General features: G+C 35.7%; 3 protein-coding genes and 3 long non-coding RNA genes across 8 annotated transcripts; 2 read left to right on the forward strand and 4 right to left on the reverse strand.

Moving 5' to 3' along the window:
• The first annotated feature begins 1,814 nt into the window (after positions 1–1,814).
• LOC128172958 (uncharacterized) lies at positions 1,815–7,141 on the forward strand. Of its 3 annotated transcripts, none has more exons than XM_052838693.1 (2): positions 1,815–2,872; positions 2,986–7,141. In XM_052838693.1, the coding sequence occupies exon 2, from the start codon at positions 5,278–5,280 to the stop codon at positions 6,187–6,189; it is 912 nt and encodes a 303-aa protein (XP_052694653.1). In that variant the 5' UTR covers positions 1,815–2,872; positions 2,986–5,277; the 3' UTR covers positions 6,190–7,141. The 3 variants fall into 3 exon arrangements, with proteins under 3 accessions (XP_052694653.1, XP_052694654.1, XP_052694656.1); XM_052838694.1 differs by having other exon boundaries at positions 1,815–2,382; positions 2,590–7,141; XM_052838696.1 differs by having other exon boundaries at positions 1,815–2,120; positions 2,287–7,141.
• A 7,592-nt stretch (positions 7,142–14,733) lies between these two features.
• On the forward strand, positions 14,734–15,090 carry LOC128171971 (uncharacterized). Its single transcript, XM_052837747.1, has one exon. It carries the CDS (start codon positions 14,734–14,736, stop codon positions 15,088–15,090), a length of 357 nt encoding a protein of 118 aa, XP_052693707.1.
• A 16,826-nt stretch (positions 15,091–31,916) lies between these two features.
• LOC128170597 (uncharacterized) lies at positions 31,917–40,913 on the reverse strand. The gene is made up of 4 exons (XR_008241870.1): positions 40,637–40,913; positions 40,302–40,379; positions 39,679–39,807; positions 31,917–37,952 (listed from the first exon to the last, which is right to left on the reverse strand). It is a non-coding gene; the product is annotated as an uncharacterized LOC128170597 (long non-coding RNA).
• A 1,115-nt stretch (positions 40,914–42,028) lies between these two features.
• On the reverse strand, positions 42,029–48,448 carry LOC128170830 (uncharacterized). Its single transcript, XR_008241918.1, has 3 exons — positions 43,037–48,448; positions 42,726–42,819; positions 42,029–42,189 (listed from the first exon to the last, which is right to left on the reverse strand). It is a non-coding gene; the product is annotated as an uncharacterized LOC128170830 (long non-coding RNA).
• A 1,517-nt stretch (positions 48,449–49,965) lies between these two features.
• Positions 49,966–51,028, reverse strand: LOC128170760 (uncharacterized). Its single transcript, XM_052836533.1, has 4 exons — positions 50,912–51,028; positions 50,545–50,707; positions 50,249–50,355; positions 49,966–50,058 (listed from the first exon to the last, which is right to left on the reverse strand). Exons 1-4 carry the CDS (start codon positions 51,026–51,028, stop codon positions 49,999–50,001), a joined length of 447 nt encoding a protein of 148 aa, XP_052692493.1. The 3' UTR covers positions 49,966–49,998.
• A 4,099-nt stretch (positions 51,029–55,127) lies between these two features.
• LOC128170761 (uncharacterized) lies at positions 55,128–59,298 on the reverse strand. The gene is made up of 3 exons (XR_008241896.1): positions 56,364–59,298; positions 55,501–55,592; positions 55,128–55,285 (listed from the first exon to the last, which is right to left on the reverse strand). It is a non-coding gene; the product is annotated as an uncharacterized LOC128170761 (long non-coding RNA).
• Positions 59,299–72,089: the final 12,791 nt, after the last annotated feature.

Genomic DNA, 72,089 nt, shown 5'->3' on the forward strand with positions numbered 1-72,089 from the left:
AAGATGCATTTACTTTCAAAAAAAACATAGGATACCGGTGTCTCAGAACATGGATATATCTCACGTTTTCCTCCTTAATTTTGTACATAAAGTTTGTATCCATATTTCAAAACACCAGCCTTAAACAATGAATGTATTAGCCGGGTTAGCTTTAACACTTATATGTAATGTATGGCTAAACAAATAAAACCCAGGGCACTGCGACTCTAGTCAGGTCTCTACAACTGAGATACCTAAGCTGATATTGACATTCTTTACGTCCTCAACTACTACAATAACAAGAATAGAATTCCTGGGTCCCCCGCCGGTCAAGCAGTATACTAGTATCGAGTCTATCGACCAAGGCTGATTTAGGAACTTGACCAAGGTATTAGTGGTATAAACATTTGGTATACATTTAATGAAAATCCGTCAAAATTTGTAGGCATGAGAGCGCTTACAAGGTCAGTTTCTGGTTAAAACGGAGTCATTATTGCAAAGTCCCATAACTCCAACAAAAAGTATCGCCCAATGCTGATTTTCGAACTTGACCAAGGTAATAGTGGTATAAACATTTGGTATAAATTTAATAAAAATCCGTCAAAATTTGTAGGCATGAGAGCACTTACAAAAAAGTGTGACGGACGGACACACAGACGGACGCCCGGCATTTCTATGTCCCCGCTCCGCGTTGCGGCGGGGGACAATAATAACCTCCCTCCTATCGGTTTGTCTACAATGTAATATTTCTAATTCTTACCTTGAGGTAGTAAAGTAAAATTCTCTGGGTACAAAAGATTTTAAACCTAGCTAATGTATGAATTTCAAAATTTCTTTGGATAACGATTGTTTTTAGTACATGTATGACAGGTTTCCATCAATATTTGTGTTTGAAAAAATACCTTTGCCATCAACTGTTATAAAAGGTAATATTCGTTTGTGTAAATCTCCAAACAACAGTTCTTACCCAGGCCAAAAAAATGACTAGTACCCTTATATCCTGACACACATTAAACAAGTAAAAGAGTCAATGTTGGTACATTAGTATCACTTTTTGCATGAATGTTTTAATATAGATGGTTCATTGTAGAGCTATTGACAGCAGTCATGTCATTTAAAGTGCCTGCACTTCCCAAATTATGGAAAAGAGGGAATCCTTACGAACAGTTCATAAAGCAGTGCTAAGGTCTCCCAGTATCCATTATTTTAATACATGTATATTGATACATATTGTATAGATTCTAGTAATTAATATATCATTTTCATCACCATCTATAACCATATAGTGAATTACAGATCACTGGAAGTTACTATTTTTCACATACATTTCATTCATATTCATGGTGTTTTACGTTCATTGGTTGAGTTTGGAGTGTGAAAGGTCAAAGGTGTTTGGGACACGTAAGAGTTGTATATTTGGTTATTTTGGAAATTGTAGTGAATAAGTGGTTTTACAAGCTTTATACTGAAGTGTGCATGCTTGGCGCCAAATTCCCAAACTACTTCATTTCAGACAACCGAGAGAAAGGAAGAGTCCATTTCCTTCTTCATATATCATAAATTTTATAATAGTGATTTGAAACATCTGCCATTTCTTTAAGTTCGTTTAAATACAATTAAGCAGTTGCTTAGGTTTTCTGTGGAAATAATTAGATATTTAAAACATAAATTAATTAAAAAATTTAAAAAACCTTAATATAATATATTTAATGCGTGAATCTAAGCTGTCTGTGAGTGTGTATTTTATTACATTCATTTCTGTAATAAATATTATTGCATCGCAGATCACCATTTTCAATATTTCATACGAGCTGCAGACCTCTTAGCAATTCACTTTATTTGCATAATAAAGTCAGTCAATCAAGGTGTTTTTTTTTATCACACAATGCATATATTGGTGTCACAAATTAAAAACAAAATAATTCTAAAAATTTTAGCCTTATGGAGGTATGTGTGGGTAAATCGTTTATACTCTAGTGGCATTACTCTGTTGTGATAAAATCACAAAGGCTCGTCACAATATTTTTGTCTTCCTACTGTGTGACTACCCCTATACTATCTTCATTTTTTACAGCAATATTTTTTCCGATTTTGGAATAGTATCTGCTTTTCCAAAAAAGAGAAAACTACTCTTTAGTCTGGTAAGTTTAATAACTAAATACAAATTTAAAACTGTAAATATACTGGTAATTGTTAAAAATGTATTAAGATTTAGATCTCTTGTAATATTCATTTAAAAATACAAAGCAGGTTTCTTAAATTGATAAATACATGTATTTGGAACAAAATCAACCTTGTTTATTTCAGACACTGGAAGAGAGTTCAATTACGAAAGGACACATTTTTTGCTCCGATATGGCATTATCTGCTTCTCAAAAGAAGCAAAAACTACACTCTTGTATGGTAGCTAATTTTTAAGAAGTGCATATAGGACTGACAATAGCAGTTTTAAATCTGAAGCCATTTCCTATATAGCAAATATGTAGTATGTAGTATTTATAGCTATTAGAAATCAAGAAAAGGAAAAATATTTTAATATATTCTCATGTAACTTTCACCTATTTCTACATCTGTTTCATGCCATAAATCTTGTGTTACATTTTGTTTTAGAAAACTGCAGCTAAAGACGTTCCTCCAATTGAGAAGAGTTTGCCCAGCATCAACAGTTGCAAAGAGCATCACACTGAGTTACCCAAGGTAAATAGACACGCAAACTCACCCACACACATTTAGGCATATGTTGAAGTGATCTGTCCCTTGTAACACATAACCTATTTCTACTTTTAAGGAAAAGAAATTTGAAGAGGAAACCAGTGATTCAGGAAAGACAATCCTTTGTTCCCATGTCTGTAATACAAAGGACATGCAAATGGACCCTTGTTTTATTTCGCAGGTATAAAGGGGGAGTCATGAAATGACAAAACATATACATATCTTCTTCTATAACTTTTACCTATTTTTACATCTGTTTTAACACTATAAGTTTCATGCTATGTTATGTTTTAGAAATCTACAGCTGAAGACAAATTGCCGATTGGGAGTAGTTTGCCCAGCATCAACAGTTCAAAGAGCATCACACTGAGTTACCCAAGGTAAATAGACACACAAACTCACTCACACACACTTAGGCATATGTTGAAGTGATTTGCCCCTTGTAACCTTTTCATGTACTGTACAAACTTTAGGAAAAAGGTTTGTGTACATTGTACATCAGTTTGAGGTTGATTTATGAAACAAAACAACTTTTTTATTGTGCTTAACATTTTTAAGTCACCTCAGTCACGCACATGGCAATACAGTATTGCATTTGGTTTTCATCTGTCATCTTCCGCCATTGTTGGTCTTGAATGAACATGCAATTGAACAATTTCAACATCTCCTTAAAAGCTACCAGTAATTCAGAAGAAAACAATCCTTTGTTTACATGCATGTCTGTAAGACAAAGAACATGCATAATTTAAACCCCAATGCTAGTTTTATTTCACAGGTATAAAGGGGGAGTAAAAAAGAGGAAAAATATCTAAATATCTTCTCATATAACATTCACCTATTTCTACATCTGTTTCACGCTAAGTCTTGTACGTATTACTTTTTGTTTTAGAAATCTGCAGCTGAAGACTTTGCTCCAACTGAGAATAGTTTGCCCATATATTTGCAAACCTTAGAAACCATATATTTGCAAATGAATTCAATTTAATTAAGTATCAATACTTAGTACTAAGAAAAGATATGGTTAAAAAAGTAGGTCTTCCTGGATATCATGCTACATTTTTAAAGAAGGGACAGAGAGAATTTAGCACAACTTACAAGAGATGATTTTGCTGTGATGAATGGAGATGGTGGACTGTTTGTTTACAAAACAGGTGAAGAAAAGACCAAAAACCACCAGGATGATAGTGAAAGATCTTCAGATAGCAGAATGTATGAGTTAAAGGAATTTAATAATTAAGTTGTAATTTTAAACAGTTATCATATAACTTTCTGTTACAATTATTTCACATTTAGTTAAGGTGGCTCTATACACCCACAGTTTATTCAAATTTTCAATAGAAGACCACAAAATATATACTTATCAAATATTAAAATGACGACAGGGATACTATAGGTATTTTTAAAGAATTTTTTAATGTTTTTTCGTGTTTTTGTAAAATATTTTTTAAAAAGACAGCCATCAACAAATTGAGAGAAATTATTTTGTCATATGATGGATATTTCCTTCGGACACATAAAAAAAATATAACACTTCTTAACATTCAAAAATGTTATTATTGCAATTTTTTTTAGTATTTCCCCAAAACATATTTTTTCATATTTTCTTACTCTGATGACAAATCATCTGAAAAAGTTGCTTGATGTTATAAGAAAATGTATTTTAATAAATGTGAAATAAAAAATTGAATGAAAACAATTGCAAATAAACACAAAAAATATTTAAAATTTTATTTGGTATGAAAGTTCCTCATGTAAGGGTTATCGTTCCTAAGTCCCAAGGTCCAAACACCTTGGGGACTTTTCATTTCTGAGTTGAAGAAAATTTCCTAAATATAATGTTGGAATGATAAATACATGCATATTTCATTATAGACTTTGTCCTGTATAAGTGAATAGGTGTAACGGTATTATAAATTTATATTATTCTTCTGTTTTAATTATTACGTAAGTTATTTATCATTGCTCTCCGCGAGCAATGTCATTACGTAATTGACCCCGTTTAAAAAGATTGCTCCTCGCGAGCAATGCATATTATGTATATATAGGACGGGTAAAAATTACGGGGGGGACTTACTATTTTTCTATTGCGGGAGATACATGTGCAGTTCAGCCAGTGATGTTTTCATATTTTATTTGTGAAACTTTGGATTTTTATCGTAATGTGAATAAACTGTTCATAATTCTACTTTGTGTTTCAATTAAACTAAAATGTGAGTTAATTACCTGTGGATTCCATAGTATAGAGCCGTTTACCGCTCGACGGCGCTACAACTGGTGGCAGCGGTGGGGTCATTATACTTTCTACGGGTTACGGATATTAATTATGAACTTTTGTGAACTATTCTATGCTGGATATTAACATTTTGTGACAATGGAATTAAATCCGGGAAATTCTGTGCAAAGACAGCGGTTTGTTAATGTGATTGATTTTGATGAAAATGGACATCGTGTGGTTGTGGGACAAATGGACCTATTTGCTCACAAAGAGTGTCCAAGTTGTTATTTAATGTTTAACCGTAAGGACAATTTCAACTGCGCCAAGCGAGGAAATAAAGATATTTTCTTCTACCGGTGCCCGTGCTGCAAATGCAGAGTGAAAGCATTTCCGGAGGAAATCGTAAACTATTAATTATCAAACTGGATCCGTTTGTGACATTTGTGTTTTTAGTGCATTGTGCTCTTTTTCTAAAGATATTTCAAGGTGGTGACCGCACTATATATTCTCCAGCTAAGATGGATTTCACGAATAGTACGCCTACTAATGTACCACAAACTACGCACAGAACAAGAACTTCTGTAAGATGGAATCTGATACAGGATTTTGAAAATGAATTACCGACTCTTGTTGTCACCAATTCGCCCCCTGTTCAGGAGATATTTGCGAACAGAGAGAACTGCACTGAGGTGGAGCATGAGAGTTCATGGTATTCAGGACTTATGTATTGGACATGTGGAATATCTGCATTAGTATTGACTGTGTTAAGCGTGTTTCGTTATTCTCCGCAAAAACTGTTGTTACGTTTGACTCATGAAGCGCTAGGAAATATATCGATAATATTTTTGGGCATAATTGTGTGTGCAATTTTGTGGAAATTGTATCAGTCTACAATGAGAAGGACTGCCCGGATACCTAATATGATGCGAAATACTTTAAGTGGAAGAACTTCAGATCAGGATACCGCGAGTTATAATGAGGAGGTTGGATTGACAGGATCAGGATTAAACCTTCACGTCAAGCGCACGTTTAAAGGAGAAGGAACAGAAGAGTGGAGTGAATTTGTGCGATATTTTGAGAATGTTGCGACATTAAATAACTGGTCTATTGATATGAGGCGCAGAGTTCTCATCACTACTTTCCGTGGACAAGCGGAAGCGTTCGCATACGGATTACCGGACAGTATTTTACAGGATTATAACCAGCTAAAACTGCAGATGGACACTAGATTCATTGATCAGTATCTTAACTTTTTAATGTGGATACTTGTATATAGTTTGTAGCAGTAACTTACAAAATCTCAAATCTATACATATCTTTAAGGGATAAATTTGTCATCTATACCAAAAAATCTTCTATATGATGCCATAGCCTATTAAATTGTATATCTTTCTTGTTTTTTGTAGCTGTAACCTAAGTCGCTCAAGCGTAAAATGTAGGTCAAGTGGACCTAATTTTGGTACCGAATCAGCAATCAGCTCTGTACATTGGTCATGTTTAAGTTTGTGGATATTTTGTACGGTGCTTGACCTACATTTTACGCTGAGCTACTTACTACTTAGGTTAAATTTTAGGTTAATGGGCGAGGGGGTTTGCAGTCGTGGACGACAGCTCCATTTCTTTATTATATGTTTCTGTTGGTACCAATATAGTTGTCAGTAATTGAAATGGACTTAAACCATTCTTCCTAAATGAGTCCCTCAAATGTGAAATGTAGGTCACAGCCAAACTCTGAAGCATGCATTCTTCCTAATTGCATGTGGATGTGATATGAAGCATGCCAATTTCAATCTCTGTCATCTGTTAGAAAATCCATTTTGTTTTTCATGTTGTTTTACATCATAACAACCATTCACAAAGATTGTGTTGGAATGTTTTTGTATGCAATATCCAAGGTTGCTGTAATCGTTAATAATTAGTGTTAGGATATTGTGTTTCGCCGAAATGTATCTACTTAAAGACACTTCAACCTTTCCATGTACATTTTAGATGCAAATCATTTGGCCTTGTTCAGGGTTAATGTTCAGTTTTTGTAGTGTTTAGCAATCACATAGAAATTCTGGGTTTTACTGTGTGTATATTTGTGTTTTCTAAGTGCTTCACACTAGCTGCCTTCAGACTTGATTTAAATACCATTATTTTTCCCTAATACATGCTAATTTAAAACAAGTTGAAAGCTAATAATCAGAACAAATGATTTCAGGTTTTTTCTCTGCAATCGTTACAATTTCAAGTCTTGCATTTATAATATTACCTAACTTTAAGGTATTCTCCTCCATGGTTGAAAGACTAGAGGCTCTCGAGAGCCTGGGAAGCTCACATGGCAGACCAGCATTCTGCTGTGATAGCTGTTGTAAAATTGTGTATATAATGCGGTAATAAATCGTGCTAGAAATTATTAGCTCACATGGTTTGTGAATTATGTAATCACAAACCATGTGAGCTAATAATTTCTAGCACGATTTATTACCGCATTATATACACAATTTTACAACAGCTATCACAGCAGAATGCTGGTCTGCCATGTGAGCTTCCCAGGCTCTCGAGAGCCTCTAGTCTTTCAACCATGGAGGAGAATACCTTAAAGTTAGGTAATATTATAAATGCAAGACTTGAAATTGTAACGATTGCATACTAAAAGTATATATAAATATAAGTCTTTGCAAAATATAGGCTTTATATATTTTAAAGTCTTTTAAGACTTTTAGAAAATCATTATATTGATTTTTTCACTAATTCATATAACTTATCAGTTCTTTTGTTGTGTACGTCACTTAAATTGATAAAAATGCTAAATCAAGGGAGATAATTACAGAGGCATGTGCTGTACATCTCTATATAGATAACAATTTGTTTGAATAATCAATAGGCAAAGAAAGGGCCATACCTCCTACAAAGGTGAATCAATTTTCATGAAACTTTGCATACAGATAAAGCTTATGGTACTGAACATTTTTGCTTTTTACATAAATTATCTATCTCTAATAGTTTTCATGATACAAAACTAAGAATTACCAAATTTCTTAATTTCGATCACATAATACACAAAGAATGTGCCATAACTCCTACATGGGTAAATGGATTTTCATTAAAATTTGCATGCAGGTAGAGCTCATTGTACTGAACATTTTTGCTATTTACATAGATTATCTATCTCTTATAGTTTTCATGATATGACACTAAGAATTACCAAATTACCCAATTTCGGTTACATAATACACAAAGAATGTGCCATAACTCCTACATGTGTGAATCAAATTTCATGAAACTTTGCATGCAGGTAGAGCTCATATTACTGAACATTTTTGCTTCTTACATAGATTATCTATCTCTTATAGTTTTCATGATACAACCCTGAGAAGTCAAAAATTGTCAATTTCGGTTAAAAAATAGACAAAGAAAGGGCAATAACTCCTACATAAGATATTGGATTTTCTTGAAATTTTCAGAATAAGTAGAACTTTACAAAAGCTTCATTTTCAGGTAACGGCTTTTTCTGTATCATGTATACTTTTAAAAATATAGCACAAAAATGAATGAAAAAAAGTGCAAAACCCCCCTATTCTATTTATAGTAACAGCGGCAATGTACATTCACAGATTGTTACATAATTCACAAACCGATTAAAGTTCGGCGATTTCAGACGTTAAACATTTACATTAAAATTGCAATGGAAGTCTCGAGAATTACGTCACAGGGGCAAAGTGAAACTATGCTGGGCCACCAGGTGTAACCTTTCAGTTTAGCCCACTCAATGTCACAGACTGTGTGGCAGTAATTTTCATTTCATGGATTGAACTGCATGGTTTAGTATGCAAGTTAATCTGATGACCATGTGTTTTTTTAAATTGCAGACTGGCCAGAATCATGCCAGAGGTTTCTTCTCGAAGCGTTCGATGAAAATTTTGCCAACAGCCCTGGCAGGAACGGCCTTCATGCCCTGCTGACATCTCTGCTGACATCTTCTGCCTTAACAATATACAATATTGGAGGTGGGAGTAGAAAAAACAAAAAACTTGGACGATTAGGCATTCAATACAATTACTATAATTCAGAGAATGTAAGATTAGAGAAGATAGATCTCGAAGAGAGTACATCGGAATCCTCGCCAGAGAAATCCTTATCCTTGTCAGAGAAATCCTCGCCAGAGAAATCCTCTCCAGAGAAATCCTCTCCAGAGAAATCGACTGACTCCAGTACTTCTAGTACTACTACTGAATATGACGCGACTCATACACCTGTAGTAGATTGTTTGGTCACAGGGCCGGACACCTCCATCATTGTGGGGTCATTGAAATCAGGGCCCTTACGCCCTGAGCATCTGGAACAGCTCAGACTGGAGCTGTTGTCTCAAATATCACTTGATGCTCGTCAATGCAGAGTGGCTGGTGTTTTAATATGCGAACTGGAAGCCAATCTCTTTATAGCTGCCAAAGATCCGGGCGCAATAAACATAACACACATGAGCAGTTACAAATTTACCAACGGCAACCACACGGTGGTGTTTTCCCAATTCTTGACAGATCAAATTACATTTTTGAATGCATGTAGAGGCCTATCATATGTCTAGGGTGATTTTATCTTTTTGCGAAACTGTTTATTTGGCACCAAAAGTGTAAGTCGTTCACATTGTACAGGGCGTATACGGTCTATACGCTTTGTACATTGGGTATACGTCGTGCAAACGGCCTGTACAGGGCGTATACTTTGTGTGCACCATTTCGTGTATACATTGGACCATATATAACCGATGATACATTGTGTATACTTGATGTACAAGGCCTGTACGCTTGGTACGTTGGGCATACGCTCTTGACCTACTTTTCACAGTTGATCAACTTTGATAGGAGGAATGGTTAAAGTCTATTTCTGGTACATAATATAACCGATGATACATTGTGTATACTTGGTGTAAACGGTCTATTCGCTTTGTACATTGTGTATACTTGGTGTAAATGGTCTATACGCTTTGTACATTGTGTACACTTGGTGTAAACGGTCTCTGCCTACAGAATCGTTCAGGGACTTTGCCCAAGCTATTGCTGACTTATATAGAAGAGCTCATCCCGGAAATCGCGACTATGTGGAAGAAGCTAGCCTTAAAACTTTTATGGACAACTGTAATGCTGATAACGATTTCCGGTTGGCTGTAAAGCACACTAGACCAAAGAGCTTACAGGAAGCGGTGACTGCGGTGATGCAGGAGGAGTGCATTCGAATGACGGAGAATAGGAATTTAAGAAGCAAGGAAAACAACCCTATTAGACCAGTTTACGGAGTTAATGAATTCCCCAGGAATGCCGAAGTTCCAGTTACTAAGAAACCATACCCCGCGGAGTCAGAAGAAAAGAGAAGGATGGCGAAAAAGTGCTACGGATGTAATTCTGTTATGCATTTGTACTAAGACTGTCCAAAGCGGAAAATCACTAATGAGAAATCTTTAAATGTAAGGGTGTCGAGGCAGTAGGCCATGTGTCGGCACAGCATTTAGTGAAGCGGCCTAGTACAGGAGAATTACAACATCGTGATGATAGCAGTGAAGAAATATCTGCAGTGTCAACGCAAACAGATGTTGAAAATTTGCACTTGAATTATGATTCTAACGATGAAAAATGTCAAATTATTGAAATCAGAGGAAAGCCAGGAATGAGGTTAGATGGCTTAGTGGAAGGCACATCGTTAGAGTGGAGATTTGACACGGGTGCAATGAACACGTTCATAACAGAAAATGTTTATAGGAGCATTCTTCCAGAACATAGACCTGTGCTGGAGCGCGCTAAGAAGCAATTTACTACAGCCGACGGAAGGAAACTAAAAGTCATTGGAACTGCAAAAATGTTGTTATCCTTTCCAGAATTTCAAGTAATATTTCGTGTGTTTGTGGCAGACGTAAAATCAAATTTACTTGGCCAAGATTTTATTAGCAAATTTCACTGTCAATGGGATTATTGTTTTAATGTGTGCCACATTAAAGCAGATGCTGATGGAGTATTGCGGGGATATTCTATTGTTAGCGTGGAGGATAATGTCGTACCAGCGCATCATGAGAGTGTTTTAAAAGCTACATTTAACAGTAGTGTAGATACTAGTGATGGGATTTTGTTACCTCTAAAAACATTTGTACTTAACCATGGATTAGCGGTTGCACGAGAAGTAGTGAAATCTACATGTGGTGAAAATCATATATATGTGCGTGTATTTAATCCATGTGATCGTGACGTGTATGTACAGAAACGTACTGAGATAGCAGTGTTTGATCCTGTGGAAAATGTATCAACTGTGGAGATTCCGGAAGTATATAGCGTAATGTCAGGAGGCGCCGATATACCAGAGCATCTTGAACAGGTTTATAAGGAAGCATGTGAAAATTTAACTGAAGAGCAAGCGGCAAAGTTTAAAGACTTCCTCTTAGCTCGTGTGAATGCATCTGCGGATCCAAACAAACTAGTGGAGCGTGCAACAATTGGTGAGCATCGTATTAAGCTGAAGGAGGAGATACCTTTTAAGGAAGCAGTCCGCCGAGTTCCTATTTTTATGAGGGAGATAATGGACAAGGAGATCAAGAAGTTAGAGGAACAAGGATTAATTAAGAAATCCAACAGTCCCTGGTCAGCTCCTATCGTGTTGGTGCAGAAAAAGGACAAAAGCTGGAGGCTTTGTGTTGATTATCGGAAATTAAATGCGAATACCATCAAAGATGCATATCCGATACCTCGGGTGGCAGATGATCTCGATGCCCTCTCTGGATCAACATGGTTTTCGTCATTAGATCTCAATATGGCATACCATCAAATTCCTATGAGTGAGAAGGATAAAGAGAAAACAGCGTTTGCTACACCACGTGGTGGACTTAACCATTATACAGTAATGCCGTTCGGATTATGTAACGCACCAGCGACATTTCAAAGAGTGATAGAACATGCGTTGAACGGATTACAATGGAATATAACAGTGCTATATTTGGATGACATTATTGTGTACAGCCGTACTTTTGATGAACTCTTAGAGAATCTTAGTTTAGTATTAGATAGATTACAGAGTGTAAACCTGAAACTTAAAGCAAAGAAATGCAACTTTTTCCGGCGAGAAGTGAGTTTTTTTGGACACATCGTTTCAAAGGAGGGTATTAAAACGGATCCTTCAAAAATTGAAGCTGTTAAGAATTGGAGAACGCCGGCTAATGTGACAGAGCTTAGAAGTTTTCTGGGACTAGCAGCCTACTACCGGAGATTCATAAAAGACTTTGCTAAAATAGCAAAATGCCTACATATCCTTACTGGGGAAAATCAAGAATGGAATTGGACGCATGAATGTGATGCAGCATTTGAAACTTTGAAACAGAAATTAATATCTGCACCTATTCTTGGATATCCCGATGTGACTGCTGGTGACTTCATACTAGATACTGATGCTAGTAATGACGCTATAGGCGCTGTGCTATCGCAAATTCAAAATGGAAGAGAAGTTGTGATTTCTTACGGAAGCCGTGTGTTGAATAATTCTGAAAGAAATCATTTTGTAACTCGGAAAGAAATACTGGCTGTTGTGTATTTCGTTCAACATTTTAAACTCTACCTACTTGGACGAGAGTTTTTGCTAAGAACAGACCATGGATCATTAGTATGGCTCCATAAATTCCGAGAACCGGATGGACAAATTGCGCGGTGGCTTCAGAGACTTGGACCGTACATATTTAAGATTGAACACAGAGCCGGAAAACGACATGGAAATGCAGATGCATTGTCACGTGTTTCTTGTGAGGTGAACTGCAGACAGTGTAAACGTGAGAAAAATGAAGGAACTGAAAATCAGAAATATACACACGTTTCTGAACTAAGAAATACCAGTACATATAATTCAACAGAAGTTGACAATCACGTGTTTAATTTAAGTGCATTGTTTAACGACAGCATAGATTCAGAAAAAGTATCGGATTGTGCAATTATTTCTCCTCTTAAGAAGAAACGGACAAACAGACCAATTAGAGCCAAGAATCGAAAACAGCCGGACGAACCCCTAAACCGAGCAAATATTCGTGAGAAACAACAAAATGACCCTGGAATGCGTGTTATTTTACGTTGGATGGAAAAGAATGAAAAACCACCATTATTTACTGTGTCTGGTGAAAATTTTGAGTGTAAATTTTGGTATTCGAGATGGGATTTTTTGTGTATTGATAAAGGTGTTTTGTGTATTCGCTGGATTTCAAACAATAGTGAAGAACTTAAGATATGCCTACCACGGAATCTGCGTCAAGTTGCGTTATGGCACCTTCACGACTCGAGAGTTGGAGGTCATATGGGCATCAAAAAGACTTTGGAAAAAGTTAGAAATTCCGATTATTATTGGCCTAGGATGCGTCAAACTGTTCACGACTATGTATTTGCGTGTGATGTGTGTGAAGAAAGGAAAAATCCGCCACGGAAAAAGAGATCACGTATGAAAACTTTCCTAAGTGGTGAAACATTTCAAAGAATAGCACTGGATTTAGCAGGACCATTCCCGAAGTCAGAAAACGGATATTCTTACATTCTTGTCGTGATGGATTATTTTACAAAATTTGCCGAGATATTTCCGCTTCTGAACATTGAAGCTGAAACGGTAGCTAACGTTCTGTTTAAAGGATGGATAAAGCGATACGGATGTCCTGGATCTATTCACTCGGGTCAAGGAAAACAATTCGAAAGTAAGCTTTTCCAGGAAATGTGTCGACTATTTCAAATTGACAAAACTCGAACTACACCATATCACCCCCAGTCAGACGGAATGGTAGAGAGGATGAATCGAACAATAAAGGACATGCTATCTAAATACATTAATGCAAACCAAACCGACTGGGATCGTTTTGTGGACGGAATTGTTCTTGCGTATAACACCACTCCGCATGAAACTACACGGATTTCGCCATATAGACTAGTTTTTGGGAAAGAGGCTAAACTACCAATAAATGTTCTAACTGAAAATGAGAACTTTACAACTTCTGAGAAAGAGGCAAACAAAGCAGTTTATGTGCGTGATTTAGAAGAAAAACTTTCCACAATTCATGAACAAGCAAGGGAAATTACAAAAGAAGCATCTCAAAGACAGAAAAATTATTTTGATCGGAATGTACGGGAGACTAATTATGAAGTTGGGGAATTAGTACGAAGTCAGCCAAAAGTCGGTAAAGGAGAAAAATTAAAACTATCAAGGAAATGGACTGGACCGTGGATAATAATTAAAAGACTTAGTGATGTGCTTTTTCAAATTCAGCATTCAAGACAATCAAAACCGGTTATATATAGTTCATGCCGACAACATCAAACCGTACCGAGGAGAAAGACAGCAGCCCCAATATACAACTGGCGAGACAGCGGAACTAACAAGACCAGCTACTGGATCCGAATATACAACTGGCGAGACACCAGACGGTCAACGACGGCACGCGCCGGACTCTGGCCGGCGGCGTTTGAAGTTACCGCTAGCTCCACCCCCGAAAACAGACGACTCAGATGTTGACCAATCAGACCCAAGCTTTTACAATCAGAACCAAGCTTAAAAGTCAGATCTTGACCAATCAGAACCAAGTTTGAAAATGACCCGTAGGGGACGACCTGTAAGGAAGCCCATTCGGTACAGAGAATAGTCGTTATCAAATGTTGTGCGAGGATTGTGCAAAAACTTTTACATCATCTAGTAATTTTCATCAGCATCGTAGGGAGCAACACAGTGACAGTGTAAACAGCTTAAACTGTAGTTTTTGCCAAAGACTTTTTGTAAGGAAATTCAATTTAAAGAGACATTTAATATCAGTACATGGACTTCATGGTGAACAGTTAAGTGAAGCAATGAGTTCTAAAAGGAAGCTTGTTGACCGGGAGATGTTTATGCAAGCAAAGAAGCCAGTGTACGTACTTAGTGACTTCTACGAGAACATCTCATCAGATGAAGAAGAAACCTGGGACAAAACGAACACTGCTGAAGATGACCTCGAGCATCTCTCCATTAGTTCTTGCGAGTTCGCGGAGCTGAGTAGTGTGGACGAGGCGTTCGTCGAAGAAATATTAGGTGAAGGCAACATTGATGAGCAGCAAGTGCATAATGAAGAAGACGGGGACAAACGAGTGCGTAACGAAACTGATGTGATTAGCGACAGTCCTAGCGACGATTACAGTGACTTAAGTGATGAAAGTAAAAAGACATGAAAACAACGTCACAATCCGAGAACGATCGACAATATGCCTACCATTAAACAAAACGGTGATACGCAAACCGGACGGGACAGAAGAAGAAATTAGAGACTCTAAAATCGTATATTCCAAGGACTTAAATCCAGAGGACATCGATTTCAGAGATGTGGTCAGTGAAATATTACGCGAAATTCCAAAACATTTCGAGCACGGCAACGTAAGAATTGTCAGAGGGAACCTGTCTGTGTAAGAAAACATTGGTTAAACTGACTTGTATATATCATGAACTGTATATATGAACTGTGATGTACAATTTTGTTTAATGTTTATTTATTTATTTTTGTTGTGAGTTGAATTATCAGGCTGCATTTTACATATTTATGAGTTACCGATACCCTGCTTAATGTGTAAAGAGTAATATTGTGTATCATTATCCTAAGTTAGATATTGTTTAATTGCAGATTTAATTATTATTATTCATTTTGAACGGAGTCGGGGGAGGTGTAACGGTATTTTAAAACTATATTATTCTTCTGTTTTAATTATTACGTAAGTTATTTATCATTGCTCTCCGCGAGCAATGTCATTACGTAATTGACCCCGTTTAGAAAGATTGCTCCTCGCGAGCAATGCATATTATGTATATATAGGACGGGTAAAAATTACGGGGGGGACTTACTATTTTTCTATTGCGGGAGATACATGTGCAGTTCAGCCAGTGATGTTTTGATATTTTATTTGTGAAACTTTGGATTTTTATCGTAATGTGAATAAACTGTAAATAATTTGTGTTTCTATTAAACTAAAGCGTATGCTTTAGAGGTTGGAGCATTATCATCTCAAGGAATTAGTTAAAATGTGAGTTAATTACCTGTGGATTTCATAGTATAGAGCCGTTTACCGCTCGACGGCGCTACATATATTCGCTTTAGTGCAAAACTAAGTCAAATAAATAAAGGGGAACATTGACTAGGCTAATAGGATTTATGTATCCCAACCTGAGAGAAATTCAAAGCAACCATCTCATCCCCGTTAGGTGTCGATATTAATGTGCATTAAAGTATATTATAATTGAAATATGTTCACCTGTTTAGAATTTTTTTTCACGGTATTCAACCATAAAATACGTTTTAGAAATTTTTGGAAAGTTAAAAAATTTATTGTTCTCAACGGGAATCGAACTCATGACCTACTGGTTTGTAGTGAACCCACTAACCCACTGCGCTACGGTGTAACATATCGATGATGCTAAAGAAACTCTTTAAAAATTTATAGTTGATTTTATTGTTTATTTCGATAAATAATACCACGCAACGTGAAGGTGTCACATACCACATTACTTGTAAGTAATGAATTTTCCAATTATCAAATTAAATCTATCCATTTAACACATTTTTCAAAATAGCGGTTCCCATACAATTCACCTCAGTTTAAATCAGCCAGTACCGGAAATGCATGTTTCCAGATTTACTTTTTTGCGTACTGCGTCATCAAAAAGTGGTGTATAGAGCCACCTTAATGCATGTAAAAATAACAAATGTATATCTTTTCATGAATAATTACCTCTGATAAGTTTACATTTATGCTTGTTTCCGTATCTTTAATTGAGGAGCATGCTGTATGCATGGAAGACAGTGAGAAGAAAATCATAGCCCGTTTTCAAAATTTTAGAGAGGGGTTAATCATATTTCATAGTATGTCATTTATCTTTCATAACGGTGATGATGAATTCATTAAGTTGAATAGCTATTTGTGGAGAAATTCTGATATTGAAAGCTGTAAATTTTGTTAGGGTGTTGCTAATTGGATGATAAATTTTGTAGGCCTAACTCAAGCAATTTTTTAAGACTTGTACCATATGGATTATTTTGAATATGTTTTAATAGTTTTGAGTATTGATAAACTCTAGTGCTGCAACAACAATCCACTGAATAAATATAACCGTTGTGCCTAATGTTAATTTTTGACTCGGTGTGTCGTATTTAAATGAAAATAATAACACTTCTCCATTTGTTTTGTTGTTGTTTAAATGAAGCCTCCTAGTATCACTTATCTCTTTAAGAATGTTTGAGCGCAACATTGAGTTTAAAATAAATAATCAAACGACATTAGCAAAACTTATAATGTTTAATAGAAGGAGAGGGGATGAAGCAGAAAGAATAACTGTCCAAAGCATTATTTTGCTCATTGAAACAAGTAACCGGGCTGGCGTAAATCCCAAAAATCCGTATGTCTTTGCAAGATCTAGCTTTGATTCGGTGAATCCTATTCGAAGTTCGGATAGTCTTAGAAAATTTGCAGGAGAATGTGGCGTTACAAAAGCTGCAAATATAACGAGTACTAACCTGAGGAAGCACGTAGCGACAGTTTCCCAAATCCTCAATTTGGAAGAAAAATTATTTGGAAATCATGGCAGGCTTTCTTTGACATGACATAAGGATTCATAATTCATTTTACGGATTCCCATATGACACTCAGATAGCAAGAATGGAAACAGTTTTAACTGCATTTGACAATGGTGACATTTCACAGTTAGCGTCTGTTTTTTTTTTTTTTTTTTTTTTTTTTTTTTTGGGGGGGGGGGGGGGTACACTTCTAACTGGGTTTACTCTCTGTGTCCACTCTAGTAAACCCAGAAAGCATAGAGTTAAGTTGGGGTTTACTTTCTGTTAGGTTGGGTCTGATTGGTACATTCGCAACTTCTCGGGCCTTTCCGGCAGGCTCGGAAAACACCTCGAATGTATTACCTAAGCGTCTATGACAACCCCCCTTTTTATAAAACTTGATATAAATACAACACATTTTACGATCTGTTGAGATGTAAGCTAGACTTCATTAAAGTAAATGATTTACCCTAAAATATAACACAGAAGCGACTTATAAGGCTTTCTAGCCGATACTTATTTTAATTGGAAGCGACTCCATTTTGTATAAAATTCTAACATCCGGTAATGTAAATACCCGAGAAAGGCCCGAGAAGTTGTGATTGTGATCGGTACTGTAGGAGTGAGGTACATCAGAGTATTTTAAGAATCACTGGCAGTGCATAGCGAGGTTCATCTGTGTTTATACATGAAACACTGACTGCAAAATGAGGTATTCATTATCCTCAGTGACGTCACGTAATTGTGAAAAAAACATGGAAACATCCAAACATCCAAAAAATTGCCCTACAATAATCTATTTCCATAATTTAAAATTCAGAAAAGAAAAAAATATAAAGTTAAAATAAAACATTGACAATCCAATTTTATATCCATTCTTCCACCAACAGATCATGGACACTACCCACAACTTAAATATGGATCATATAAGAAAATTCCAAAGTCCATCCATTGAGGAAGTGGCTGTCATTAAAACAAAACAACGGAATGACAGAGTTCGGCCAGTGCAGACGTATATTACAGAGGTTATAACACAGAAGAAGTACGGGAGAGGTAAATATATTTATTTCTTAAATATTGTGGGACCTTGGTGTTTCTAGGCCTTGGTGGCTATTTTTAAGCCTTGGTGGCTCATAAGGATATCTATAAATATAATAAATCATGGAATTAAGCCTTGGTGGCAATGTGGCCGGGATGGCCATTTTTAATTTGGTGTTACATAGGCAGCCTTGGTGGCTCTTGGTTGGATTAAACAGTAACAAATATAATGGTTTTCATGGTGAAAGTGTAAGTTTATGAGGTGATTATGTAGTTTTCTGAAAACATTTAGTATAATTAATATTCGCAATGGAGGGTTGAATGGCTGGAGTGCATAGATAACGCAACTTGCTGACCATCTCTTTGAGGTGTCGGGTTACAATGCGGTAACACATGTATGTAATAATCTAGTTTCTGAGGAATGGCTGAGTGCAAAATTAATGATTTATAGTGGAGGCTAATTGATCAACAGTAATTACGTAATTACTCATCGAACTGTTTTAAACTATGATCGTTTTAGAGCCTACTTAAAATTAAACATGGTGATTTTGATCAGACATAAATAAATGTTATTCATATCTGTTTTGATGGATATTGTTAAAATCACATGTAATTGGGTCGATATAATGATAAGAATAATACATTAAATATTGGATTTATACTTTAGATGCCACCAGTCGTTTTAAAACGCTGACATAGCCTCAAAGGGAAGAATTTAATTCCCATTGTGAGAAAGATGAAAAATGGTCGGGAACGTATCTGTCAACTAGCGAGGGTCAAGAGTAACACTCTGACTGAGGAAATGTCGAAGAAAGAGTTGGTAGCGGCATTCACAGAGATAACGGGCGAGGACGAGGTGGTTATGCTACAAGGAGGCGTTTGAGACGAATCTAAGGAATTTATTGCATTACACAATTGTGTATGCAAATGAGGTCGACCAGCCAGCTGCGCAGACTTTGCAGCGTTCGGTGAGTGGTTGTAGAGATAAGGACAATGATTGTTGCAAGTAGCTGACCACCTGGTCTTGTAATTTGATAGCGATCTATAACTTGTTGTTAGTATTCCGAAAACGACTTCTTTCAAGTTTCAAGTTTTGAAGATAGAAAGTTGTTCTTTTGCAGATCACTTGTACATAGATCAGAGGTATGCATATTGCTAGGATTTTGATTTTCGATAGTTAATGAAAAAAATACCAGCTTTTGAACTTAGTCATTTTTTGGCAAAATATTGCCGATAGGGTACTCCATTTCACTGAATACGGTTAGTAGTGTTTATCAATTCAGGGTTGAGATGCATTATTGATACAGTTCAAATAAAAGGAAACATAGTTTGCTGTCACATTGACAGCTTTTCTCTTGTTAGATACTACATAAACCTTGAAAGATGGTGAAATAAAATTCAGTCACCATACCAAACCCACTGATTCTCACCTCTATCTCAAGCCATCGAGTTGCCATCCTTCCAATACTTTAAGAGGAATTCCTAAAGGATTAACAACCCGAATCAGACGGATCTCTTCTTCTAATGAAATCTTTGAAGAACAGAGCAGAATATTAAAATCCCATCTGTGTAATCGAGGCTATAAAGCCAACACAGTGCAATCTGCAATTGATGAGATTATTACAAAAGACAGGAAAACCCTTTTCCAATACAGAGAAAAAACAGACAAAAGCAGGGTTCCACTTGTCACTACCTATCACCCCGCCCTTACGAACCTCAACAACATCCTTAGAAATAATCTGCCCATTCTTTACACTAAAGAAAGAATGGCTGATCTTTTCAAGGATCCGCCAATGGCTGCGTTTAAACGCCCTAGGAACTTAAAGGACCTGGCAGTGAGTGTGAGGTTAGATATCCCGTTGCAAAACGGTGGTTTTAAAACATGTTCCGATGCCAGATGCTAACACAGCACCAACTGGTACAGTGTTAAAAGCCCCATCACGGGTCGCACCTGCAAGATATTTGCCAACACTTCTTGCCGCATAGACAACTGCATCTATCTCATCAGTTGCAATGTCTGCTCTAAGCAATACGTTGGTGAAACAGGTGACCTCCGCAGAAGGATCAATAATCACCGCTCTACCATAAAGACCAAACAAATCAAGGAGCCCGTCGTGGAACATTTTAATACAAAGTGGCCACAAATGGAAAGACATGACAGTATTGGTTATTGACCATAATCCTCATTGGACAGACGCGGAGAGGAAAAGCAAGGAAAAGTTCTAGACGCACAGACTCAAATCATTCAGACCTGATGGCATGAACAAACAAATTGAATTTAATAAAATGAACGTCTCATAGCCATACATCACCTGACACCCATTTAGTAATTTCATCAAATCTGTCAACTGCGTCTCCTTCAGTTATTAGTTTCCTTTACAACCTTTTATTTGTAAATCACTTTTTTTTTTTTATAATTTCTTCATTTTAATTTCTTTCATTTATTTATATCTCATTTTAATCAAAAATTCGAGTCTAAATCACAGCACCACAGCGTACAGTGTTGCATGGGGTGTTGCTAAAACGCGGAACCCAAACGGAACGGAAAGCGGAACGGAAAATATTATTTCACGTTTATTGCTTTAAAAGAGTATAGACTGGCAAAAAACGATTTACTTTGTATCATGTATTCATATCTAATGAATGATTATCAACATATGGCCGTCTTATTGATATTTTTATGAATGTCTACCAAATAAAGCATTGTATTCAATTGGCTTTGGTTGAGTACGAAACGGAAAAAATCAAATGTATACAAATTGTGAAATATTAACATGATTAAACGAGTAAATTAGCTATAAATATTTTACTTATTTTTCTTATATGGTATTGCTGGCATATCAGCGTAATGTACGCAGTTAGTGGAATCGTTTCATGTGTTATTTGAGTATTTTTATATTTCAAATATGTTGTATATACTTTGAACATTGAATTTTTGGTGTTCTATACGATCTTAAATCAAACAGACGATATGGTATCATTGAGATGGAAAAAAAAACCCGTACGACTAACGACATTCAAAATTAAAATACATTTAACATTATTATACCCGGTACCTAGTGAAACCAGTATTTTTAGCAATGCAAATTAGTTTACGTTAGCATTACTTAGCAGTTGTTCATTCCTGCAGCTATGAACATATGATCCGAATAGAGAGCTCTAGACGTTTCCTGATTAGATTTTCCGATTATAAATTGGGACCCCATCTGTCGATCCCAAAATATTTATGTAGTACATTTAGACAAATTTAAAAAAAATACACATACCTGTAAAAAATGCAGTTGAAATAGATGAAACCGGAAATATCAAACAAAACTTAATTGACGCTTTATCATTTGTTTTTCAGAAAATTCACAGGATCGAAAACATATTTCATACGGAGATTAATAATGGAAAAATGTTGACATCTTTTTTCTATTTGAAAGTCACTAAGAAGACACTACTCAATTTTTCAACGTTATAATCTGGGTCTGTTGAAATGCAAAACCCCGTAGATGTCTGTATTTTTTAGCCATGTTTTGAAACCAGCTGATGAGCTAGCGAGGACGTTTTAAAGAGGAATAATGAGCATTTTTTATTCTCTATGAAAGAAAAACGCTTGAACCCTGAGGTATATATAAATATCAAGTTATTCAGCAAAATGTGCATGAATCAAGGATATTTTGGGACAGAATATAGTAGTCAATGCATGTACTGTTAATTTTGAGGAAATAGCTATTTTTGAATAAATAATCTAATTTTGCTAATTAGCAAATGTTACAGAAACTGAAATCAGATCTCGGTAAAATGGACTTTCAAACACTTGGCTGCCCTCAACTAACAGGAAGATAAAATCACACACAATCCTCTTCGTTGTGCTGCAAATTGCGCAATGTATTTGAGATAGGTACACAAACTAAGAAAATTAAAAATAAACGCTCTTGATTACCACACGTGACTTTAATCAATATCCAACAGGTGTATCTGAACATAAACATTGATATTATAGCATGCGTAGGTTTATTATATTTTGAAGTATATTATGTTAGATTTAATACTTATTTTAGCAGTAGTTATGAATTCCCTCAAATTCTTTACGAAAAGTGTTTAATAGTATATGAAAAAGGACATTATATAATATTAGATTTTTTTTTTATGTTTTTGGCTTTTAAATTTACGGGCTCTACACACAAAAATATTGAGCTCAAAAACTGATGACATCACAATATAGATATGACTAACTGCAGTACCAGCAAGGGTATGACTAATTGCAGTATTGGCGGTAACATAGATGATGCAAGAAAGTTTATAGCAGACATTGATGAGGAGTTGAAAGAAGTAGAGCCAGGGTTTCAAATGGACACTGATAATGTACTGGTACCCGTGTCAGCTGCAGGGGGTCCAGAATCCGGTACAGCACAATTGACCAAAGGTACAGTATTTATTTTGGTACCCCTATTGTACCGATAACTCCTCCTAGAGGAAAAAATTGCTAAATATCGCTGTTTGCTTTGAAATCCTTGATTTATTTTATTGTTAATGTTTTTTTTACTTAAACTTAATTCTAACATGATTCGGTTAACTTCATAGATCCTGTGTCCTCAGCTAAGGAAAAGATCCTTGGTAGGTTAAATTTTTAACCGATTATTTAGATTAATTTATAAGCAATTGCACATTCATATATAATTAAATTTTTCATGTTACATTAAGAGAAGGATGAAGTGCCAGATAACCCCTCTACCAGAGAGGCATTGAGTGGAAGCACAAGTGTGAAGTCGAAGAGAAAAAAACCCAGAGAATGAAGGTAGGACGAATTGTCCTTTCTTTTATCTTGAGCTGACATGACGATATATTTTATGCTGCAATAAAAATAAATGCAATTTAATAGGGGAATGATGTGTAAACTTTGCTTCTTTTAGTCAATTTAATTAACCAGCAATTCCATGTTCATCAGAGGTGGGACAGGGCGAGGATGATGTGTTCATCATATTCAGCCAGAACATATAAATGTACAATAAATATGAGACTTAAACGTTTTAGAGTTGTTCTAATTGCCGGTTTATTTTGAGAAAAATTATGATAAAACCATAAATGGTATGAAGACATAGAGGGTTTCCGAAATGAAAGTATTTTACCAAAGGATAAAAAATATGGGTAAAAAATATGATATTTCACTTATGATGGTGTAAATTCACTAAAGAGGGGTATTTCCTTTAATTGAAATAAACCGGCAAGAAGAATAATCACTGTAAACTCCAAGTGATGTGATCTTGTATATGTGTTAGTGTGGGACTCTGTTCTGCTAACGGTAAATATTTATAAACAGTGTATTGCTTTGTTCCCGGGACGGTAATTAAACTGTTTCTTGTGTGATGGAGCAGTTTGCTTGGTATTCAATTGTAATATAACGTGAACATTATTTCAGCATGTGAATATTAAGTTTGGTTACCGAAAGCGAAGCTTATGGAAGCGTGAACCATTTATCGACAATTGATCAACTGAAGAAAAACTTAAAGGGCAAAGAGAATGAAATGAAGGGAATCAGCCGAGGGTGCACTGGTTTTTGGTTATTACTAAGTTTGAGCTGACCCTCAAATGGATCCATAAGACGAAAGGGTTACGCGAACTTTCTTGGTGCCGTGACCAGGATTAAGGGAAGTTGAAAGCAAAGTAAGTGTGAATCCAGAGAAATGATCCACTAGTGACACCATTGAACTTAACCCAATCCCGAAAAACATTTGATTCCAAGAGAAACCCCGACGGATCGGTAGACTCAATACTCGCAAAAGGACCAATATTACGGGGACAATTTCGACCAAACTAGCACAAAAATTACTTGGAGGGAAGAAATATGAAGAATCCCCATGGGCCAAATACTATAGACCGGACCCTGAGCTGGCACGTTAATACTGGAAAAGAAGGCCGTGATGTCTAGGAAACAGAGGAACGCAGGAGATGTTCCGAGAGAAGCCGCCTCGCCATCCGCACCGACTCTCTATCCACGAGTGCCAATGATCAACGAATAATTGAGCCGCAAAGCAGTTGCGTTTTCCCTGTGAAAAATAATGTGAATTGTGTAAAAAGTATCAAAGTAGAAATGTGCGTTTTCTTGTGCTAATATAAATCTTGTATTGTGTGATTCACTCTGGAGAAACACAGGAAGAAACCAAGAGACTCCGAACCTAACCTCACCCCTTTGAAGAAAGAGATATTTGTGAACTTACAACCATGCCTTGACTGTGTATATATCATATTGTGACATTAAGCTTAACTATACTAAGTATTACCTTGATGATGAATTACGATAATCTTCAGTTATAATCTTGATCATTAATGTCATACTTTATTGTTTTTATGATTGCAAATGCAATATAATCAAACCTACATGTATATGATTTGATGTACCTGTATAAATCCTGGTTATAGATTCGTTTTTGTATATGAAAGATGTTCCAAGCTGGATGTGAAAACATACACTATATCATAACATAGATGTTCTGACTGGTATGTCACTAGGAAGTTCATCTGATCAAGGGGAGATCAAGGACGCTTTCCTATTCCGGGCGCCACACATGAGTAATCTCCCTTCGGGATATTTCTTTTGTGTAGGGGACGTATGTAAACATAGCTATATGCTATGACCTTAATTTGCTAGTATTACATATTGGTCACCATGATACGTATCTATACCTGCGCAATGAATTGTGGTAATAATAACTACATGTAACAGAATGACTTTTGTAGCATTGCGTAGTATTCCTAAATGATGCAATTAAACGAGGTGCATAATACGGGCATAATAATATCCAAACTTATGAGATTATAAATGGCATATATGGCGATTCGGTATCTGATTCTGCATCGATAGCTCGTGTACTCTATATTGAGTCATGCATTGCATATTCTTTATAATCAGTTCATATGTCCGTCTTGTATGGGAGGACTGTCAATAACAACGACAACTACGATGTGGAAAAAGCCCCACAGGCCCACCCATTCCCGGGGGCCGCGAGGAATCCCCAGGGGCGGAGAGGTTCGCGAGGGCCAAGTTCTACCTGCCCATTCCTTGGGTGCCTAGTACGGACCCGTACAATGATGAACCACGTCACGGTGACGCACCTCCATCCCGTGTTCCGGAGGTCTGTGCCTCCCGAGGCGGAGGCCAGCCTCCGGTACATAGTGCTCATGTGGTTGGCCCACCACCTGCTGGGGGAAGGAGCCACCCTCGAGGACCTGGCGAGGGACGTACCCACCGGCGTTGTCTTCCAGGAGCCCGCCGCCGGCGTACCTACCGATCTGAATCTGGCCATAGATGTGCTGTGCCGGTTTGTGTGGGAGGAGCTACCCCGCAGATTCGCCTTGTTCGGCCGTCTGCACCCCGCTCTCCTGCTGCATTGGAGGGTGCAGGCGCACCTAGTCTCCCGGTTGGGCCCGGACCTGAGGAGGGACTACCGCGAGCTGTGGGCCCATGAGATAGTTGGCGGGCATCCCCTTTTCGCAGTGCGCTATGTTCGGGCTCTTGCCACCCCCAGCCCCGGCTCCCTGCCATGAGGATTGGGATGCTCCCGATCCCCCAGTCCTGGGGAGGATCAGCCTGGAGGAGCATGAGAAAGATGTAGACCAGACGACGCCAGAGAGCATCAGCCTGGATGAGCCTGAGGAAGATGTAGTCCAGACCCCGCCAGAGACCTTCAGCCTGGAGGAGCCGGAGAACGATGGCCAAGCCCCGACTCCGCACGAGGAGGAGCTGGTTGGTGCACTGGAGCCCTGGGACCCCTGGACTGTAAGGTAGGGCGGCGGGAGTAGAGTTAGAATGTTATGTCAAATGTTGGAAGAATTAGAAATGAAACCCGATGCGATACTTTACAGAACAAGTGAAAAAGATCCACAGGAAAACATCTTAAATCAAATTGTAGTGCCTCAAATTATTAGAGAAAAGATTTTAGAATCCCTATATAATTCCAGAATATCAGGTTTTTAAGGCAGAGACAAAACATATGAATATATTAAGAGAAAATTCTATTGGCCTGGAATGTCCCAAGATGTAAAACTTTGGTGTCAACCATGTGATCTTTGTGCACGTCGAAAACCAGGTCCAGGGTTTGGGAAATCTCCACTTCAATCTTCTCTTCTTCAATCTACAAAACCTTTAGATAGAATTTCTATAGATATTTTAGGTCGTTTATCTAAAACTAATAATGGAAAGGAATATATCATTATTGTTGGTGATTATTTTTCAAAGTGGAAAGAAGCTTATGCTGTTTCGGATCATACTGCACTTACAGTTGCTGATAAACTTGCTACTGAATTCATTTCACACTATGGTGTTCCAAATCAGATACATACAGATCAAGGGAAAGAATTTGAGAGTGAATTATTTTCTGAACTGTGTAGACTTCTGGGTATTGAGAAAACAAGAACCACTCCTTATCGACCTCAGTCTGATGGACTTGTACAGCGTTTTAATAGAACCATAATTGCCATGTTATCCGCTTTTGTTATTGAAGATAAAGATGACTGGGATGATCATTTGCCTTACCTTATGATGGCTTATAGAGCTACCCCCCATATTAGTACAAAATGTAGTCCAAATTTACTTATGCTTGGTCAAGAAATATCTTGTCCTCTAGATATTATGGTCGGAATACCTCCTGAAAATCCCCGGAAATTATGTCCTTCAATGTATGTCAAATGGTTAGAAATGGCAATGAATAATGCTTTCGATTTTGCTCATGATGATTTGTGCATTGCAGCTCAGAGACAAAAACAATATTATGATAAAGGGTTAAAACCAAGAGAATATGAGCCTGGTGATTGGGTTTGGAGATGGTATTTGCCTGCGGTTTCCTATAAATTAGGTCAAGGTTGGACAGGGCCATATCTGGTAATAAAAAGAATTTCAGATGTTACATACGAAATACAGCTAAATTCTGACAAAAATCGTCCAAGGGAGACAACCTCTTAACAATTGGCTGGAAGAGGTAGAGAGCTTCCAGGCTGATGAAGAAAATCTGAGCGAAACTTCCTCTTCACAAATTTCTGATGATTCTCTGGTGCAACCTGTACATAATTCTCCTGTGAAAACAAGAACTGGGAGAATAGTTAAGCCAAGAGAGATCTACTCTCCATAATGTGCAGATAAGTTAAAAATAATAACAAATTCTTTATATCAATATCTTTTATGCAGAACTATTGATTAGATTAATGGTTAATTTTTGTTTGTAAGAAGGGGATTGGAATATATATATAAACAGCTGGTCTGTTGAGCGCTCTTTTCCAAACCCTGTAATTACTAGTACACTCGGACAATGAATAATGATCTTTATATATTGTACGTACTTAATTGTCATAAATAATTTCAGAAATATCGATGGAGGAGTTTGTTCTCGACCTGTTCGTTAGTGAGGAGGAATTAATGGAGCTAGACAGAGATATCCGTCCCCTCTGGCAGGAAGAAGGAATATGTCCAGTCGACGGATGCGACGTCTTCCTGGAATGTATGGCAAAATGTCGGAGACATTGGGCAGAGATCCATATGGAATATATTCATGGATTCCAGTGCACCCTGTGTCGGTTTGCGACAATGAGAAGGAACCAAGTCAGCCGACATATGGGTCGGGTACACCCAAATCAGCCGACTAAGGGGCTGGAGCCGAGGACGTTTTCCAACAGAAAGTACAGTAATCCAGGGAATGGCCTTATGCCAATTTGTGAGATCTCAGACAATGGGAGACAGTTTAGGGATCAAGAGGCCAGGCGACGGAGTTCACTTGTAGCGGGGAGCGAGACCCCTTCAGTAAAAGAGGACACCAACTCCAGTGACCAAGTGGTGTTCACGTACGACACAGAGACAGTTACAGTGACACAGAAACTCTGGGGGGCCAAATAGCAAAGAGAAAGTAGTTAGATTGAGGAACTGTTAAATTAAATTGAGTTATGTACGCAGTTAATACAAATATTTGGCCAATATAGTTTTGTTTTTATGTTTTAATAATGATTGTTAATCCCTGGCCATATATTGATTTCATTGTTGAATTTTATATTTTGTTTGCAGGGAAAGAAAAATGTTTGTTTCATTTTTATATGAATTCCTGCTATGATTATGTAACGTTATACTTAAAATAAATGATTATATCATTTATTCTTAAGCAGGGGGGGGGGGGAGTGTAGCAGGAATGGGTTCAATTCACATTATGTATTCCCTATTTGCCCCTCCCTATTTTTGTTAATAATAATTGTTGAAAGTTTCTAGTTTATATACTCACTTCTGTGGGTACTATAAATAGGTTTGTTTTGACATATAGATCGATAATAATCCTTCACACGTGTTCGATCATCAAAGGAAATGTCCAGTTTTGTTTATACTTTTCGATTGGTTAATATACCGGAAGTAACCTTTTTCGGGTTGTGCTAAATACAGTCAAAGGTCATACCCCTTCAGTCCATTCACTAGATTTAACGTTATATTTTTCTGTTGTCGTGGTTTGCTATATAAAGCCCCGAAATTTGTAGTTTCTTGGGGACTTGTTAAGCATTGATTTGCTGTAAGTTTCTCACTTCTCTAACATGGTTTATTAGATATTTATTTGATCATTTTGTCGTCGTCATTTGCTCCTGTTGAATTATTTTCGGCCCTTAGACTAAAAGTTAAGTGTAAGGTTCTTATTAAAAGGGATTTATGTATTAAACCTAGGCCTTCCCCCCAGCTAAGTTAAGTGTAAGGTTCTTATTAAAAGGGATTTTTGAATTAAACCTAGGCCTTCCCCCGGCTAGGTAGGCTAGCGTTCCCGTACGCTAGGATGGGGGTGATTTTTGTTGATTATTTTGATGGTGGTGTTCACAGGGATTTTTGATAGAATTTTTGATAGTAACATTTTATTTTGGTCTATACTCGGCAGGAATTTACCATTGTTATCATTATTTTGCTTTTGTTATTTTCTATAAAGTCGTAAATAAATATTGTTGTTTGTTGAAGCTGGTGTTTTTCATTACAGTGTGTTGAACGGTGTCAAAAGGTGAAATATATATTATTAAACTTAAAATTAAGACCAAGCAGAATCTCAAATCATAAAGAACCTGGAAAATAAATTATAACACATAGGAAACGGTAAACATATTGCAGAGTGTGATTCTGACCCAACCCGTCCTATTACACAGACAAAGCTAATGAATCGGTAAGTTCGGGGCAACCCTGTTCTATAATATCAGTGTTAAAACACTATACACATTTGATTAAATTTGTTCGTGTAAACAATGGACCCATATATTTATTTGGTTAAGTATCTGTTTTAAAGTACAGATATCGTTAACACAACAATAGGTGTTTTCACTCCGCGTACGACTTGTTATTACCGATATACAGGTAAACTAGTTACCTCGTTCTACGGATTTTCGATTTTATGTACTTATTAGTAATAATATATAAACTTAATTCATCTGCGTTTTGATCATTTTAATAAAAACTCAAAATAATAATCGTTTCCATGTCTGCTAACGTAGGTGTGTACACAAAGTACGATTATTACCGAAATTCAGGAAAATACGTTACATCGTTGTGAAGAATTCGGTTTCAAACACGAATAAGAAATTAATATATAAACGTTTTTCAACTGCCTTTTAATCATTCCAATGCATACATCTAACAAAAATAAACTATCCAAGCATCCACATGTCTGTTCTAATGTTTCTACACTCATCTAAGATTTAATAATACCGATATGTGGGGAAACAAGTCATGTCGTTCTAAAGACTTTCGGTTTTTATGCCCCAATTAGTATATCTACGTTCTCCCTGTTGTTTTTTTTTTTTTTTGTTGGTTATAAAAAATAAAAAATTCTTTTTATAATACCTTTATCTAATAAATACAAATTAATAATCGTACCTGTTTGTTTACGTAGGTGTGTACCATCCGCGTACGATTTATTCAATCTGATGCACGGGTAAATAAGTTACCTCGTTCAAGAAATGTTCGGTTCATTATATATAAACTTACTATTTCCTCATAACTCAAACTTCTATTCCTTTATATGTGGATGGTATTATACTGGTAGAGCTTCTTTGCAGGATACGGGGCGTAGGTTTTTGTTTAATCAACTTTTAAAATAGCAACACTATTTGTTTTTGTGTTTATGTTAACAATGAAGTTCACATGAACTCCAATCGCCATTATCTAGTCACATTTCAGTATTCGTCTCCTTGTTAAAATCACTGTTTGAGGTACCTGCTACACCATTTGCGTAAAGTGTTATAGTAGTGCAACGTACCGAACCTAATGTTTATACATGTAATGTTAACAATTGTGTCCAACTCTGTGTAAACCTCGGACAAGCATCTTCGCTAGCCAAGGGTTTTCGGTCCACTTTGCTCCCCATAAACCCTTGGCGGATTTCATTACGAAAACTCGGTGATGTGGTGGCGCTATCTAGCGAGCAACTGCTCCCCTTGCATATTTACATTTTAATCGAATTAAACAACAGGTTATATACACACTACGGCATTAATACAACTTGAAAACATGTTGACTACCGAATATCGGAACATAATTAACGATGCTATTAAATACGAATTAAACTATAACCTAAGGAAAGCACGGAATGTTTTATTCATATATAGGTGGCAGGGGACAGTTTTTTTGATCCAATTCATTGTAGCCAAGGGATGCATGTCTTCGGAACTCTGTAACTAGAGTTTCCTCAGTTCCCATTCAGCACAAATACCTTTAATTCACTCTTTATAAGGCCAATCACCAATTTCTGAAGAAAATTGCTAATCAAAACCTGTAAAATTCTCTACATACTGGTTTTTATGAGATTTTGACCCTTTCATATTTTGCTAATTTTTCATGATTTTTCAGCTTTTTAGACCTCCCCCAGCTAATTCCCTGCAGAGGGTTGACCTTCCGTACCGCGTGCATGCTGCACTATCACATGTCAGAAACTTACCGGTGTATAGTGTACAATGTCCCATCCACCTATTTTCGTGTTATTTTACCTCCCGTCTGTAACTAGCAATTTCACTGTGTAAAGTCAGCACAACAGTCAAAGCCGCAGGTTTCGCATTTTACTTCTGATTCTCATGTACCTAACATAAGGGGCCTACATATTGCATATCAATTTCAACAAGAGACACCCCTCTAACTAATGATATTCATTAAAAATCATTTCATGAATTTTAGCAACACTCATAAGCCTTCAAGTACAGCAACTCTCAATTTTACAAAAATATTGACGGGTACTTTATTCGAAACTGTCCCTTGCTACCTTTAACATACACTCACATTCTCTGAAAAGTCATCTTGTCTTAAAATTACAAAGCTTATGCTATTCTGAAAAAAAGTACACCACATTTTGCCAATTCCATTGAGGTTTAAGCAAAATATGGCCATTTAAGTGAACCCACCATTTCCACTTTCCTCTATTTAACACAGATTCACAGGGCTCTCCATAAATAAAGCATCTTTACCTAATCTTTTAGAGGTCAACTGTTGTTCAACCTCCTTAAATAAGAAACCTTATTGAATACTACATGCATCTGCTTGATATTATCATGATAAAAGCATCACATCACTTAGAAATCCCTTTACATGTATACCCTCCCCCTATCTTTTGATTTTCACAAGAAGCATTAGTTTGAACACTTTAACCTAATATTATGAAACTTGTGGCAGTTTCCTTGAGTCATTTCTTACACATATTTGAAAACAACCATCACTGATATTTAAAATTGATCTTTTTTGGTAAATGGATGATTTGTAGCATTTTTATTCACAAAAAGTCATGTCGCCCTACATGTGATTTCTTGTTTTCATGAAAAACTAAGCCTATAATCATATTTAGTGGATATCTTATATATTCTGGTTTCTAGTCTCATTTTAACTTTGCTAAATTAGTAAGACCTACAAGTGTGACATGTGCGTTTAATTAAAATGAAATTCAAACACACCCGGGTACCTGGGGACGGATGAGAATTCCATGAAAAAGGTTCAAATTTTACATGTTTTTCTACATTTTTGATGCATATATACAATAAAAGGGTAAACATATGTTGTTTTTTGTTCATTTCAAGAGTAATTATCATAGCAGATGTTATTTCAAGGTCAAATGTACAGTTACATATCCTACATGTAATGGTAATGGAGTCCATTGGAAAGAGGGGGTGGCTTTTTCAATTCTGTAAATACATCTAAAATACCATTTTTTGATAGGAAGGAGCAAAAACTTGAGTTTTTTGACATATGGTATACTTTGATAACTGCATTTGTCTACATGTAAAGTTCATTTGAAATAAAAATATGCTGTTTTAAAAAAATTGGGTGATATAAGTCAGGTGGACTAATGTTATTTCATAAAATCAGACAGCAAAATGGCTGCCAATTCATGAATTTAATGATTTAATTGATAAAAACTGTTTTAAAGTCTTTATTCTTATCTCAGTAATTAACTTAAGCCTATGAATTGTCATCAGGATAGGAAATGCCTACTCTCTAAGCCAATTTACTCTAGTGGTGGTCATTCTACACATTTAAGAGGGAGTTACTCCCCTTGAATATTTTAGCTAATAAATGATGTCATGACATCTATAGCCAAGAAAATCATCCATTTTCACAAAATGTATTACTTATGGTACAAAATCCACTCAAAATTACACTTAAAGGAGAAATATGAAAATACCATGTAGTCTTGAAGGTGGCAGGGGACAGTTTTTTTGATCCAATTCATTGTAGCCAAGGGATGCATGTCTTCGGAACTCTGTAACTACAGTTTCCTCAGTTCCCATTCAGCACAAATACCTTTAATTCACTTTTATAAGGCCAATCACCAATTTCTGAAGAAAATTGCTAATCAAAACCTGTAAAATTCTCTACATACTGGTTTTTATGAGATTTTGACCCTTTCATATTTTGCTAATTTTTCATGATTTTTCAGCTTTTTAGACCTCCCCCAGCTAATTCCCTGCAGAGGGTTGACCTTCCGTACCGCGTGCATGCTGCACTATCACATGTCAGAAACTTACCGGTGTATAGTGTACAATGTCCCATCCACCTACTTTTCGTGTTATTTTACCTCCCGTCTGTAACTAGCAATTTCACTGTGTAAAGTCAGCACAACAGTCAAAGCCGCAGGTTTCGCATTTTACTTCTGATTCTCATGTACCTAACATAAGGGGCCTACATATTGCATATCAATTTCAACAAGAGACACCCCTCTAACTAATGATATTCATTAAAAATCATTTCATGAATTTTAGCAACACTCATAAGCCTTCAAGTACAGCAACTCTCAATTTTACAAAAATATTGACGGGTACTTTATTCGAAACTGTCCCTTGCTACCTATAGTGTTTTGTAAGGACCTGTACCGGGAGTGAAAAAGTCGCCGATGAAAGCTTTCATGCCATAAAATCAGGTATCGTTGTCGTGAGTATTGCGGACCAAAGAAATTAAATAAAACAGAGCTCACTGAACCTTAAAAAGCAATAACCATAAGCAGGAACGTATATACTAACAGGATAGGCAACTCAGTTCTACATTCGCCATGTTTACTTCCCATGCTATCACGCGAGCCTTGACAAGTTTGTAGAACTATGGTCAATCCCAGTAAAATATACATGTGTATTGGTTTTTAAAGCGATCTGGTTAGACCATCGTTGGAGAGGTACTGTACTCGAGAACTTGTGTCTCAACTTGTTAAAAGCACCGAATGTTTTACCAAAGATCACACATGTGTTTTCTTTCTTAGTTTATATTTACAAGCACTGCGATTGGATCAGCTACTCGCAGCTGCAGCCAATCATAAAACGGAGCTTGTCACTGAGTTTTCGTAATGAAATCCGCCAAGGATTTATGGGGAGCAAAGTGGACCGAAAACCCTTGGCTAGCGAAGATGCGGACAAGGCACATACTTATTTTTAATTTCAACTTATAGCAATAAGCTCATCAGAATTGAACAGTGCCGATCAGAACCAACCTAACACCAGAGCAAACCCCAACTAAACCCCGAGTTATCTTTCTGGGTTTACTTTGGGTTTACTTCTTGTTTCACTAAAATTTGACACCACCTTTATATACACATTAGTAAATATAACAATTTTCATTACATACATGTATTAAAGTAATGGGCATAATATAACTATAGAGTCTCGTAGGTAGCTCATTATAATTTGGCAAATATTTAAAAAAGTTAACGGTCACTGGATTCCCGAGCAGTAGCCAATATGAGTTTACATTTCTAGTTTCAGCTGTACACCTGTCAACAGCATCAAGGGCAAAGTTATGCAAAAGTTTGGTTTTCTCTGCTTTAGTTCTTTTTGGCGTGATCTCAATAGGTTCTGGTCTCTTTTGCATTTGCTTTTCTTATGCTCTCAGACAGGTCTGGAGTGTCAATATAGTGACATGGCTTATTTTCTAGCAGACCATCCTTGTAGAGAGAGACTGCAACACGACCAGTGGAGCTGTCTAGACCGTTGATGACTTCCCACATCTCTAGGACATCCTCACAGAAGAAAGAAATCTGTCATAAGCCCCCCTCCCAATAGCCACGTAAACTCACTCTCTTTTGTGTGATGCATCGGGAGGTTCGCCTCCATACCCCGGGATTGAATTTGTCACGAGAGCCCTCGTTAATTAATTGACCATGTTTAGAGCATATCTTACTTTTAGTCACTATTTTAATGATCTGGCGTTTTAAGGTGACATTCGCAATAAATGAGTACACAGTTTGTATCGCCGGCTGAGAGGGTATCTCACTCACCCCGAGTAAACGGGTTATTCTACATGACATCACATTGTACAGGGATAGTAAGTGGGAACTCATTTCCCCAAAGAGTGTTCCCCTCTTCCAGCCGGTGATACCTGTCACTCCTGTCAGTTTCGTTGAGGTTTTGAATCGAGGCCAAAAACTTTATTATATGCTTTATGTAGGAGCCTATGAACAGAAGGAGGAGTATTAGTATAGAGAAGAATTTTCCGCATTCCATCAATACCCACATGAGTTTGACTGAGCCCAACTTGCAGACCATAATTAGTTTTAGCTGCCTTTCTACCAAGGTATTTGGTGTATACCTTTACCTCCTTATATAGGTTGTAACCTAGGCGAGTAGCTACACTTGGTGCCGCGGAGCCTCATTCTGCTTCCAAACCCCCTCTCTTCGGACGCCAAGTCCGGGGACAGAAGTCCAGTGCAACTAGGTCTCTCCTGTTGGTGAAGTAGGACAACCTTATTCCACGTCTCGGCTGTTTTCCACAGGTGAAGGAGTCTATGGGAATTTTGAGCAGCTAGCTTAGGCAAAGTCGCAATGATTGCTTCCTTAAAACAGTTCATTGTGCAAAGCATGAAAGCAGTTATTAGAGAATCACTTTCTTTAGACTAACGGATTGTACAATTTACCCCACTATTTTCAGAAACAAATATAGCTGATTGCGAGGTAATATCTCCATAGAGACCCTCTAAATATGTCTTCACCTGGGGTGTCAGATAGGATATATTATATTTGTATTAGGTAAATATATTGAATAAACAATTTGTTTTTATATTTCTTACTATTCTAAGTTTTTAATTGCATGGAGAAAAATTTACGATACATTTACACACATTCGCAAATATGTATACATTTGTGCATGTAAAACAATTTGTAATTATGTTTAACTTTTAAATGTTGTGGATAACAAAATAAAGATACATGTATTTGTAGAACATTACGCAGGTATACTCTCTAATACATTCTATATATACACAATGAAATGTTCGTAATAAATTTGAAACAATCGAAGTATTAAGCAAATTTGCGACAGGACTAGCTTCAACATTTACAATCTTAAATTATCTGCCGCAAGGATGTGCAGGTCTCCTTCTTCGACGATACATATTACTTAAACTAAACTTGCCGTTTCGGTTCCTTGAAGACAAAATGATTTTGTTTAAATCTCATTTTAACTATAAGAATATAAAGTTACAAACGAATAAAGTTACCACGAATTATTTTCTTCCATTGATAAAAGAAATCTTTTGTTTACGATCAGAATATAACCCATCAGATTATATTTCTTACTCCATAATATAAACTTTGATAAGTCTCGCATCTTCCCTTCTTTAATACATTGATGTATTAATCTGTTCTTGATTATACGTTTTAATAATGAGCAATATATTTTTCCCTCAGAGGTTTTTAAACTTGTAATGAAGTTAAGACTAATTAATACCGTTAAGGGAGCTCGCACAATATTGAATGTTAATTCCCCTCTTGTTTGATTTTGACAGTATTACATATAGAAGAACCTTTAACTCCAAAGAGTATAATTATTAAGAGATTATAAATTGTTATAACAAACATTAAACCTCGTAAAGTTATAAAGTGCATTGTAAGCATAAAGAAACAACAAAATGTAAATGTTCAGTAAATTTAACTCATTTATCATTCCCATAGGGTTTAAGACATTTTCTCATTCAAAAATTCTCGTTTTGCGAACACAACTCGAGGTTTAACACTTAAATGTCAATGCTGTTATCTAAGACTTTTCGTTTACAATAAAAGTATACATTACAACAAGGTATTGTTTGTATGTTAATACAGAATTGTGTTTTGCCAGAAACTCTTCGTTAAATCCATTAGCTGAATTCTAGGTTTTCATGACACGTCTGAAAATGGAAGCGATGCGTGAATCAGACTCCTATATATCTTTGCAAATGATTTTGCGTTGCGAATAGTTCTTGGTCGTTGCTTTGGGGATTACCTCTTGCTTTCCGCAAGAGCTGGTAGGCTTTCATCTCCATTCTTACATTTACTGGAGTTGTTTTGTTAATTACATATGTCTTAGAACATACTTGTCATTTCGTGGCTAAAAAAACTGTGTTTTGAAAACTTCAGGCGTTTTTGTGTCGTACAGGTTGTTTTTATCACAACATTGAAGCCAATGAGTAAAATTGTCTTCTTCTATGTCGACATCGGCACAGAAATTATAAAGTCCGTGATTAATATCCATTAATAAGTGTATGACAATTTCTTCGAGGCTGTTGCTTGAAAAAGCCGTGTAAGGACTGTCCGTATCCATTTCACAATATTCAAAATCACTACGATCGACAAATTTATCATAAAAGTCATGTCAAATTGCAATATTTGCAATTTCACATTTTGTAGGATAACGCATCAAACCTGGACAGGTAGATTCAAGGTTATTATGCGCTTGGCTTTGATGTTCTCATCAAACTCCGTCATGTTTATGAAAAGGGGGTCGTTAATTTTGTCTGTGACTTGCTCTGTTTCCTTCACATCCTATCTCATGTCTTCGTGTTTTGTCTGGTCTATAATGAGACATCAGCAGCCACGGTTCTAAATTAACTTTTGAGTGTCTGCTATCACTGAGATGAAGGGATCTCTAATGCCAAGTGTTAGGGCTTCTGTTACTTCGCGGGAGCATCTGGAAGGCGTGTATTCAACAGGTTGGTAAATTTTACTAACACACATTCAATGTTGAAGGTACCACTGCAATAGAAGAGTTGCAAAAAGAAATGTAAAATAACTCTTAAAATTAATCTGGCACGAACTCCACCGACAAGATGCCTACACTATTCGTTGCTTCTCGCGTTGGCCACAACTGTGATCCCCTATTGCTGAGAACGGGATATCGGTTGTAAACGAGTTCGGGGCCATATCTTTGAAATGTTAATGGAGTTCACTAATGTAGTCGTTCCCTTCAGGCCAAAGATCTCGTATTGATATGTCTACCTCCTCCATTCTGAATCAAGTGCCAACTGCTTCTAGGATTTGTTCCTTACTCACTATTTTTTTTTTTTTTTTTTTTTTTTATAATTTTTGAATGAAGGTCTCTCCTGTCTTAGCATAGCGGTTGATCGAAAGACAATGTTCGTTTTTTTTACAGTTTTATATGTCACTGTTATTTTCGCTGTAGAATGCAAATGTTGCTTGTGATCGGGCACTTGCTCTTAACAACATAGCTTTATCTATTCCTGGAACAGACATGGCGACTTTAAACAGAGAGGCTCTTGAGGGATTCTTCTGCTCTCATCCCATTAACAGCCCAGTAGTGTTGGCAAAAGCTTTTTGTTGGTTACAAGTCGCCTGAATTTGTTCAGAGGGACCATATCATTGCTGCATGTCTTGGGGCATTCCCTGGGAGATAGATCGAGAGCGGTGGTCTTCCCCCTCATCATTGGTGGAATTTGTTCGTACCCGTGGGGGGGGGGGGGGGGGGTCTAGTGGAATGCGTAAGGGATCCTTGGTAGTAAGGACAAATCCTTGCCTAGCGCCAGTGCCTCTATCATCCTTTGCTTTGTTGTTGTAAATGTAAATTAAGTAGTACTTTCCATGAAATTAAAAAAAATGGAGGGTTTCCGATAAATAATGACAATATTTATTTTATGGGATTTAACATTAGGATTCTAGATAATAAACATAAACTAATTGCCGATCGAATTATTATATCATGCATACACATAAACATTTATTGATTTTTTGTTAAGGTAAAGAAGTTTTTAAATGTCACGTGATGCCATAGCACGACAGCTTCAATGATAACTCAATTTCGAAGTTGTGTAAGCCTTCAGACTTTATCTTCTGGAGATGATACTCAAACGACGAAGTCCAGTACTTCTTTGACCAATAGTTTATTAACAATCGTGATCGTATAGTTAGAATTACATCAACTAAAAGCAGCCCAAATCAAGAGTCTGCTCAACCTCATTTCACATGGGTATATATAAGATTTTACTTATGATGGACAGTTCTGACTAGTTCGGCCCATATACGACGATCAATAGTGAACATTTAGTGTTCAAAATTAAGATTAATATTTTATTCCTAAATAAAGTAACAAAACCGTCAAAACTGCCAGTCAAAGAGTCTGGATGCAGGATTTGAGTCTCCGAGTCCTGGGCTTCGGAGTCCCCACCTAGTATGAGGCATCACTTATACTCATAATACGTTCATTCATACATGGCATAAAAGGTTACAAAGGTTAATAATAGAATGCAATTGCATTCATTCTTAAGATATAAAAAAGACGTCATTTCAACAAAGATAGTATTACTTATAACTGATATACATATTCGTGTGCGTACGTTTCCATATTAAGTTTTGTTTATCAAACATACTAGTAGTTAATAAATAATTAATAATTTCAGTTAAGAAATAAATATTGATTAGTCAAATTCACACAAGTACAGAGAGGTTTTTTTCTATCAATAAGTACCTCTAATAACAAATTTGTCTGAGTTTGAGCTTCTCCTCCATTGATTTGTTTTCTTTTACGGCAAGAGTTTGCTTGAGTTGTTCTTTAAGATCATTTGTTTCTTTCATCAGCTCGGCAGTTCTGTTTAGGCTTTAAAACAATGATGATGATAAAAAGGTAACATCGATTAAAGACATTTTATGCATAGAATACACACACACACACATATATTCTGATTATTAGTATTTGTTCCATTATCACAAAAAGTTAGCTCACTACACCTTGAAATAGTTTCTTAATTCAACAGAAAATAACTTGATTATGAGAGATACCACGATTAATAAGAAGTATGTATGTTAAATAAGCGAACAAATGTACAATTTTTAATAAGAAAAGATATCTTTAAAAAATTGAATTCAGTAAATGTGAGCAAAGCCCCAGGCTGCAGGCAGATTCAAACTGATGATCTGCGATTCACGAGCTCGATACTTTAACCACTGTGCTATGACGATATTCACCAACATTGCTCGGTACAAACAAATTTAACAAAGAACTGAAATAACCATCTTGTGAAGAAGTGTCTTAAAAAATATAAGTTAAGGTGTAGTGAGGTACATGTACCTTAAATGATTTTCTTAATATACCTAGGTTCTTCGTTTTGTTCCAAATCGTCTTCCTCTTGTTCCACCAATTCTCCTGTCTGTAACTGGTCTTCATTTCCCCTTAATCATAGAAAAAAGTGCTACATATATACTCGTAACATAAAGAATCAAAGAAAACTTTACATTATTGTTTTATAATAAGGGTGAAATAAACTCATTAACTCCGTGTACCTGACTTTTAAAAAATCAACATGTAACAAATAATTCGAATTTCTCCTTGTATTCTTCATTTTAACGCTTTCGAAATAAAAATATTTGAAATTAAGTTCAATGAATAAAATAACGAACTTAAAGATGACTAAACACTGTATGCTTACTTCATTTCGGATTCTTTTGTTTTCTTTTTACTGTCGTTGCTGATATTTTTCTTTTGTACACGCTGTATTCTATAATAGAAGCAGAGTATATTTTATGACATATAACATAAAATTGGGAATATATGTATCAATTTGAAAAAAAAATGCTGCTGAAGCTTTTTTATTATCCTGATCCTTTTGTTATTTTCCGAAACTCTTCTATGTCGATATTTCCATCTGCCAAGTCCATCAATAGCTTTTTTCTATCATCAACGTTCTTTAACTTTGAATCATAGATAAACTAGAGGTACTGTGAGCAAGCTCACAATTGATACCCCCCGCTAAGAAAAATATCATAACGCGTGTATTTTTGCTATTATAGAAAATATTGGATGAATCTATTTCACTGTCCATTTTCTATAAATAACAACTGCTTTATTTTTGAAAACTGTTAATTTTTAGCTTCTAATATTTCCATTAAAACAAGACATGACACAGACAGAATTTAGCTATATTGAAACAATGACCTTGAACTTTCTCAATTGACCTTGGGTCAAGGTCATGACATACCCTTTAATCATAAGCATTCTTTGTGAGAAGTAAGAACTTCCAATGTTTCCCCATAAGAAAGATATGGACCGGACACGAATTTTGCATTTTTTCTGCCAGTGACCTTGACCTTGCCCGAATGGCCTTGGGTCAAGGTAATGACACACCCTTAGATCATAAGCAATCTTTGTGTGAAGTAAGGACTTCCAATGTTTCCCCATAAGAATGATATGGACCGGACACGAATTTTGCATTTTTTTCTGCCAGTGACCTTGACCTTGCCCGAATGACCTTGGGTCAAGGTCATGAAACACCCTTAGATCATAAGCAATCTTTGTGTGAATAAAAACTATCAATGTTTCCCCATAAGAAAGATATGGACCGGACACGAATTTTGCACTTTTTCTGCCAGTGACCTTGACCTTGCCCGAATGACCTTGGGTCAAGGTCATGACACACCCTTAGGTCATAAGCAATCTTTGTGTGAAGTAAGAACTTCCAATGTTTCTCCATAAGAAAGATATGGACCGGACACGAATTTTGCACTTTTTCTGCCAGTGACCTTGATCTTGCCTGAATGACCTTGGGTCAAGGTCATGACACACCTTTAGGTCATAAGCAATCTTTGTGTGAAGTAAGAACTTCCAATGTTTCTCCATAAGAAAGATATGGACCGGACACGATTGCACAGACAGACGGACAGACAGACAGACGGACGGACGGACAAGGTGATTCCTATATACCCCCCCCCCCAAACTTTGTTTGCGGGGGGTATAATTATCATTTTAATCAGGTGCATAGGCGTCGGAACCGGGGTGGGGGGGGGCTTAGCAAATTTAGACCCAACCAATAGGCACAGAGCAGCTTAGAGGGTTTAGCCCCCCACTTTTTCTCGCCGAAAATGTAATTGCTCCTAAATTTACATTGAAAGATTGAGAAGTTGGAGTAATAGGCATCTTAATTCCCCCCACCCACACACGGATTAGGAATTTCATGACTTGGTAATTTGTATTTGATGTAGTGATCTGCAAAGCAAAAGGAAAAACCTTGTGTAAAAAAAAATTCATTTTAATAACCATCAGCATGATTAAGATAGAAGACATTCAAAACATAATGTCTGTTAATTTAAATGCCACCTCTCCACTTCTGCTGGCCAGAGAATCATTTCTCAAGGATGATTTTTTAAAGTTTTATATAAATTTTATCTAACGTTCAAATGAAAACTAAGTACTCAGTAAGGAAAAATTAGCACTATTGGTCACCTCTCCAGATCTGCCAGGACAAGCTGGTATGAGGATCACACATATGATTAATATATCAGATTTTAAATAAAGTATATTCATTTGATTATAAGTCTGATAAAACATTATCGAAAACTTAGTGCTTATAAAGAAATAGTAAACACTATTGGTCATCTCTCCAAATCTGCCAGGTTTGAGGATTAACACCTCTCCATGACAAGCTGGTATGAGGATCACACACATGATTAATATATCAGATTTTAAATAAAGTATATTCATTTGATTATAAGTCTGATAAAACATTATCGAAAACTTAGTACCTATAAAGAAATAGTAAACACTATTGGTCATCTCTCCAAATCTGCCAGGTTTGAGGATTAACACCTTTCCACGGCAAGCTGGTATGAGGATCACCTACATGTACATATCAAAAGCCCATATGTTTTACAGCTCATTTCAATAGCTATTTATAAATAAAAATTAAAATTGATCATGAAATCATGTTACTTAATTATTATTTGATATTAAAAGCCTAGATAACCATTTCTGGAATATATATCAGACTAGCATAGTGATTAAACACACTGCAGCAACAACTTTTCTATTAGTATACATGTATTTATCATCTTACCCCGTTAGCGACTTTCTCTGTCCTCAATAGCAGCTACTCTTTTCTTTAACATGATGTACTCTGACGTAAACGTAATCAGGGGTCTGTTTTCTGTTGCCTTTGATTTTGTCACTATCGATGACGAGTCTGATGAATTTGAAGATGTCAATGATGGTGACAAGGAAGATCCTGAAGATGATTAAGATGACTTGTACGGACAGGATGAAGCATTGCAACAATAGTGATATGTCATTTCCTTTTCCTTTTTCAGCTTCTGCTTCTTACGTCGTTTTTCTTCACGATTATTTTGCCTATACTTCTTTCTATTTTCAGCAATATGTTTGCCCATGTTCCTTACACAATAAAATTTACATAATATTATATTTTCAATTTACGCGCATTGATGAAGTTTTCCGGTCAATTTTCTCTTTGATACGTCGATCAATAGAAAAATTATTATCTTCATTTCTTAAAACAAAGTAAACAAGAACATTATGACGTCAATCTCGTGACGTTAGGTAGGCAACGTTATACAAACAAACTGTTGAAGACGTGATTATGACGTCAACACATAGTGACGTCAAAACATTGTGACGTCAAAACAATATACAATGCATAAAAAGAGTCAACACAATTATAATGATAAAAGTCCAGTGTCTCTTGTACATAATTATTCACATGTATATATATGCAGATGTTAAAAATACAAAATATTAAGAATTTAACTTAGGTTTAAACAGTTTAACAAAATGATTTTCTTTAGCATTACGCAATTGTTCATTGTTTTCTTTCACTTTATAAAAAGGGAAAATATATAACAGAAAACAATATAAAGAAAACAATGAACAATCTTTCAAAATTCTGTACATGATAAAAAGAAAGAGATAACAATTTGGAAAAAAATGTTAAATGAGAGAAAACAAGCATACTGGAATGCAATTCGCTGTGAAAATTCAGCAGATGTTTATGAAAAATGGAGGCAAAACAAGGGGGTAATTTTACCCCGTAAATTCAGGGCAAAACCTATCAACAACGAACCGGAGGAGGAGACAACAATTAGAAGAAACCTTGCTATTCAAAAATTTGACGCCGAAATTTCACTGTTACGCCTCAGAGTACCCAAGTACAGGGCGAAATACGAGAATCATGATCAAGTAATGCATGACGAGATCGCAAACATATCAAGCAACGACATGCAAATCAAACTCCGTGGACTGTGGGAAAAAGAAACAAATCAAGAAAAAATCAAATCAGATGATTTTCTTCGTTCAAAACAAAAATGGCTAGAAGATCATGCAAACAATTATGGAAATGCAATTATGAAAAGTCCTGAACGTCGTAAACGCGGGATAAATAATCACCATTGTCAGAAACCTGACATCAATTCTCTTCAACAAAATGAAAACAACAATCAGAACTCTCATTCAAGACGCGAAATACCTTTGCCTCGACAAAAACAATGGCGAAACAAAGAAATCAGACACAACAATTACAGTGAAAACAACGACATACAGGGAAAGAACGAATTTGAAACGCAAAACAACAGAAGAGAGGATAATAGGAGAAAATCAGATCACTTCGACCAACCTTAGCAAAATACCATCAACGATTGGAATCAAAAACAAACCAAAACCAACAACGAAGTGATCCTTTTTTGTGGAGAGGCCAGTTTCACAAACATCGCATGAATACGTTTCGCTTCAAACATATCTAGAAAAAATGGCACATATAGACCCCAAAATAATTAATATTTCTCAGAGAAATTTCTCTACACATGAGATATAGCTACTTAAAAGGGGTCTTAAATTTACTCCAACTCCTAAAAAGAACGACGTGGATGTTATCAAAGATACCGAAGAATTTTGTAGGAAACTCAGACTTAGAGAGTTTTTTCAAAACTCGGAAAATAGCGATGAATCATTGGTGAGAAATAAAAGTAATTTTAAACCGAACTCAAACAGAGACAAACAATTAGAAGATTATATCAATTGCTTTAAAACCGCTGCTCAAATAAACCAGACGGATATCCGTGTACGAGATAACATCACAATATTAGAAAGAAAAGCATTAGAAAATATTAGAAGTGATAATACCATTATTATAAAGGAAGCTGACAAAGGCGGAGCAATCGTCATCATGGATAAAGACCACTACAAAGAAATGGTACTAGAACAATTAAATGATATACATTTTTACCAAGAACTACCATCAAACCAAGACAGCAAAACCATGTCTAGAATTAAGAAATATGTTACAAAGTTTACTAAAAATCTAACAGACAAAGAAGAAGATTTTCTACTCAACTTCGAGGTGAAAACCAGTAACTTTTACGGTTTACCAAAAATCCACAAGTCGAAACAAATTCAAACTGGAATACACAACTTATGTGAACCTTATATTAAACTACCGCGTCCAACAGACTTGAAACTTCGTCCAATCGTGGCTGGTTCTTCCTGTCCAACACAAAGACTTAGCAATTTCCTAGACATTATACTTAAACCGCTCTGTAAATTAATACCGAGCTATATTCGGGATGACATGGACTTTTTAAAATCATATACCAAATACCGTCAAAGATAATACACATCTAGTGAGTTTCGATGTAACTAGTTTATGTACAAACATACCTCACAACCTGGGCATTGAGGCCATTGACTACTGGATGAACAAAAATGAAAGCATTCTACAATCAAGATTTTCGAAAGAATTTATCTTTGAGGGAATTGCACTCGTACTGGAAAATAATCATTTTTTCTTTGATGACAAATATTTTCTACAGACAAAAGGAACAGCCATGGGAACAAAGGTTGCCGCCACTTACGCCAATTTGGTTTTTGGTTACCTCGAAGAAAAACTTGCGTCAGAGTGCAAAACATCTTTTGGAGAAGAATATGCCCTACACATAAAAAACAACTGGAAACGCTACTTAGACGATTGTTTCATTTATTGGACAAAATCACTGGACGACTTACAAAATTTCCACAAAATTCTTAATTCTCTACATGACAGCCTACAATTTACAATAAAAATTAGTGAAAAAGAATTACCCTATTTGGACATTTTAGTGATAAAAGAGGGAATGAAAATTACTACGGATCTTTTCTACAAGAAGACAGATTCTCACCAATATTTGATTTTTGATTCATGTCATCCTTCTCATACAAAACGAAACATCCCTTTTAATATGGCCCGGCGAATCTGTATCATCGTTGTAGATGAAGAACGGAGGAAAACATGACTGTCCGAACTTAAAACATGTCTTACTAGACAAAAATATCCTATACAGCTCATCGAATCAGCAATACGAGAGGCGACAGAAACACCGATTGCAGAACTTAGATCAATCAAACAACGTGAGGAAAGCAACAATACCAAAATTCCTTTTGTTCTCACCCACAACCCGAGGAATCGCAACATGTTTAAATCAGCCAAACAGTTTGTTCCTATTCTACAACAATATTATACACGCATCATTCATACCCCTATTCCTGCATATAAACAGCTATAACTTCATTGATTATAGATAAAAACTCGCCCAATTTTCAGCATAGATTTTTAATACATTGATTCGTAATCCAGTAAAAAATTAGTCCAAAGTTTGAAAATAAATCATAAAACATTTAAGATATTTCACACATTTACATTGTTGTCGGTGGCCTTTGTCTAATGTGTCCAATTAATTAAACAATTCTGGATGTTTTTCCTTGTGATAAGGCTTGAAACAAGAAACCCACAAGTTAACACCACGCTGTTCACATCCACCAATTCTCTTTCTTCGAATTCTGTTTTTAGCACATTGTTTGCATGTCGTCCTCTTTTTGTCCATTTCTGCTGGCCAATGCAATAGTCCTCTTGTTTGGTGCTCGTCTACGGATTCCGTTTCCCTTTACCTCAGATGTCACCGATGAGCTGGTGGGCAATATTTTTTTCGGAATTCTTGCTGGTTCCTTTCCCTCCACCTTGTTGACTTTGTTGTAAGGATGTGATTCGGAGATTCCTTCATCAGGATGAACGTATTGCAAATGGTCATATCCACCATGAACCACCAGAAGAGCTACTTCCACCATTTAGCAGCTTTTCTGGCAATGCTGTAAGTTGATCTCAGCTGGTCAGCTCTGTCCACCCCATTCATATTCTGTGTGTACAATTTCCGGACTTTTGGGCATGCTACATTGATGATAGTCCCATCCTTCTGCTTTCTCTGAACCTCATTTCTAGTGGATTGGAGTTTGTTGAGAGCAGTGTCACCGTTCACTTGTCGTGCCAGGCTGTTGCCACCTTGGCATCATTTTGTCGCTGTGCCATCTGTACTTGCATTTTCCGTTTACATTTGGAGACTGCATGGGGAAGTCATTTCCTATTGTGCAACATGCGTAGGTTTTGTTGTCCAACACCTCATGGAAAAGATCAACTGATGTTAAGCAATTGTCGCAATAGATGTGGTGATACTTTCCCCATATACTTCTTATTAGGTCTTTAACAACACGTTCTCCGAGTTCTTTTTCTGCTACGTTGCTTTCTTTCCCTGTGTACACTTGGCACTCATTGACGTTCCCATTGTTCGGATTTGCCCTCATCCAGACTTTTCTCCCTCGTTTTGTTGACTTCAAAGGGACGTACTGTTTGAATCATAAAGGCCCAGTATATGCTACCATAGCCTCATCCACTGATGTTTCTTTATGAGGAGAGTATTCCTGCGTACGTGTATGCAAAAGTAAGTGTAAAGTTCGAATACTTTACAATATTTATTTTTTGTTATTCTACCGAGGGACCATATGGCACAATATCTTTTGAACGCCCATTGTTGCTCAGGTGAGCGATGTGGTCCAAGGGGCCTCTTGTTATCTTCCTTGTTGTTTTGAGGAAGAGATGCGGCCTTCCGTTTTCAATGTCTTTCAAAACCTTGGCATTTGGCCTCATCCATTCGTCATTCGCAAACTTGGCAATACCTCCGCTTTTTAATGACTTTTAATAAGCAGTGTGTTATTTGAATCAAGATCAACCATGGCGTCATTCACTTATGTAGCTTTATTACCTGTGCGAATACAAAGGGGAAGTCATACCAGCCAGAGAGGCTGACAGACGGAAACGTTTACTTCCGCCATAATGAAGAATCCTTGGTAGGTTAATATTTTGTATAATTCGTTCTAGTAGATATTTTGCAAAATTAAAATATCCTATGCTCCTTATTTTACTTATTTTCAGGAACATGTTCAGCATTGCTCGTTTGACAGTGCCCGCCCAGACCCAGCCAGTCTGTTATATCATATTCACTCTCGACTTCTTTGATGCAAACAGGAATCACCGATCTCCAATGCCACTCAGAAATGCCTATCTTCTTGGCTTTTATTGTGCATACTGGGAATCGACATTGCTGAAAACATATATATATTAGTTAGTAAATATGAATGCATAAGATAAAGAAACTAGATATTTTGTGATTACGGGCAATTACTGAAGACAGCTATATAGAAATGAAATACAGATCAAGTTCGATTTTCGTTACACTCCACTAATTCTTGGTGGAGTTATTCACCCTTTTGCACCAAATTCCTATCAAATTCATGGTGTCTGACTGTTAACTTTTGAATGCCTTCAGGGATTCAATTCATATTTGGTACACGGCTATATATACCTGATGTGCTTATTACGGGTATCGATGTCGTGAATTATCTCGCTGATTAACAACAATGATTTGTGATCACCTTTCGATTTCACAATTTTCTCCAATTTCAGGACCTTCTCTTTCAGCCCTTCATTAAACTCAAACTGGATCTTGTTACCCTCCGATTTCAGCTTATTCCCGATATTTTCTTTCACCTTCTTCTGCAAATACTCGGAATTCTGAGACTGCTCCGTTTGTAGTTTTTCTGTTAACTCTTCAAACTGGTTTTTTATAACAGTAGTAAATAAATTTACTACGTCGGTCAGGTCAGGCGCAGATTCACTCTGTTCATTCTCTTTCTCAATCACTATATCATCGGCATTATCAGGTCGAGACATATTACATGTACGTGCAAATGCGGCAAAGAAAAGCCTTCGAATGAGTGAAAATCGTGCTTAACTTGAATACCTGTTCCACAGGTTATACGCTATAAATAGTAGCCAATGGCTACATGTTTAAATATATAAAACCAAAACATACAACATGTGTTCTAGTACCTATGATAAATTAATTTCCAAGCAGTTTGGTCATGGTGTATAATATTCACTTCAGAGACTGTGGCTTACGCTAGGAACATTTCACCTTGTTTTTCTATAATTTCTTAAACATTATGCTGATGATCTCCTCTTAACCTCAAGATTTTTATAAAAAAATATTTTGAGGTGGACTCGATTTTCATTACTTCAATAACTTTGGCTTCTTCAGCATGCTGCTCTGATAAGGTTCCAGTTAGCACAACAACGTTATTAAAACGTTTTAACATCATTGTGAAAATGTTATGAAAACATTTTCAAAAACGTTATTACAGCGTGATTCTGTGTGGGTTTTTTTACGTTATAATAACGTTTTTTTGTAAACATTGTTTAGCAATGTTTTGAAAACATTTTTTTGAAACGTAATGAGAACATTTTATAGAAACGTTATTACAACGTAATTCTGTGTGGGTTTTTTTACGTTATAATAACGTTTTTTCTAAACATTGTTTAGCAATGTTTTGAAAACATATTTTTGAGACGTTATGAAAACTTTTTAAGGAAACATTTTAAAAACAATTTTACGCAACAATTTCAGAAAATGTACCGGAATCGTTTTGATAACCTTAGTATAAACATCTTGAGAACATATGTTTTATATTTTAACATAATTTGATATAATAATCTTCAAACAGTTCAAACAATGTTCTCAAACTCTTTCAGTTTTGTGTAAATATAAAATAAAAACAACAGTTTTCTTTAAAATAACATTTGTATTATTGAAAGAACAATTAATTGTATTATGATTCTGATGGAAAATTGTGTTTTTGAAAAAAAAGTCCATATTATTCAGAGTCTGATGGGAATTCGCCTTCTTTTGGATTTGATTTCTTTCCACGCTTTTTCTAAAATAAAGAAGATTTCAATGTAAAATAAAATTATGAAGATGACTATTTAAAAATGTGTATAATAAATGAAACATCTGATAAAGAGATTAACAAGGAGTGATATTGTTTATAACTGTATTATATAGAATGTAGATTTTTAAATGATTTTAAAGCATATCTAACTCTAAAGACAAGACATATTATTTACTTTAGCATAATTGATAGGAAGATATGGAGCAAATCTCAAAATGTCCAAGACTTCTCGTTTAATTGTCTTAAACGGGATGGTTTTCTTCAATGCTTTGCGAGCAGCAGCTAAAAAGATTTGATAAAAGGAAAAATCGGTTTAAAAAATGTATATATATATATATATATGTATTTGTAGATGGAAAAATTCATTAGATTCAGGTTAAAATAACATGACCTATAAACACAAAAACAAATTCAAGTTCTTGATACTTAATCACTTTTAATATAATACTCACAATGCTGTTTAATACTTACAAAGGATGATTTTGTAGAGGGGTGTGCCAATAAAAGCAATTTTTCCTTTTTGTCCGGTTCCACTTAATTGGCTCATGCAGTTATTTTTCATGATACTTCGCATACCTGCTCTGCAAATCTCACCAGCATGCTCTCCACCCTGGAGAGAGGCCATGGCATGGATCTAAAAGAAATGAAATCAGCAATTTAATATAAAAGTTGATATATTTTATTGGGGATGAACTTTTCTTAATATAATTTACTGATACAAAAAAAATATTTACAGAATAATAATTTACATATCAACCATCTTTGATCGCTTTAATTTTCTCATTATTATCTTTGTAAACATACATTTTGCATAAACTATGTGCATTTGGTTTCTTACCAATTTCTTCTTTGAGTCGTCATCTAGAGAATCCTGGAATTCTTCAACTTTTGCTGAAGTATTCAGTCTGTTACCAGAAGGTAACAGACTTTCAATAGTATCCAAATCAACGTCCATAGCAGAAATTAGATGGGTTTTTTAGCTCACCGAGACGAAGTCAAGGAAAGCTTATCCTATACCCTCGGCGTCGGCGGTGGCGTCGGCGTCGGCGTCCGGACCTTGTTAAAGTTTTTGTTGCAGGTCCTGTATCTAAGCTATTACTTGTCCTATCTTCACCAAACTTGCATGGATGATGCATCTGGACCTACTTATGGACTTGAAAGACTTGGATGCTGAATCTGGGTCCTAAATTTCAGATGCTGGAGGAGGTTAAGGTTGTTGGACCAGGTTAAAGTTTTTGTTGCAGGTGCCCTTTGATAGCAGTATCTTAGTTACTGCTGGTCTGTACTTCACCAAACTTGCATGGATGGTGTGCCTTATGATACTGATGCACCAGACAGGCTTGAGTGCTGAATCTGAGCTATAGGTTTCGGATGCTGGAGGAGGTTAAGGTTTTTGGAGCAGGTTAAAGTTTTTGTTGCGGGTGCCCATTGATAGCAATATCTAAGTTACTACTGGTCCTAACTTCACCAAACTTGTATGGATGATACGTCTTATGATACTGATGCACCTGACAAGCTTGAATGCTGAATCTGAGCAATAGGTTTCGGATGCTGGAAGAGGTTAAGGTTTTTAGAGCTGGTTAAAGTTTTTGTTGCAGGTGCCCTCTGATGATTAATCTTAGTTACTACTGGTCCTAACTTCACCAAACTTGTATGGATGGTGCGTCTTATGATACTGATGCACCTGACAAGCTTGAATGCTGAATCTGAGCTATAGGTTTCGGATGCTGGAAGAGGTTAAGGTTTTTAGAGCTGGTTAAAGTTTTTGTTGCAGGTGCCCTCTGATGATTAATCTTAGTTACTACTGGTCCTAACTTCACCAAACTTGTATGGATGGTGCGTCTTATGATACTGATGCACCTGACAAGCTTGAATGCTGAATCTGAGCTATAGGTTTCGGATGCTGGAAGAGGTTAAGGTTTTTAGAGCTGGTTAAGTTTTTGTTGCAGGTGCCCTCTGATGATTATATCTTAGTTACTACTGGTCCTAACTTCACCAAACTTGTATGGATGGTGCGTCTTATGATACTGATGCACCTGACAAGCTTGAATGCTGAATCGGAGCAATAGGTTTCGGATGCTGGAGGAGGTTAAGGTTTTAAGAGCTGGTTAGATAAAGTTTTTGAAACAGGTGCCCTCTGATGATGATGTCTTAGTTATTACTTGTCCTTACTTCACCAGACTTCCATGGATGGTGTGTCTTATGATACTGATGCACCTGACAGGCTTGAATGCATAGTCTGGTTTCGGATGCTGGATAAAGTTAAGTTTTTAGGAACAGGTCACATGTTTAATAGATGATAGTACTATTTCAAACTTGCATAGTTGATTTAACTGTAATATGAATGAATCGCAGAGGTAGCTTCAGATGCAGAGCTTGATCTCCATTATCAAGGATGCTAAAAAATAAATCTTAGTTATTACTGGTCCTAACTTCACCAAACTTGAATGGATGGTGTGTCATATGATACAGATGCACTTGACAGGCATGGATGCTGAATCTGAGCCATAGGTTGCGGATGCTGGAGGAAGTAAAGGTTTTAAATGCTAGTGCCCTCTGATGATGATATCTTAGTTATTACTGGTCCAAACTTCACCAAAATTGCATGGATGATGCGTCATATGATACAAATGCACCTGATGGGCTTGAATGCTGAATCTGAGCCATAGGTTTCGGATGCTGGATGAGGTTTAGTTTTTTGGAACAGGTCACATGTTTTATAGACGATAGCTTGCAAAGTTGATTTAACTTTATTATAAATTAAATGCAGAGGTTGCTTCAGAAGCAGAGCCTGATCTCCATTATCAAGGATGCTAAAGAAATCTCCTACCTCCACTCAAACCAGCTCGATAGATAGATGTGTTTGTTGATAAATGATATAACATGATTCCTATGATAAAGTATTGTATGATATGAAACAATATTGTTTGATATGATACAATATGATATCATATGTTATATTATAAAAAGTTATACGATACGATATGATATTGTATCAATTTTTTTGATATTTTATGATATGATTATGTATCATGATATTGTTATGAATAGTATTGTATATTATGATACAATATTGTATAATATTATATTTTATTTTTAATTTATTATTTTATCACATGATACAATTACATAAGATATTGCAAAATATTATATTGTATCCTATGATACAATATTGTATATTTTATAATATTGTATCATACAATATTGTATAATATGATATTGGTTTCAGTAATATAGAATTATATCACATGAAATTGTATTATATGATATTGTAATATTATATAATATTGTATCATACGATATTGTATGATATGATATTGGTTTATATGATATATTATCATATCACATGAAACTGTATTATATGATATTGTAATATATTTTATTGTGTCATATGATGCAATATGTATAATATAATAATGTATTTTATAATATTTTACCATATCACATAATATTGTATCATTTGATAAGATACAATGTTGGAATCAAATTATATTGTATTATATGATATAATATCATATAATGTATCAAATATGTTTCAGTGTCATTCAATACAATATCATTCTATATCATACAATATAATATCATGTTTCAGTGTTATGATGTATTATGTAATATGATATTGTAATATGATACTATATTGTATTATTTATATTTTATGGTATTGTATTATGTGATCAAATACAATAAGGTATAACACAATACAATGTCATATCATACGTTACAATATCAAATCTCATTATTGTTTATTACGGTATTTTATTTATTATACGATATATATTATATTAGAAATATGACATGATGCAATATTTAATTTTATATCATTGTATTGATTAACATATGAACATATGATTATCATAAAGATATACGATATTTTGTCAAAACAGAATCCATGAATATCCAAGATCATAAAGTATGATTTTCATATAAAATGATAAAGGTGGTCTTATGAAGGTGATGTCTCATAAGGGTGATGCTCCGTCTCGGTGAGCTTAGTAATCTATGATTACCTATGTTTTTTATTGCAGTTATATCATGTTGCTGCTTATCAAGTTTGAAAATAACTAAATAAGAAATAACAGTTTGCTTTGTTAAATTGGTCTCATTAAAATAATTTAAAAGATATGATGTGTATACTCTGGAGCTTATTTACAGACCTTGCTTGAGTAAGTCAGAAATGCTTTTACAAAAGTGTTTTAGTTGCAGATGTTCTAACATCATTCGCAGCGACTAAAATCAAAATCAGTTTTTGTGAATACATGTACTAATAAATATAGCTCCTCCTACAAAGTTTTACGATGTATTTTAATTTCATATGAATAACATACCGGGTAACTGGATAGATACTGATGGGGTACTTCTTGGTGGTGTAGCTGTCCCAGCTGATGAGGCTGACAGTGTACTTTTTGATCTCGGGGATCTGCGAACGGGGGTAGTTGATGTCAGCAATTGTCTTTTAACTGAGTGTGTGGCCAGGTTTTGTTTCTTCACTGGCACAGAAGGTGCTGGGGTGATGGAGACAGCGGCGAACTGTCTAGTGATGGTAAGGTAGGCACCTAATTTACAGGTGTTGTACGTTTCTTCTCCTTCTGGGAACATGTGTTGTTTGGGAGAGATGGCAGTCTTCCACCTGTGTTAATTTTTCAATAGCTTTATTTATTTGATATTAAAATGTTTCAAAATAGTGCTAAATTTGAATTACTGGTATAAAAATTGATGATAAATGTTTTACCTTCAATGTCACTTTCGATATCAGTATCGTTATCCGATTCGCTTATCAGTCTTGCTGGAAGCTTCCTTTTTCGTGATTCCTCCTCACTCTCCCAGATTAGATGTCTCTTCCGCTTGTTTTTTTTTAGATTTTTCCTGGCTGTGTCATAGCCTTCGTAGTCTGTTTTTTAAAGTATTTGTCAACAACAAAAGTATCGGAATATATTGAAAACACCTGTATGTTGGTAAATATATATATATATATATATATATATATATATATATACATATACATATATATATATGTGTGTGTGTGTATGTATTTCTTTATCAATTTGGCAGTCAAGATTTTCAAAAGTGTATCATGTCAGTTTCTAATATTAAAACTTTATATTTTACCTTGTCCAATTTTCCTGTATTTGTACTTTTTCCAGGTGTCCTTGTCTGGTAGGGACATTTTTTGTATTTTTTTCTTCGCATTCAGGTGTGGCCAATAACAGTATTGCTTCAAAAAAGAAGAAAGGGACGTAGATGATAGTTGTTAATCTATTTGATACATAATTCATTAAGAACAAAGCCTTTATAAAGGGTTTTTAATTTTCTCATGACCAAGCTATTATATTGAATCAAAGTATGTTAACCTATAAAAAAACAAACATGATTTTTGTTGTACAAATAAGCATTAATAAATATTTTGTTAAGTAAATAATGTATACATACTCCTTCAAGCCATGATTTAGGTACACATTCGACACTTTCGTCATCCACAAAATGGACTACAGCAAACATGTTTTAAATTGGTAATGTAAGATCTGGAATATAAATTTAATGTATTCTAAATATTTAAATACATTATTTCAAGTAATGAAAATTGAACAGATACCTGGTACAAATACCCAATATTAAACCATTCTTTGCTTTTGTGACATTGCACAGATCTTCTTATGTGGTGTATGATAATGTCCAATAAACTATGATTAACTAAGCAAAATGTAATGCAAAAGAAAACATCTTGAGACTAAGTATACAATCAAAGATGACTGACTTATGAATGGACCAGAAACAACATACAACCTAAGCTAAAAATTTAAATAATGAGACTTTGTTAGACCTGCTTATAATATAGTCCAATCCACACTTTGCAAAAGTTGTTCCCCTTTGCAGGGTCAACCCAAAGGTCAAAAGGGAAATAACAACTTTTCCCTTCTTTATGCAACCAAATATTTGGGCGTCCTGTGAAACAATCTCGAAGAATTTAATTTATTCCTTCGATGTGTGGGTTGCCCCAACTTGGGGCAATCAAAATTCCCAACGGAAACCGATTTCTAATGTCAAATGACAAAGTTACAACCCTCTAATCTACAAAGGGTACTGTGAGAAATATATGGGTTTTCCCCAAAGATGGCGGCCAATGGACATAACTTTTGTAAAGTGTGGATTGGTCTATAATTAAGTAAACTTATGAATAACAAATAACAATGGACCCTAACATAATATAAGCAGGCCTATACATACACTTAGCCTATGCATGGAGCTTTTGAAAAATATGTAAATGCAAGGAAACAATTCTTAAAAATATATACCTTCGCCTATGGGAACTGAGAGTTGAAGACGCAGCCATAGTTCTCTACTCATTACTGGGGTGATGCCTCTGTCTGGCTTTGATTTTGAATTTCCCTGAAATGGATGTGTACATGACCGTTTGCTTCGCTTCCAATACAAACCAAAAAAATCCCTGTGAAACTGGCAAATTTTTCGGTCTAGATGGGCTGCAGTAATAACATTCACACCAGCTCTGCACAGGATTAAATAACTTTCTAGCAGGTCTATGCCTTTAGAGTTCGCATTCAGGTATCTTAAATGGTGATATGTTGTTTTCATGCAGTCTTTTAAATAATATATCACATTATTGTTACAATCTGTCGCTGTGCCAAAGCAACACTCACCAGACGACATTTCCCTCCATGTAAACAATAGGTGTTTTCCCCCTTCACTTACTGAAGAGTTTACAAAGGGAGATAATTTCATAACATTTTCACTGATTTTCAAAATTGGATATCTTGTAAATTACAGTAAATCCAACAAATTCCCTTGAAACAATGGTACACAAAATAATTTTGATTTATATAAACAAATTAAAAATATTATTTATCCGTTGTATCAGACATATAGCTATTCAGCATTCGGATACATTAAAGTCAAGGTAGTCACTCTATTTAAAAAACCTACTCGGATTCCCCCAAAGAATTACATGGTGAACAAAATAATGGTTTTTATGGATTGTTATGATTGTTTACTCTTTAAAGACAACAAAAGAATATGAGTTTTTTGTGTTCATTGATATTATATAAGGGGTTGTAAAAGTTTCATTTTGTACTCAATTTTAGCCTACTGGGGAGAGCTAAAAATAGATTTGGGGATATCTTAAATAGGAGGGTACATCCATCATTTATCTTTTTACTACAAATATGTATGATCATCCTCTTTAAGATTATATAAATGTAAATGCCATTTTTAAAAGTGTGTCTAATATCTTTGAAACGCAAATACGTCATGTTCTGTGTTTCATTTCCGTATATTATTCAGGTGCTTACCGTGAATTGTTCATTGGTTCTCACTGTAAATGATGTAAATCCAAGGACTTGCCATATTTTATACTGTATCTCACTCAATGTGTAACCGTTAACGCGCATAATATAGAATGTCATTGTGGTTGTTATAAGTTTAAATATGGGACGTCAAATATTGTGGGTGTAACCGTTAACGCCCATAGCATAGAAAGTCATACTGGTTGTTATCAGCTAAAATATAAATTATAAGGCCTTTTGACTGTAGACACCCCTTTGACTGTATACTCACTTATTGACTGTATACTGTAAACCTACATTTATTTACAGCGACTTTTCACGATTGACTTCCAATAAACTGGTTCGCGACGACTAATGTTCGCGACCAAGCCTTATCCAGACCCGTATTTTGTTATAACGACCATATGATAACGACTGGTTTGCGGCGAGAAATATTCGCGATGACCAGGTTTGCGCGAATAGAAGTTGGTTTACAGTACTCGCCCCTTGAATGTGACCTTCATTATGACAATTGTGGGCGGGGTTTGGAAAACCCCATGACGTCATCGTGACTGTATGGCTGTTCCCTCCCCCTTTTAGTATTTATTCATCTCATGGAGAATTGGTTTTATTCTCGTGTTTCATGTCGTTTTCTTCAATGCGATATAATTTCTAAACGATCTTCTGAGTGAATAAAACCTTTCTAGAAATTGTTTAGAACTAGGATGTTTTAAATTTAAGTTCCCCTTTTAATTCCTCTGCGAGTCCGTCCCACATATTCCAAGTAAAAAATTCCTCTTTTTCTTTCGAGCTTTTATGACTGCTAACAGTTCTTTCGTGTCAGAAAATTTCCCTTCAAATCTTGATTTTTCATTTTCACTACTATCTTCCAAATCAAATTTGTCTGGCGTGGTATCCTCCGTGTTGTTTTCTTCCGAGCTTTCTGGGTTTTCTTCATATGCTATCCTCGGGTGGGTCTGGTCCTTTGAATTTAAATTGCGCAAAACAACCTCTGGAATATGTACTTTTCTATTAACATAACAAATAGAAACGACGTTAGATCTCGAGTCATTACTATTTCTTAGTTTTATCTTTTCATCTTTGAAAAAGAAGATTAACACGTTATATATAATTGCTTTTTTTTAAAACGTAATCTTGATTTATCAATTGGGAAATGGCCATTGGAGCTGAAACCATCTGTGGTGCTGAAGTGGCAGCCTTTAAATTGTGCGGTTGGCCGTGGACACCGGCGGATGTTGGGAACCATGTGGCAGCGCTAGTCAGGATGTTAATAGTGGCGTTGTCCAAACCCGTCTGAGTTGCGATCATGGGGTCATTGCGAGCCGTCTGATTTGCGGTCATGGGGTCATTCAGCGATTTCCGTGCAGGCGTCCGTTTCCTTACAGATGGAGACCTGGCGGGAGTGCTACAGGATTTTATCTTTGGCATCGTATTAGCCTAAATGGTATCCTTCGATGACTTTATATTGTTGATGATCAGTTGGATTTCTTCTTCAGAATTTTAGAGTTGATGCTTGTTGTTTCACCAATTGGAATAAAAAGGATGTTGAACCCGATTATATTTGAGTTTACAAACCCGGTTAAAAATAACCGAACATTTTTAAAAACAATTTAAGATTGGAGCTAATCAAGTCTGCTGCTTCATGTACACAGGGGATTTCGCCACATATCATTCTCATATCAAAATGATATGATTCTTATATAATTGCGCTGATATGAGATGATAAAAAGGGCATCATATCAGAATCATATCATTGGTCTTATATGAGAATCATATAATTCTGATATGCGAATTATGTGATAAGGGCATCATATCAAAATTATATGATCCCTTATATAATTATTATATAATTCTTATATGACAATCATGTAATTTTGAAATGATATGAGAATCGTATGAATATAATATGTGTGCAAACTATGGCTTTGCAACGCAAAATATGCCCCCTATTTGACACGTAGTAATAAGATACATAGTAATAAGATATAATAGAATGTATGCTATCCACATATTTCACATGCATATACATATTGATTCTGGGGTGGAGAAGCTCGTTTTGATCACTGCTGTAGTCAAGTAAGTTACTAAGTTTTTCGTACAGAGAGTTATGCAAGGTATCATCACTAATGAAATCATTTTTATCCCCGGTGCGGGCATTAGAATCCCCAATGAGGAAAATCCTTCCTAAATCACTGTACTGTATATCACTGTATATCTGTTGTTCGATGTCACTAAATAAATTACAGTCATATAAGTGATAATAAGATGAGCAAGATGGAGGTATATAGAAACAGCAGATGTAAGTATCTTCATTGTTTACAGATGAAATTTTCAACCAGAGAACAGTATCTTCACAAATACTAACAAAATGACATATTTCTTCTTTAATTAACACTGCAATGCCTCCACCTTGGGTGCATCTAGCTTTCTTCCTTGGTAGAAGTCTCACTACATACCCGCTGACCAATAGTTCTGCCTCATTTTGGAGCCAACACTCAGTTAACAATATGATGTCATAGGTTAACAGAAAGGATTTTAAGGATTTTTCTTGAAATTTTCTTAAAAAACCACCATTAATATTCCAGAATATAACTTTGAGTGGGTTTCCACTAATGTTATTCTCCTCGCGTTCCTTTGTGTCAGGACATGTAGAGGGTGGATTGTACAATACTCCATCTATAATTAATTTGTCCTTGACAAGCTTTGCTCGCTTCCCATCTTTTCTTGCTGCTTCCATTATTGGGATGAGTTTCTTTCTTTTTTCCAACACGTCTCTGGGATATTGTTCACCAATACCAAACGGGGTGTTTTTGAGCGTATAAGCTTTTCGGCAAATGGATTCCCTTGTCTGATAATTATTAAATTTGACAGCAATGGGCCGAACTTTACTTGACCCTTGGTCCCGTTTACCAAGTCTATGTGCTCTGTCAATTTTTTCATCAACATTGCAAATATCAAGCTCATTTTCACAGAACTGTACTATCTTGGAAATGCAGTCTTCGTTTGTGGTATCACTTGGTTCCTTCAGTCCAAAGAACAACAAGTTGTCCCTCATGTTCCTGAGTTTTAAATCAGACATCTGTTCAACAAGATCTTTATTCATCTTATTCGATCGCGCAACTTTGCTGATTATCTTTGGAGGATTCACAACAGATGCTGTCTGTTGATCTTCCTTAACAGTTTCGATGGTTTTGACTCGCTTCTCCAGGTCTGCTAAACTTATGTGCAGATATTTAACACTTTGTTCTTAATAGCCTATATTGTCAAGTTTCTCGTCTATAATGATGAGGCGATTTGTTATGTCAGATTACCACGGTGCAGGGATCTGCATGCCACTGTGTGCCGGTAAAGGCGTTCTGCTGCTGGCCATTGGGTTAAAGTTAATAAATGGAGGTGCCTCCATCCATACTGGGTGCTGTTGAGCTTTGATGTTGTGCATTTGAATTGATTGAAAAGCCTGAGGTGTGGGGTGCCTTGGAGTGGACATCCATGTTTGAAAGTGTCGGTCTTGTTCATGTAATTTTGGCGATTGGCTTGAGCGCAGCGGAGGAAATTCGGCCTGGGAATCTTACATTGTTGAATCCCGATCCCGAGATATACGAAGCTCTGAACTGGAGGTGCATAGAGCCACGGGTCTGCGCCACACGGGAATTTAAAGTTTTAAAGGCTCTACAAAAGAGGATTCTACAGGACATGCAACAAAGTAAGATAATAGTGAATTATCTCACCGATAGATACAAAGTAAGATAATAGTGGATTATCCAACTGATAAATACAAAGTGAGACAATAGTGAATTATCTCACTGATAGATACAAAGTGAGACATTAGTGGATTATCTCACTGATATATACGGCGGAGATCTAGATGAACCAGAGAAGAAGCGGAAAAAAATTATTTCCCTTCGAGAAGCTCAATTGCTGTACAATGTCATGTGATATGAACAAAATAATTATTAATTTTTATGTATATGAAATTATTATTCGAAGTTTAAAAAGCTCTCCAGAAACGAATGTGGATATACAACAGATAGAAATAATAATCGGATATCATGGATACGTATGGAGATGAGCTCGAAAAGTTTTTAGATAAGTTAGAAATTTGTTGTAAATATTTCTTGTGAAATTAACAAAAGGGTATCAACCACCTTTATTTTTCATGTACTTAAATTAAGAATAATATGATACAGTGGAATATGTTATGTGTACAGATTTTTTACCATATATACATTCTTGCCAATAGCCCCTAAAAGTTTTTGCTTAATAACTCAAAAACGGTTTGGATTTTGATATAGATGTCGCTGGAAAAGTTGTTTGTTGGGATCTCATAAAGGTCGTAAAAATATTTTTTTGTAAGTGATTTGTGTAGTATGAGTGTAAAAAGCTTTACATGTTGACATGTACCTGTTTTCATTTGACAAGTTAACGAAAGTCTTTGTGCGTACAACTGGCATAAAGTTGCCGCAGAAAGTCTGCTGGTTTATACAGGAGGCATTAATTTTTAAGAATTTTTTTTTTGTTGGAGTACATGCTTTTTTTTTTAGGAGTTTAAGTCATTGTTGTTCAGTTCTTAGTGCACAATCATTAAAAACGGCAATTGGAAAACAAAACATTCTTTTTCTTTTCTTTTTAACCACAAAATATGGAATTAAAAAACTCTATGCATTACATTTTATTTATTAACTCCATGCATTTAAAATCTACCTTGAATCAGAGCTGTGTGTGTGTGTACCATTACGTAAGCTCTCCCTCGCCCGCGGCCGAGAAAATCGGTCACCATGCTCGCGGCTGGACTACCTAGCGGTCAGCGGTTATCTAATACACGAGAGATGCGTCTCTCATATATGAGTTTATTTAGCCGCGAACTCAAGAATTGTTTTAGTTTTGATTACACAAAATCTTTTGTGGATTAAACGATTGGATGTCAAGTAAGAAATAGTTCATTTAATTAATAAAAGCAATGTCATTCTCTATAGCAATAATAGACTAAGATCAATTGTGGGGTTTAAGTTTAAAATATATAACTTCTATTTGATAGAGTAAGGTCATTATATTGCAAACTTTTCAAATCTTCCTTGGTTGTGAGCTGTGCGTTTCTGTGCGTTGTACCTTTACGAAATATATTCTTTGCCCACGGCCGAGGAGATCAGCGACGGCTGCATTACCTAGCGGTAAGCGGGTATTTAATACACAAGATTCGCACACCGCGACTTACACTTACATGCATATGAACGTGTTTGAGTTAATATAGCCGTATATACAAGAACTGTTTTAATTTTATGTTATAAAAGTTTGTCCTACTTGTATATATTTAATTAAATATTTGAGTGTAAATGAATATTAATGAACGATATTACTCCAAATCGGAAAAATCGTTAGACATAAACTAATGGTTGGTTTGTTTATGTAAACTACTTTAAAAACTGTACAATTAATGTTTTAAATCAACACCCCCCCCCTCAAATATTAAACATTTAAATGATGATAATCCCTCGCACATGGCTGAGGAGATCCGGCGAAAGTGGATAAGTGATCCGCGGTCGGTTCGTGTTCTTCTACATGTACCTTATGACGCGTTTATGTTTCATATTTTGCACGGACACAACTATATTTTATTATGTTTTCAACTATTATATTGGTTTAAGATGAAAAGATAAATTTATTTTACTTGTACAGTTGATTAAGCATTTATTTATACGATAGCGTATAAGGTAGTTTAAAAATCAAATCAAATTATAATCAAAGTTCCATGTTACATGTTTGCGGTAGGTGCTAGCACGATAAAGGAATGCCCTGAATTGAGGCATTCGATGATTATTTTAAAAAATATTCACATGAGTTTAAACAACTTTAGATTAGATTCTATCGGTCACATATTAATCACTACTGTAGTTTCATTGTGGAAGCGAACTCATTGCTGCCCCCCCCCCTCCTCCCGCCCCGCTGACTGGTGCTCGCGCTGGATTTTTTTTTTAATTGGAGAAAAGATAGCAAGATCTGTCGAAAATCATTTTTGGTGGTTTCTTATGTGTAACATTTTGTTTCACTTTCCCACCCCTTTGTTTATTCGGCCAGTCTGTGTTAATTCAATTGCCGCATGCGACCGATAATCTTGTGTCGCTTCAGCGCACACAGCTCAGAACATTTATAGCCCCAGGTCATCAATTGTTATGTAATTGAGTAACAGTTGGAAGGGTGATTTTACTACATAAAATAATAAAATCATAATATAATCTATTTGAATTGAGTATCATGCGTATAGATTCCCATAATAATTAATTTTTTTATTACCTTTCTATGTTTACATTTAATTTTGTTCAAATAATTAATAAATTTTCTATCATTTAAATTGTGTGCTTCATCAAATACGTATTCCGATTACCTTGAAGTCATTAATTTTCCATTGGCTTTTGACAAAAGAGAGACGCCTGACCATCCAATGAAAACAAATACACAGAGTTTGATTGACAGGTTTAGCCAGGTGCAGGTCTCACCCGATGTCCGAGGTTATGTGTGCTGCTTGTACACAGCCGAATGGTCTCAGTAAGAGTTATCGATGTAAATAAATAATAAAAATACATGCTTATCAAAACATGATCGTGCAAGTTAAAGTTGATTTAGGTTTGTTCCAATAGAAATCATGTTTCACTAACTGTATTTAATATTTTTTATGTATAGCGAATTTTAATATTGTTTCAGTACTGAAACATCGCATGAAAACGTTAAATATACATGTAATTATCTGTTACTAGTCGTCTTTTAATATATATACCTTTCTTTTGTTTGTTAAAAATTCGCTCAATTTTGTTAAAGTAATGTAAAACACGGGCGCCATTTTGAAACAATTAACTTGTCAGAGAGTTCCGAATGAAATCTGATGAACGTTTCACACGGTTCTCGCACGCTTTGCTCGAAACGATTTACACGCTTTGCCCGAAACGCTAAACGGTTTACATGAAACTCTAAAAGGTTTACACGAAACGTTTCTCGCACGTAGGCCGCACGCTTTTTTGGTGTAGTAGTACGTTTTAGGGTCTGTAAATTTTGTCAGCACGCAATTCTAAACGTGCACATAGTCTTCAAAAATTTAGAAATATTTTAATATAGAAGTTATCTTTGAGAAAGGTTTACGTGTTTTGTAGGCGGGTTCAGTTTAAAAAAGAAATACAATTCCTGACATGAATCATGAGTACATACTGTTTATAACAATGCTTGCTACCCTTGAAAATTTAACTCGCCATTAAACATCTCACTTTTTAAAGAATGTTTGAAACGATTACATAAACTCTGCTCGACAAATAGTTTTCCTAAAATATTTTCTTCCTTTCTTTGTTTCAAAACACGTTTTATATACAGGCTTTCAATCACAACACGTTTTTATAACAAAAGCAGAACTGAAAGTATAGTAATTATAATCGTTTGACACCATATAACATATATTTTCAACTCGCAGCAACAACGGAAGACCTACTCGGGGCTTTGCCACGAGCTCTGCTCTAGTTTCATTTATTTTTTGGACAGAATAAATTACATTATTTTTCAACAATTTTTTAAAATGACTTTTGGTGGGTTTTTTATCTAAATAAAAATGTATACTATGAAATAGAATAGAGCATCCAGTCTAAACTGATTTTGATTGACAGTTCTAACTATGTGTGCCTTCCAGTTATAGATTTTCAACACTGCATCCCCCGATGTTTTTTTGTATTCATTTACTGCTTCCTGGGTCACATGAAGAGCATCTATTACAGAATTAAGCTGCAATTCCACTTCTTTGATAAGTTCACATCTGTCACATTTTAGCGTATGCTTGTGTTGACAAGTATTCTGGAAGTCTTTAACAGGTGGATCACTCACACTCCAGTCAATACAGTGGTCAGCACATAGACTTGACTGCTCCACATGTAACTTGTAATCTGTTTTCATGTATACTCTGCTGGCAGTGAGTTTGGTGGATATTTCTGAATGGACATCTAATGACATCAAGCCAAGATCCTTCAACTGATCAATCAATCGGTGTAGCTCCGTGTAGCCGTCCACTCACTCCTTCAGCTGTGATATTGTCCAAGCCTCTCAAATTCTTTCGTTTGGATGCTGCACATGCACGCAGGATATGAAAAAGAGAAGTTCTTTCAAGTGGTTGGAAATCTGTCTCCTTACAATAGGCTACATACATATCAATTAAATGAGAATGACACAATGTTCTCACAACATCTGGAATAGTAATCTTCTCTCCAGAGTCAAGTTTCATTTCTCTCGTTCCATATGAAACTATCTGCATAATACTAGGATCAAAGAAAAAGCCAAGTGCATGTTGCATCTTTTCTGCATCCATTCTTTGTCTTGTCGTTTTCATTTTCTCCTTGACTGTTTCTCTACTGTGTGCATCTCCAAGCAATCTTGCCTGATCTATTTTGTACACTGTCAACCCTGGAATGGATTGTAACAACTCATCTTTCGTCATTGTTTTTGCCACAGTTAACTGATAAAAGTTGTACCTTAAGGTTGTTGTCAGATGTTTCTCCATATAGTTTTAGAATTTTGTCATTTAATTCTGCATCAGGTTTTGGTCTCTCAGGTTCTGGTGAAATAAGCAGCTTTAATTCTTTGGACTGTCCAGGAGCAAACAGATTTAAAAGAGCATCAGTAGATTCTTCAGCTTTCCTTTTATAATATCTCAAAGTGCTTGGCTTCACTTTGGATAAACTTGTATGTAACTGTCCTCTTAAAGGGCTGAATTGGCTGTTAGATATAAGGCTGACAACATCATTCGCATGCGTTAAAGTTCCTGTTATTTCATCAGTACTCCAGTTTGAAGTCTGGGATAGGTTCTGAGAACTTTGTGCTCTATCTGATACCTGTAGCAAAAATTAAAAATCTTCCTTCTAATATGTAATTTTTTTTAACATGACAAAATACAAGTTCCATGACCATATATTGGAGCTAAGACTTGTGGTAATCAGTTCAAGTGGATACTACATGTATAATCATTGCAAATGATTTGATTAGAACAGATCACTTACAGGATCAAGCTGAAGCTGATCGCCATTCTTTTCAAGTGAAGATGGATACTCCTCTTCTTGTATAATCTCCTATAAAAATTAAATTTAACTCAAAATCAGGCAATATTAAGATTTTATTTAAATTTTAACCCTTTAGGCTACGGCAAAGTAATTCAAATGACTTTGACCTTAATGCATATACATAAAAATAAATAAGTCCTTGTAGATGATACCATCAAATATTTAGTAATTCTAAATTATCTCCCCTTGTAAGAGGATATTGGGCTTTATTTGAACAAATGTGATACTCCAGGCCTCTACCCATGGATGCTTTATGACAAGTTTGATTATACCATAAAAATGACCCAATGGTTTATAAAACAATGTAGAAAATGTGAAAAGATTACAGAAAAACTACAGACAAAATGTGATCAGAATGGGACATTACTAAAACTTGGGATTCCAGCAAAAAGAAAAGGAAGACAACTTTTTAATAAGATAAGTAAAATATCAGGTTCAAATCATCAAATTCGTAGTAATGTCATTTTGCATACTTAATTGAGTCATTAAAACTATCACCGACTACCGCACAATATGATATGTACTTTATAGCTGGGTTTTTTTGGTGGGTATATAATTTTGGCCCATTTTGGCAATTTGCAAATTCACCAAAATTAAAATCGCCAAATTTAGATACTTTCTATATAGATTTTACTGACAAACATGTAGTTTTTGGAGATCATTTTTTTTCATATATTTTTTATGTAAGCATGATATAAAGGGACAATTGTTACATGCATACAGTGTTACAGATACAAGGAATGTACATTTTACTCAAAATCAATGCAAAACTAATGTAAATAAATAAAAGCTAAATATAAATAAAAGCTAAATATTAGCTATAGTCTGTCCCAAGGTATTGCTTCCATCAATTTTTGATGATTTTTAATAAAAATACACATACCTGTGAAAGAAATACAATTGAAATCAATGAAAGGGAATATATATATATCCAAGCTATCTTCATTGAGTAATTATCCCTTTTCACCCATAGAATTTCACAGGAACGAAAACAATTTTCTTACGGAGATTTATAATGGGAAATGTTTATTTGATGTCTTTTCTCCATTCGGAAGTAATCGGGATACCTCGCGCAATTTTTGAACGTTATCATCCGGGCTTATTAATGGCTGATGCAATGCACAATCTCTGTAGACTTTCACTTTTGGGATGTGTATTGAAACATGAAGCGGTAGAGGGGGCGTTTCAAAACAGATAATCTGGACATTTTTCATATTAGTGGATGAACATAGTTTGAGCACAAAGGTATTTACTATTATTGAAATACATGTATAAAGCAAAATGTGGTGGAAGCAAAAACTCGGGACAGAGTATAGTACAAATTAGAAGTTTAAACACTGTATTACTTTTCCAGGTGTTTAGGTCAATCTCTCACCAGAGGGCGTATTACGCTGCGCTACAACACCTGACAGTGATGTTAGCTTGTGTGGTTTTGATGATACGATATGTGCCTTGTGGACTCTCAAGATCAATACGATTGATGTATATCTGTACTGTTACACTTCTACAAATTTTTGTGTTAATATCGCATTTCTGATGAAGTGGTTTTTTAGGAAAAAAAATTAAAAGACATATACATATATGCATGCACACACCATATTCACTCTTTCGTGCCAATCTCCCTTTTAGAAAGGATTTTGCTCTTTTCTTGAAGAATTAAGAATTCCATAATCATAAGGATGCCTTGTACCAAGTTTGGTTAAATTTGGTTTTTTGGTTCTAGAGAAGATTTAGAAGTAGATATTGTGAAAGGTTGACCCACAATCAGACAGACAAAGGGACAATTAACAGACAATAGAGGCGTGTTCAACAAAGCGAGTGCTCACTAGCACTCACCAAAATTTTTGTTGAAGGTACTGGAAATATTTGTGAGCACTTGCTCTTTTTAACACACCTCAGATGATCAAAAAAGCTCACTTGAACCTTTGGTTCCCACCATTATCGCATTCTAATGATGCAAACTGTAGATAACTCGTACATACAATAATTCAAAAAATTATTCTTAAAGGGAGTGCTCAACTTAATAAGATATCTCGTTATTCACGTAATGAATATTTTAATTCATATGATTTTTTTAACTCATACATTTATTAAACTAAGAGGGGGATAAAAAATTAAAATAATTCAGGACTTCTGTTTGTAGTTTTTAATTAACAACTAAAGGTAATACTTAAAAAGAAAATTGAAAATTACGGTTCTATTGATGATTAGATTGACATAAATATATCTTCACATAAAACATACCAGTGTGAATTCTGATATTAATTTCTCTATAACCCCCCCCCCTTTTTTTTTTAAAACACAGACTTTTGATTTTTGACCAAGCTAAGCATGCATAAAAATTAGAAGACAGAAGATGAACGTGACATATGTAAACGCCGTCAAAAAAATCCAGATATTTGACAATAGAAAGGGGGCGAAATACCCGGGAATCGTGTTAAAGTACGACGAATATATCGAGACGTGGTTGGATTTTCTTCAGATTGAATAAGTAGAACATTTCTTTAGCAACGTAAGAATTTGATCGAATTAATTTATATATTATTTATGGGGATGAAGACTGTTTTTCACCATCAAATGTATTGTAGATAGTATGAACACAATCATAATCTATTTTTATTTTGCACACTCTATGAAGTCAGATACTGATATTTAAACTTTGATTTAATGCATAACTGACATAAGGTTCATCGAAGCAAAGGTTTTTTTCTTCTTGGTATTTTATCTCTGGTTTATTTAGCACTGTCATTTAGTCCTTAAAATCTCAATATGCAAAAATAAAATTTCAATATACCCTAGTTCTAATGTAAAATAATCCTTTTATTTATTTTTAAAATGTAAATTAATTGAAAAACATGTAGTATATGTGTGTGATTAAGATAAAATGTAGTTTAAAATAATATCTCACACGTTTAATAATATTAGAATTGTTTTTTCATAAAGACATCAGAGACTACGCCATTGGTCAGCTTTTTTCCCAGAGGCGTGACTTATGATACATCACGTGACATTATTGATAACTCCCCCCCCCACCCCTTAGTAGTAATGTACTGTAAACATTCCTTTGATTTCGGGTTTTAAAGAAATGCAAAAATAAACAAAAAAATAAAATAATTGTATATGTCCAATAACATGTTGTTTTACAATGGTAAGATTTAATGAGTAATAGTTTTTTTTAAAGAGACAACTGTGCTGACCAAGTCCGGACAAACAGGTATATACGTTTGAATTAATATCGTTAATTACTGGACTTTTGTTCTATCTGTAGAAGTGGTAATGTAAACAATCTTTTTATTTATGTTTTAAAATGTAAATTAATTGAAAGACATGTAGACTGTAGTTTGAAAATAATATCTCTTTGATATTTAATAACATTAAAATTGTTTTTAGGTCACCTGAGTCACTTAGGTGACCTATTGCAATTGGTCTTCGTCCGTCGTCGTGCGTCGTGCGTTAACAATTTTACATTTTTAACTTCTTCTTGAAAACTACCAGGCCAATCGTTACCATTTTTGGTGTGAAGCATCTCTATGGTAAGAAGAATCTAAATTGTGAAATTTAGGGCTCTACCACCCCTGGGGTGCCACGGGCGGGGCCAAAAATGCAAAAAAAGCAAAATTTTCAAAAATCTTCTTCTCTACTTCCACACATGTGAGGAAAAAACTGAATGCATGGTTATGATGTCCATGAGGCCCTCTACCAAAATTTTGAAATTTATGGCCCCTGGGTCAGGGGTTCTGGCTTTAGGGTGGGGCCAATATGGCCATATAGTAAACATGTATTAAATCTTAGAAAATCTTCTTCTCTACTCCCATATATATTTGTTAAAAACTAAATGCATGGTTATGATGTCCATGAAGCCCTCTACCTTAATTGTGAAATTCATGACCCCTGGGTCAGGGGTTCAGGCTCTAGGGTGGGGCCAATATGGCCAAATAGTAAAAATGTATTAAATCTTAGAAAATCTTCTTCTCTACTATCATATATATTTGTTAAAAACTTAATGCATGATAATGATGTCCATGAAGCCCTCAACCTAAATTGTGAAATTCATGACCCCTTTGTTAGGTGTTCATGCTCTATGGTGGGGCCAATATGGCCATATAGTAAAAATGTATTAAATCTTAGAAAATCTTCTTCTCTACTCTCATATATATTTGTTAAATACTAAATGCACGATTATGATGTCCATGAAGCCCTCTACCTAAATTGTGAAATTCATGACCCCTGGGTCAGGTGTTCAGGCTCTAGGGTGGGGCCAATATGGCCATATAGTAAAAATGTAATAAATCTTAGAAAATCTTCTTCTCTACTCTCATATATATTTGTTAAATACTAAATGCACGATTATGATGTCCATGAAGCCCTCTACCTAAATTGTGAAATTCATAACCCCTGGGTCAGTGGTTCAGGCTCTAGGGTGGGGCCAATATGGCCAAATAGTAAAAATATATTAAATCTTAGAAAATCTTCTTCTCTACTCCCATATATATTTGTTAAAAACTAAATGCATGTTTATGATGTCCATGAAGCCCTCTACCTTAATTGTGAAATTCATGACCCCTCGGTCAGGGGTTCAGGCTCTGGGGTGGGGCCAATATGGCCAAATAGTAAAAATGTATTAAATCTTAGAAAATCTTCTTCTCTACTCCTATATATATTTGTTAAAAACTAAATGCATGATTATGATGTCCATGAGGCTCTCTTCTAAAATTGTGAAATTCATGACCCCTTTGTTAGGTGTTCATGCTCTAGGGTGGGGCCAATATTGCCATATAGTAAAAATGATTTATATCTTAAAAAATCTTCTTCTCTACTCCCACACATGTGGGCAAAAAACTGAATACATGGTTATGATATCCACAATCTCCTTTACCTAAATTGTGAAATTCATGGCCCCTGGGTCAGGGGTTCAGGACATGAGGGGGGGGGGGGGCAATATGGCAATAAAGTGTTAATGCATATAATGTTTAAAAATTTTCTTCTCTATTCTCACACATCTGTATAAAAAAACCGACTAATAATTATGTTTACCAGGAAGTCCTCTACTGAAATTTTAATTTTCATGTCCCCTGGGGTATGGGTTTTGACTCTAGGGCAGGGCCAAAATGGATGTATAGATGTTAATGCATATAACGTTAAAAAATTATCTTCTTTACTCCCACACACCTGAAAGGAAAACTAAATTCATTATTTTGTAGACCAGATCTTTTAGTTTTTCACCAAAATTATAGGTTTCACAGTTCTTTTTGAATTAAATGTGGTTGTCATTACAAATTTATAATTCTTCTATGAGACTCCATGACAAGTTTGTGTATTGGATATATGCTACTCAGGTGACCGTTAAGGCCAATTGGCCTCTTGTTTACATAGAGACATCATCATCAGCCACGTCAATAATCACTCAACCTGTGTCGACAGCTAATGAAGCAGGTATGAATAAAAAGCCTCATGATCTAGGAGGTTAGCTTGACTTATGCTACGTCGCGTGACATTTTGTAGTAAAAGTTGTTGTTAAAGTGTAATTATAATAAACTGTTCATGATCCTTAATTTTTTTAGCTCACCTGAGCTGAAAGCTCAAGTGAGCTTTTCTGATCACCTTTTGTCCGTCGTCCGTCTGTCCGTCTGTCCGTCTTTCC

This window comes from Crassostrea angulata, chromosome 2 (genome assembly GCF_025612915.1).
Source record: "Crassostrea angulata isolate pt1a10 chromosome 2, ASM2561291v2, whole genome shotgun sequence".
Lineage (NCBI taxonomy): Eukaryota > Metazoa > Mollusca > Bivalvia > Ostreida > Ostreidae > Magallana > Magallana angulata.

Coding starts and splice junctions, on each gene's coding strand:
- LOC128172958 (XM_052838693.1), top strand. CDS start 5,278: ATGCAGAGTGAAAGCATTTCCGGAGGAAATCGTAAACTATTAATTATC.
- LOC128171971 (XM_052837747.1), top strand. CDS start 14,734: ATGAGTTCTAAAAGGAAGCTTGTTGACCGGGAGATGTTTATGCAAGCA.
- LOC128170760 (XM_052836533.1), bottom strand. CDS start 51,028: ATGGACGTTGATTTGGATACTATTGAAAGTCTGTTACCTTCTGGTAAC. Junction 50,708..50,911: donor ACGACTCAAAGAAGAAATTG/GTAAGAAACCAA, acceptor CATTTCTTTTAG/ATCCATGCCATGGCCTCTCT. Junction 50,059..50,248: donor TTCCTATCAATTATGCTAAA/GTAAATAATATG, acceptor TCTTTATTTTAG/AAAAAGCGTGGAAAGAAATC.